The sequence below is a fragment of the Eucalyptus grandis genome, chromosome 1 (genome assembly GCF_016545825.1).
Source record: "Eucalyptus grandis isolate ANBG69807.140 chromosome 1, ASM1654582v1, whole genome shotgun sequence".
Classification (NCBI taxonomy): Eukaryota; Viridiplantae; Streptophyta; class Magnoliopsida; order Myrtales; family Myrtaceae; genus Eucalyptus; species Eucalyptus grandis.
Window position 1 is genome coordinate 33,446,709 of NC_052612.1, and position 72,089 is coordinate 33,518,797.

Genomic DNA, 72,089 nt, shown 5'->3' on the forward strand with positions numbered 1-72,089 from the left:
TCAATCAAGCATAAATCACCACTAGACAGGCTTTTGATGCAAAGGCCATCTATTCCTTATATTATGCTTTGTCCCTTGCTAAATGTAATGGAATTTCTTCATCTGGAATAGCTAAAGAAGCTTGGGATACACTTTATGTTACCTATGAAGGAATAGATCGTGTAAAAGAGACGACAATAAACATTTTGTTTGGCCAATATGAATCCTTCAAGATGAAGCATGGAGAATCTATTGGAGATATATTCAATCGTTTTACAGATTTTGTAAATGGTTTGGTATATCAAGGGTAGTCAATTTCTGTCCTAATGAAGGTTAACAAACTTCTATGAGGACTTTCAAAAGATTGGAATCATGTGAAAACCCCAATCTAAGAGACACAGAGGATTATGCCTATCTCTGTTAATAAATTGATAGGTACTCTTTAGTCTTATGAAGTAGAACAGATCAATGATGAAAAGGATCCAAAAGGTAAGTATGAAAAGTACAAGAAAACACTAAAAGCATAAACTTGGAGTGACATAGAGTGTGAGGAAAGTGATGAGGAGTTTGCAAACATCTGTTTGATAGCTCACTCAAACCCAAATGCAGAATCAAAATCTAATTCAGACATAGACTCAAAGTCCAACAAGGAATCGAGATAAGCCAATCTAAAATTCCTATCAAAGTATCTAAATACATAAATGAGCTTTGTTTAAATCTCAAATCTTCTCTTAAAAAGACCTCCGAATTAAAGAGGGAAAATTCTAAACTCAAACAACATGACACTTCTTGGAAAGAAAAGTTTGAGAGTTTGAAAAATGATTTTGATGATTTAAAGAAAAGCTGTGATTCTCTTTCCAAAAAGAATGAAATTTTGAAAAAGGAAGTTCTAGACATTACTATGAAATTCTCAAAAGGCTCGAAAACTTTAGAACAAATTCTTTCTACTAAAATTCCTTATTATAAGAAATCCGGTTTAGGTCTAAATAAAGAAAGGGATCCTTTGATTGATTTTCCTAAAGTCAAAGAGAGACTTACACAAAGACCTTCAAGACTTGCTTACAAAACCATTTTCAAAGAGTTTTCATAAAACCTGTTGGTCAGAGTGTTCTTAAATGTTCTAAATGTGGAGATTCAAAATATTTTTAGAATGAATGTCCCAAATTTTGGAGGCCTGTTAGAAAGGATTTGGCAAAAATTGTCTTTACAATTTACTCTTAAGGACCCAAGAAAATTTGGGTATTGAGACGAAAGTTTGAGATTTCTTTTTTATTGCAAGTTACTATTAAAAGGAAAAGCAAATGGTACTTGGATAGTGGTTGTTCTAGACATGTGATAGGAGATTCAAGTTACTTCATAAAATTAGAAAAAAAGAAGGAGAAAATGTTTCTTTCGGTGGAAACAGCAAATGAAAAATTATTGGACATGGAGTAGTGAGGATTGATAGCTTGATCATCAACAATATATCCGTAGTGAAAGGTCTATACAACATTCTGAGCATAAGCCAACTATGTGATACAAGGTTCAGAATCAATTTCCAAGAAAATGTTTGTTTTTGAGTCAGTCAAGATTTCTCTCAAACCTTTACCGATTGAAGATGTGGCAACATTTACCTTCTAGGCATAAACTCAGAAAGTTCTCAATGTCTTATCTCAATTGAAGATGAAGCAAATCTTTGGCATCGCAAGTTAGGTCATGTCAGCATGAAATGGATTGCCAAATTGTCCTCTAAGAAATTGGTTCGCGGTCTCCCTAAAAATGATGTATTAGAAGTCTGAGCTGTGTACTCCATTTATCTTAAGAAAATAGGTGAGAAGCTCCTTTAAATCCATAAATCATGTTTCCACTAACCGTGTCTTGCAGCTTCTTCACATGGACCTTTTTGGATCGACTAGAACTCAAAGTATCGGTAGTAAGAAATTATGTTTGGTAATAGTAGACAAGTACTCAAGATTTACATGGGTTTTGTTCTAGAAAAATAAAGCAAAAACTTTCTCATATTTTTCAAAGCTTGCCAAAAAGGTTCAAAATAGAAATGATATGCTATTTTGAACATCAAGACTAATCATGGGGGAGAATTTGAAAATCAAGATTTTATCAGTTTTTGTGATGAAAATGGTTTTCAACATGTTTTGTCATCTCTTTATACTCCAAAATAAAATGGAGTTGTAGAAAGGAAAAATCGGTCTTCACAAGAGATGACCAAAACTCTATTGATTGAAAGTAAGGTTTCTTCTCGCTTTTTGGCAAAAGCAGTCTCTATTGCTTGGTATATAATTAACATAATATTTCTAAGGCATATCCTGGAGAACACCCCCTATGAAGTTTACAAAGGCAAAAAGCCAAATATTTCTTACTTTCATGTTTTTTATTGCAAGTGTTTTATTTTGAAAAATGCAAATAATCGTTCGGGCAAATTTGATGAAAAGTTGGATGAAGGAATATTTCTTATACATTCCACTACAAGCAAAGCTTACAGTGTCACACCCCGAACCTCAAACGCGCGCACACATCTCTCGGTGATCGATAAATTTGCGACATCCCAGGATGCGTCGCTAACCCATTCACTTTATTGCACATGCAGAAGCAAATAATAGAACAATTCCCAGAAAACACTTTTATAAACAACCAGGTTTATATACAAGACTAGTCTATCAATAGGGGCCTAACTCCAAAAAGAAGAGCTGCTAAGCCATTTAGGCACTAGGCTCCTCAACCATGGGTTCAGGGTCCACCACAACACCGTCAGGGGTGTCGAGATCCATCGGGTGCACTACTTCCCACTCCTTGGTCCCAACGGCAGGTCCATTGAAACCCAGACTGGGACCCTCCTAACCCCCTTGAGGAAAGCTGATGTACCACACTATGAATCTAAGAGGTACCAACTGAGGTAGGCCCTCATTGATCCAAACTGTGGTCTCAACCAACTCTCGGCTCAGGGTGGTCTCGGGAATGGGGAAGTAGGTAAACTCATACTTCATCGTTTGCGGGACCCCATACCGCACGTGACGTGCCTCTATCTAGGGACCTATAAAAAGTTAAACCACGACAGGTTAAGACAATGTCTCAGCGAGTTCACGCCCTAAACCCCGATTATGAAGGAAATACACCTAGAAGTAATCTAACTACACAACCAGTGACACTCACCTCACCTCAGCTCATTCTTGCACATTAGTACAATTCATATCGCATATAATTGTAGTAAATGCACTCATCAATTGGAACGCCTTAACTTTTATCCCAATCAATCATAGGAGTCCCAATTATAAGGCCAAATCGTTATAACACGTCCCATTTCATGCCACACAATTTTGTCCCATAATCAGGCGTGGTTATCTCATTCATTCAAGCATTCTAATTGATTACGACTCAACAGCCATGACCAACTCAACAGTCGGTGGTCATCCAGCATAACCGGACGTCGTCCCACTTCGTCGGGCACGGTAATGTCTACATCTAGACGACATTCCCGAAGGAGCATCAGCCCAACCTCTATTGTGATCGGTATCCGTTAACATGGTGCATTCCTGAAGGAGCATCGTTCGGCGTAAACGCATCGTGACGGTTTCCGATAGCGATTACACGCACATCCATGTTCGGCCAAGAACATCGTGCTTTGCACTCAAATACTTCAATTTCAAATAATGGACTTGACCTATTTTCTTCATATTAAAAACACCCGGTAAAATAATTGTGCGTGGACACATAGTCAAATCAAACCATAAAGCGTGATATTCCAATTTTAAAATCCCATGATTTTATATAGTACTTAAAACATTTTCGGCGTAAAAAATCGACACCCGGTATTTTGCTAATTAAATACCAAAATCTCATATTTTTTAAATAATAATTCAAAAATCATCATCGAGCACTCATTTTCACAAACCAATACAACCATGACAATCAGCGCAAAATTCTGACAACCGGCTATCCCGTTATAATTTACGCTAATTAATAAATAATTAAATAAATTACATTTAATTAAGTAAATTGCAAATTATTTAAATTAAACCACTAATTAACCTACATAAGCTAATCTAACTACCTAATTGGACTAATTAACTAATCTAACTAGGATAAGAACATTACACTAATTAGGCTAATCAACTAATCTATCTAACCACCTAATTAATCTAACTAACTAACTAAATAACTAATTACACTAACTAACTAAACTTAATCCTAATTAGGCCTAACTAATCTACCCTTAAGTGCAATTAGCCTCTTAATAAGAGTTTATGATGTTAACTCATCGGTTAAGTGAGCTAACGGGTCCATGGCGACGGCGGCGCGACGACAACCAAAACCCGGGCCTACGCAACATCAAAGGAGGCTAGGAAAGGGTTGAAAAGGCCTTGCAACTCAATGCTTAAGCTATTGGGCTTGGTCCTACGAAGGGCTGAACTGGTGGGTTGGCGGAATCGGATGGCTGGCAGAGCCGAACGATGTTGGCGGGGCTGGCGATTGGCCTAGATGTGGCTGGCACGAGCGGCCGCAAGTGAAGGTGGTCGATGAAGGAGCTAGTCAATGGGGCTGGTAGCTTGGGCAGGCTAGCGAACGAAAGAGTGGAATCGACTGGAGCTGGACTCGTGACGGAGGAACGGGCAATCAATTAGGGCAGCAGGCAGCTCGAATGGGCGATGCTAGCTGGGTTAATTTTCTTGTTTTGTTTTTGCAGCAAGAAAGTGGAAGAAGAAGAAAAGAACTGAAGACAGTATGCAAATAGAGGGGTTGGTCGCACACTAAAGGGAGAAGAGGGAAGAAGAGGGGGACAAGCAGCCTTGGAAGTCAAGGCTTGAGCCAATGGGCTGCCACTCCAAATATCCTAAGCACTCAAGTGGTCTAACCCCAAAGTCTTCTACCCAAGCTATCCAAGCTTCCTCCACAAGCCAATTGCTTCACAAATCTTCACCAAAGGACTTCAATTTGGTGCCCAAAATCAACCTAGCAATAGCCCCTAAGAATTTGGTGGATTTCTTCTTCAATTTCCCACCAAACAACTTCAATTTAATGGCCCAACATCCATGGTAGTAGCCTAAACCAATTTTCCTTCAATCCCTTACAAACCAACTCACTTTGGTAGCCAAAATTGCCAATTAAAATGCCCATCCGAATTTCCTTGAATTTAATTAGCCAATTTGATTTTCCGCCAAAATTCCGGGCTCGCCGAAAATTTTTCAAAGGATACGACGATGTCCTAAAAATAAATTGTTACATGCTCAAACTTTCGATTCCCAAAACCGAGTTCAATTTCGTGGTTAATTTTGATCGGACGCGATTTTAGCGTGACCTAACCTACCGGGTAGCTTTTAGGAATTTTATTACATCTAACCCGTGGTTGATAATTTTTTATCCACATTTGTGCATCTCTGCCTTATAGGCGACTCTCGATTGTCGTAAATATATCAAGTTTCAATTATGGGCACCGGGTACAGAATCGATAGAAATATCAGTTTAGTGCCGTTCGACGTGAATTTCGCAATCAGGTGGAATCACCAACAATTTAATTATATGATTCTGTCGAATTGACCTATCTCAGATTTCTAATCGATTATAACGGTACCGTGTTGACCATTGCTAATTATCATAGTTGAGCAGTCGATTTTTAATGAAATTCTCAAATATGTTGCGTTTATATCCCTTAATGGCTTCACCTGGTAGATTAGTTATCTCGTGAAAGATCAGCTTAGAGAAAATGACCATAGGCATGTCGATGAAAAGCCAATTTCATAAAATCGGAACAAAGTCGAATTTTCGGGATATCACACCCCAAATCTTACAAGAGTAGGGAAAATGACGTGGCTATCAATATATAGGACAAAACAGAAAATTGGTTATAACATCTGAATATCTACAATCCATAAAAAGAATAAATACATATCAAAACTCAATTAAGCCCATCAACTATCAACTGATATATAAACAATTACCTTAGATCATACCTAAAATCCAACTATCAAAAGTTCTCATCGACAGCGCTTTCATTCTACTTGAAAAAGATTTCGAATGAATGGGTAAGTAATCACACTTGAGTGAGTAACACAAAACTCTTCAAAGCAAATTGAGGATCCACTGTGCATATTTATAAAATAATATCAAAACTCACTTATCTCAATTTTAGTATGTAACAAGTACAAGATTAAAATGAGTTATATTACTTTAATCTAATCATGTTCAAAATTTTTCCTTTAATCAACAAATATTAATGGTTCCGTCCATTAATCAATCTTACCAAATCACATGTCAATAATCCATGTCATTGACCAATTTATCGCTCGATATCCAACCAGTATCACAACATAATGCCTTGTGACAAGGTAACCAAAATTCCCTTGGCTAGATCTCTACATATTATTAAGTGGTGGCTTGACCTAAAAGGATATTTTTAAACCAATATGCATACCAAAAAACCCCTAATCAAGTTCACAACGATATTGAACATCAAATCATCAAAATCATCATCATCCAATAATCCACAAACCAAATCCATAATCCGTTTTATAAATTAGAATACGTTTGACAAACCATTTTAGAATCCATCTAATAAATCGGGTTTACAAATTAGTATATATAATATTTTGTAACACATTTCTCAAACTATTCACAAATGTGAAAATGTAGTAAATGCCCGATCTAAATTTTAATTCAACAAACATGCTTTTAATAACTCATAACATATAAAATCCCCATTATTTCCAAGATATGAGTTTACAAATTCACACAAGAAATAGGCTCCATTTACCTTATATAGCCTAATCTACACCTCGAGTGTGTGAACTTGAAATCTTATCAATTTAGTGAAAAAAAAATATCAAAATTAACTAAAACCTATTGTAACTACGACTGCTCTAAGCACCTATTTGATAACTATCATGTTCTCAAGAACAATTCTACTAAGAAATGATTTTTTTGTTCTATTCCTTGGACGAGTTTCTAAGCATTTCAAGGCGTTTGATAACTATTCAAAATTGCTATTTCCGGGATAGAAATGTGTTTAGTAGGATCTCAAATTCTTTTGTGATTTGGAATTTCTTTTAATTTCTTAATAATTTTATTACATTTTTCTATTTTTCTTTTCTTTTGTCCTTTTCTTCTTCTTCTTCATCCTTTGACAGCTTTCGACTTTGGCTAGGCTGGCGATTAGCTAGATGAGGGCTAGCGACAAAAGGGTCGACGATTGTTTGAGTGTCGCCGACTCTCGGTGAGGTTGAGCCTCCTTGATGGCTAGGTGAAGCTCAGCCGAACCTTGGCTAGGCGAACCTAGACCTAGATTTAGCAAGGCCGAGCTCACCCACCCATCGGCGAGGCTCGACCTTGTCAAGCTACCACGATGTCGGCCTCATCAAGGCCGGGCGACGCCGCCCTTGCAATGGCCTAGTGAGGGCAAGCCTCACCAGCCTCATTGGGGGCCGATGACATTGCGACAAAGTCATCGGCCTTGGTCTAGCTAGTCGCTGGCCTCGGTTTTTGACCTAGCGGAGGTCGGCGACAGGCCAAAGGATGAAGGAGAAGATGAAAAGGAAAACAAAATGATTATGGAGTTGTTCTTGATAACAATGAAGCATTTTTTTTAACTTCTTGATTTTGTTTTAAATCTATTCCCGAGAACAAAAAAAGTTATCAAACGGATTTTTTTTTCTTTTTTTTTCTGGAGAAAAAAGAATAAAATCAGGCATTGTTTGGCCGGTTACTAAACATGCCCTAAGCTAAGCTTATTCATTGACAAAATGACTATATAAGGTAACAAATCTCTTGTCTAAATGGTGCGAAACTTCAAACATTCTTTCTGATTAGACTGTATTTTGAAATTGACTTATGTCAAACCCCACATTTTTACAACATTCTGGAACTATCGTTTCCACAAAATTAAATAGCTTAGTCACTCCTAAATCGGATTTCACATTTAAAAATCATATAACTTCAAATATATGGCCTAATTTCAAAAATTACTTCAGTTATATGAACTAAAGTCTTGAATACTTGGCAGACGTTGCAAATCGTAGTTAATCTAGATTGTTGGGCGTACGGTTTTTCTCTATTTTTTTATACTCTCCTCTCTACGTTTTTCTGAAACTTATCACCTTTTGACTGGTCAGAGCCCCGCATATTACACAATTAAATCCCCAAAGTTATAGCATTTAATTAAACGCAAATCCGTCAAACCATAGCTTCGGAATAATTCCAAACGAAACAAGATAGAAGTGGACGTCGGCACATGCTCTCATTTTGTGCCAATTATGGCAAGTTTGGTAATTTTCTCATGCATGGTACGCCCCCCGCATTTTATATGCCTTCAATTGCTTATTCAGACCATTCATATATTTTTGCTGAAACAGGCATTATTTTTTCAATTGCGCATCATTCACGTGGCATTATTTTTCCTCTCCCTACTTCTACTCGCTAATCGGGTGGATTATATCTTATGTTTTGTTTTAGATTATTGGGTCCAACCTGAATTAGCATTGAATTTCTTAAGAGTCCTCTGTTTCATTATGCATTTTGTAAAATCATTGTGCAGACTTGAATAATATTTGTTCTGAATGTAGACAAGCGAATCGGATAAAATTAATCAGAAATAAGGAAAGGAAATCAAACACCAAATTTACGTGGTTCTATTCGAATATCAGAACCTACGTCCACGGGGAGAGCAACACGAAATTTTACTATAGAAACAAGTGATATGGTGGAGATTGTAATCACTTGAGCACTCAAATACTCTCTTAGTGTTTCCTAGCCTCCAATTATATCTAATAACTCACACAGTGTTTAATCTCTCACAATTTCTAATGAAACCTTAGTCAAGGAATTAAATGAATTCTACTCACAAGAATTTATCTAGCTAAATCACTCAGGTGTAATTACAATAAGGGAAAATTCCAAAATGGGACCCGAAGTACCATCTTTTTCTCAAATAAGGGTCCGAAGTGAACATTGTTTCAAATAGGGATCTGAAGTGCCATCACTTTCTCAAATAAGGGCCTAAAGTGGATGTTGTTTTAAATGAGGACCTAAAGTGGTTATGTTTGTTTCAAATAAGAACCTGACTTTTCGGCGATCAAGGGTATTTTTTTCTTTTGCAATTTTCCACCTTTTTTCTTTCCTCTTTTTTTTTTTTGGGAAAATTTCAAAAAATGACCCAAAGTGCCATTATTTTCTTAAATAAGAGCTCGAAGTGGACTTTGTTTTAAATAATAACCTAAAGTGGCTTTGGTTGTTTCAAAATATGGACCCCACCTTGCCGGTTGCCGACTAGCTAAATTTTTTGACCGGTTAATGGTATTTTCGTCATTTGGCATTTTTCCCTTTTTTTCCCTTTTCTTTTTTTGGTTCTTCTTCTTCCTCATTGTCAATGGCTGCTGGCCATCAGCAATGCCCACAAAGGGCTGGGTGAGGGTCGTCTTTGCCAGTGAGGGCTATCCACGCTAGCCACAAGTGAGGGATGGCATCGCTTGGGCATGGCGACCCTCACCTAAGGGCCATCTACAAGGTTGGCCCTCGCTAGCTACTAGTAAGGACCGGTGTGGGCAGCCCTTGCCTAGCCCTCTGTGGGCATCGTCAGTGGTTGGTTGGCCACTGGCGAAGAGGAAGAAGAACCAAAAAAAAAAAAAAAAAAAAAGAGGAAAGAGAAAATGGCGGAAAATGGAAAGACAAAAATACCCATGATCACCGAAAAGTCAGGTCCTTATTTGAAACAAATATAACCACTTTAGGTCCTCATTTGAAACAACATTCACTCCATGCCCTTATTTGAGAAAGTGATGGCACTTTGGGTCCCTATTTGAAACAATGTTTACTTTGGATCCTTATTTGAGAAAAAGATGGCACTTTGGGTCCCATTTTGGAATTTTCCCTTACAATAATACTCAATCCTCTCAGCCACCAAACAAGTTGGCACTCTTTTCTCTCTGGCTACCAAGGACTTGGCACACTCTTGGCCACCAAAGGAACTTGGCGCTCTCAGCCACCTCGGTGCAATTCTTGTCCCACGTCTCTCATTCTCTTCATCATTCAATGGCAATGACCATTGATGCTTACATGGAAAAGTGACATCTTGTACGTTTGGCCTCTCTTCCCATGTTCAAAAAGTCCACCTTGCATTTATTTAGATAGGCTCCATGCAACTTCCATTTCATTCCTCTTTCTACCGAGGCTTCCACATGCTTCTTGTTGACACCTAAATTTTAGCCTCACATATGGTCATTTAATGCATAAAAATTTAGGGATCAACCCAACCCCTAAGCAAAATTAGCATCGCATAATTTTAGTTGGCATTTATTTATGTCCACATCCAATAATTTTCATTTGAGTTAACATCATCATGCTTACAAGGGAATACCTTCGGTCAATGTTATATGGATTAGCAAAAATCCTTACAAAACTATTCAGCCTAACGAGGGACTATGAATCTCGCTCATGATATGAGGAAGGGGACTGATAAATTGCACACGCGAAGAAAGATAGGAAATTCGGAAGGAAATCAGTCGGATGCTTAGGGGTCGCAATTTCCACAAGGAGGAAACGAATCAATCACAGAAATCTTCTCTCCAATAAATTTCGGCCAGCTAATGGAGGAATTCGTGGGATAAATGATGAGCTATCGGCTGAAGGAAAAAGAAAGCACGGCAATTGAGAGACAAAATGGAGGAAAGAAATCAAGGCATCTGTGGAAAGTGTGGGTTGCTGGAATTTACAAAAGGAAACTAATGAGCTGGTCATAGATTAGTGAGAGAGAATTTATGGGATTGTTCCAGCGATATAAACTTTCACTCGGCCATATTTGTGCATTAACGCAAGAAAAGCCAAATAGAGAGAGAGGAAATTAAAGGGAAGAATCGAGCCGGCCGAGGAATTGTGAATGGATATAAGCGAATGTGGATACGTTCAAGGCAAGCAGAAAGTGAAACCAAAAGATTGTGAGCGCTAATTTAGAAGTAAATGAGAGAGATTCACAATTAATTTTTGTTGATAATCAAAGCCAAAACTCAGCAATTCTCCGAGAATCATCAGTCGGCTCCACTGATCTAGACTTTTCAATGATATGTGGGAGACTTTTTGCTATAAAAGGGGGGTACGCATGGGGACTCAAGGGGATCTCATATCCACTATATGGAAAGCTTTTCGATAATATCCATGATTACTATGATCGTCATCACCTGATCATCATCATTTCATGGCGATCCTTGACTCTTCTTTGCGGACGATGGTGTGACCTGATCATCATCATTTCATCGCGATCCTTGACTCTTCTTCACGGACGATGGTGCAGTCCTCTTGACGACGGCCCGTATTCATCGTTCTTTGAGGACGTTGACGACAGTCGCAAAGCTAAGTCAAGCATTTTTTTAGTTTGATTGTGTGCAATTCCATTTCGCTATTTAAATTGTTCTCGTGTTTTCGCTTGCTGTCCAGGTTCAATTTCCCGGTCACCGTGGGCTTTCATGTCTATTCTACATCAACATCCCACTACCATCCTTTTTTTCTCTCTACGAGAATTCATGCACAAGTCCATCTGGCTCTATGCGGAGCTGTAATCGGATTCCTTCATTTAATATACGGATAGAGGAATTTCCATATTTGTTGCTTGAGCAAATCTCCATTGACTCCGATTACAGCTCCGCATAGAGCCAAGGAAAGAGAGTCAATAAAACACGCAAATTTTCTCTGCTGCTTTTCTATACACGCAGAGAGATAAATGCAAAATGAAATCCATATGCAATCTTCTCCTTCTCACAATTGGGGCTAAACATAAATGCAATCATGTGCAGCTGGACCGAAGAAGTCCCACAAAATCACAAGGTCGGTTAGTCTAATTTATTTAGACCGAGTATTATTCAATGGGTTCACAATCATTGTTCATACCACCCAAAATAATTCCCGATTAGATTTTTTGGAGCCTTTGTTTGTTTCAAGACTCGTGAACATGGTCTTTTTTTTTTCTTTTTTTTATGTGACCTCTTAATGCCTATAAAAGGCAAAGATGATGTGAAATGTTGGGCAAAGTCCCTTGAAGTAAAGTGTGTGTTTGTAAAAGCTCTCTCAATGTCTCTCTAAACACCTCTTCCTCTAATAAATGCAGTTTGGCTAGTTAGAAACGTTACCATTTTGGCACATTTGAATGTCTCTATGCTCGAAACTAAATTTCTTGATAAGTTTGCTGCTAAAAGACTGTCCCTAAATGGCTTGAACAAGAGGTTCGCCCACTGTGAGAAGGCATACCTACATCAACTTACTTAGTTTTTCCTAGTTCTAAGCATAGGTCCACTCACAAAGTCAAAGTTAATGCCTTTAATTGATGGTTATTTGGCAACGATCATGCTAAGCATTGCCACTATGCCGCCTCTGACGTGAACCACCGTCTTAAGGCCCTTGAAGCCGTTGTACGTTTCCAGTATCTTCTTTGTCATAATGGTGGAATGATTAGACGTTGCTTGGTTGAAGATCTTGTTGTATTGCGGGTCGGTTCATAGATACTCGAGTACAATCATCCCATGTACCTTGTTGAATGGGATTCCGCCTTCGAGAATTACATCTTTCAAGTAGTACTGCAAGTTAAAAGGCGAACGACCCAAGTCAATAGTCCGGGAACACGATAATGGAAAACTAATAAGTTCTTGAGCGGTGAAACTGGGAGGAGGTTTCAGGTGATCCAGACTTTCATTTACGGTCACCTATGACTTCAGTTTGTTGTGTAAAGTTGAATCATAATATGAGTGGTATCAAGGATGAATCCTGTCAACAATCCGAAAGAAAAAGAGAAAAGAAGGAAAAAGGGTTAAGAAGAAAAGCATACCGGCTTTCCACGACAACTCTGTTCTGGTTGAACAAGTTGAGTGGGGCAATGCCAACCTTGTTCTTGACCAAGAACTTGCACAACGGAGCTAAACCGTAAAGCCGCTCGACCTTGCCATCAGGCAGATCGAGAAGGGCACACGTAAGCACAGAATAGCTGGCCAGCAACGGGAAGATAAGGTCGAGCATTGACCGGGGCGTTGGGGTTCCGGGTCGGAAGCTGGGACATGACTTCCCCAGGGGTAAGGTAGGCGCCTAGCCCAGCCCTGGCCATGATCTCGAGGAGGTTGAGCTCAATGACGGCCTTGAGAACCAAAGGGAGAACAGAGGCGGTCGCCAGCTGCATGGCGAAGAGGTTCGCCTCCTCATTCGAGACTTGGGTAGGGGTCGTCTAGGTCTCGGATCCTGCTGAACCCTTTTTGTATTGAGGAAGGAAAGCATAAGAAATGGAATGAGAGAGTGCAATGGCCTGGGCAGCTGTTCGAGGACACCAGCAAAATTTTAAACCGCTATCTCATTTTCATCAACCGCAGCTTACTTTTATAGCAAAAAAAACTCTACTTTGACCACAGTTAATTCAACTTCAATTGAATCCCCATTAAGATTTTAAAGTTATAGCATCTAATGATACTGTAAACACCAAAAGAGATCCATTAAGTTATTAGATACGGAACAATTTCAAGCAAAACGAGATAGAAGTGGCTCGACACATGCTCTCATTTTTTTCTCAGGCTTGGTACGGTCCACACAATTTTATAAGTGCTATGTTTGAACAGTTTTCACCTATAACGGGGAGAGTTTCGCCCATGGTGAGAGATGGGAAGAGCCCATGATTGGGAGGGGGAGCAGTGTTTTTTAATTTTTTTTTTTAATTTTTTTTTAATTTTTATATAACTTCCCACCATCTCATTCACGTAGTTGGGAATAATAATGCGAAACATAGATTTAAAAAAATTCTTTATAATTCAAAATATCATGATGAACCTATTTATAAGTTTTATGAAATAACTAACACGATACAAATAATCATAAAGAATATTCATATAATCTTAAAAGATTCAGAAACCATCATAATTTTCCTAAATATCTCTAACGTTCCCTTAAACTTGAGGTATATTATTGAGTTTGAATGCAAGTCTGAATAATGTCCAATTGCTAAGACGTGGTTGATGAGGGGGTGCCCTACAGCTATTGATGGTGAAACTTTCAAATCTAGTTGGTTTGAAAGCGGCAAGTCTAATGATGGTGTGGCTTTTTGAGATAGTATGCGAAACATCATTGGAGGTATTGGAGCCGAGTAGAATGCTTCCTTTACTTCAGATTTTTCTGTCGAGACAGTAACTTAAATGTGGTTGATATGGTTGGCATATTTACAGCAAGCAAAATAAGCCATGCTTTGCTGAGAGAAAAGTTAGTATGTGAAAGCCCATCCTTGTTCTTGAGCAATCTAAAGGGCTCTGGTTGTAAAGTTAAACTTTGAAAATGTTTAAAGCTTAAGGCAGTTTCCTCCGGCTTTGGACTTTAGCATTTCCTTTCAATCTCGCCTTTACTAATATATTGGCATTCAGTTTCTTACCCCGCAGCTTCGACACAAATGAGACGACTGTGGCTGGTAAGCCTTGTGAAGGAGGTCGAGGGACGCTTGCACAGCTTTGCCGAGGGTCATGAGACGCCGGCAGAACTTTGCTGACAATCGCTCGTTCGAAGCCCGCATGCTTTGCCGAGGGTCGCTTGATACAGGCAAGCTATACCTACGCTAGATCTGCCTCGCCCTTGATATAGCTAGTAATAGCACCTAGAGGGGGGTGAATAGGTGTTTAAATAATTTCTCGAGATATGAAAGCAATACTAGGCAAACAATAGAAAGGAAGCTCTCCTTTTGTTAACAAAACAAACTATGAACAAAGTAAAGCAAAGAGTAGGGAAGAGAAAATTGAACACAAGATTTATAGTGGTTCGGCTTATTTCAAGCCTACGTCCACTCTTCTGCACTGACAACCCACCGGCTGGATTTCACTATGAACAAAAGAGATGTTATAGCAATGCTTTCCCTTGATTCCACGATCTAGATATTCTACCACACTTCCTCAAGGTATCTCAAAATGACGTGCGGACCCCTCAAGTGTCAAGACTTTGGCCAAAGGGACACTTAAGTGCCATAACTTACGAAAGGTACACTTAAGTGCCAAAATCGGAGTAAAAGGGATCACTTGAGTGCCACTCCGGCCAAAATCTGGCCAAAACGCCAACGTGGCGTTTTTCCGGCGAAGCGCGCCTAAAACGACACCGTTTTGCACGCTGACGTGGACAAAACGACGCCATTTTGCACGCTGACGTGGACAAAACGGCGTCGTTTTAGATTGACGTGGATAAAAAATAAATAAAATAATAAATTTAATTTAATTTAAAATTAAATTTAGTCAAAATATTAAAAAAATAATTAAAAATTTTAAAAAAGTTTAAAAAGTTTTTAAAAATTTTAAAAATTTTTAAAAAAGGCAACGGGGGAGGCGGCTGAGGGCCCGCCGGAAGGGCCGCGACGGCGGCGGGAGGTTCGGCCGGGCCCCGGGCGCAGCTGGGTCGGGAAGGGCGGCGGCGAGGGCTCGGGAGGGTCGGCCGGGGTCGCCGCGAGCCTCGCCGCCGGGATCCTAGGGGCCCCGCCCCTCGCCCGGCGGGGCAAGGGCTCGCGAGCCCTCGCCACCGTGGACCGGACCGGTCGACCCTCCCCCCGCCGTCGCCGGCCCTTCCCGGTGGCGGCAGGGTGGCGGCGGTGGCGGCCGAGGGCTCTCACCGCCTCCCCGTTCCTTTTTTAAATTTTTTTAAATTTTTTAAAGTTTTTAAAATTTTTTTTAAAATTTTAAAATTATTATTTTTTAAAATATTTTAACTAAATTTAAATTTAAATTTAATTTAATTAATTTATTATTTTTTTTACCACGTCAGCCCAAAACGACGCCGTTTTGGCCAAGTTAGCATCCAAAACGACGTTGTTTTGGGCGCGCTTCGCCGGAAAAACGCCACGTTGGCATTTTGGCCGGACTTTGGCCGGAGTGGCACTCAAGTGATCCGTTGTTTTTTCGAATGTGGCACTTAAGTGTACCTTTCGTAAGTTATGGCACTTAAGTGTCCCTTTGGCCAAAGTTATGGCACTTGAAGCGTTTTTTTGCCATCTCAAAATATAGACTCTATTTTGCGTACAAGATTTTGCTCAGCAAATGAATTGACTAAGAATCAAAGAGCTTCAGACTTTGGAATTCTTCTATCGTGTACCACCTCGAACAACTGGAACGTCTTCATTTTATACTCTTTTGTGCCATCATACCCGTTGGCACTTACCAAAGGAATTCTTCCAATCCTCCCATTGGACAGAATCAATTAGGAAGATTATTAGAGCTATTAAAGAAACATATCGATAACCCATCAATCCTGCTCGACCACACAATCAGGATCTTGGTTTCCATAAGTAGAACCTTCCAAGAATACTTCACTAATCATCGGATCTTTAATCATTCTTGATTTGAATAAAGGAATCCGTTATGTCATATCCAGCCAAGAGATCTTCTCCAGTCGATAAGGCCAAATCCTTAATGAAGTAGTTCTGGATAGCCTTTCTTCGACGGATTAGAAACTGTCAATGAGAATAGACTTTGAGTCTTGAGTCTGGTAGTCTGGAGGTCTTCAGACTTTAATAGAAGAGTCTGCAAAACTTCAGACTAGACTGATAGAAACGTTTTGTCAGCTTCAAAATATTCCATAAGGATTTCTCCAACAATCTCCCCCTTTTTGACGGTGACAAAACTTTTCTGCAGATTTGAATAACTTTGACTTGCAAAATATTACTCAAGCAAATATGGATATCTCATAAAGATTAATGGCTTAATGATAACACTAGAATCTGCAACCACAGAAAATAGGTTAGTCTTGAATAAGAGTAAAGCCATTCATAAGATATCAATAGTACTTAATATAAGTAGCAGTCAAATCCAAATCCACGTTCAGTCAATCCTCATCCAGACACAAACACACAAGTCACACATCAAAACAAACTGAAAATTCAACAAGTTTAAGTTCAAAGATTTCAAATCTCGCATCTCTCCCCCTTTTTGTCATCATAAAAAAGGTTGAGATGGGAATAGAATGGAGTCAAGTTTGCTTGGGAATGCGAACAAGCTGGAAATCTCCCATGGACTGGATGATGCCTTCTAGCTTTTTCAATTCTTCCTTCAGTTGATCCACCTCTTCACCTTTAGTATTGACTTGAATCTGAAGAGTAAGGGCTTGGATCTGATCAGATAATGAAACGGAAGAAGCTTGTCCTGCATTCTTCAAGTTCTGAACTTTGCTTTCCAAAGCATATATCTGACCCCGCATTTCCAAGAGAACATCAATGATTCTACGAAAATCTACTGAGTTATCAGTCTGCGTACTGGCTTCGGCACGATCCGATAGAGTAAAGGTAGATGATGGTATATCAGCATAGTCACGTAGATTTGGCGATAAAGCATCATGTCCCTCCTCAGGAAATTGAGAGGCATGAATGTCCTCTGGATTTGCTGGAGAGCGGCTGACTCCTTCACTGTTAACAGAATATGAGGACATTCCTCTGTTCTCACCACCTCCTCCTGTTTCTATGGCTTCAGGTGGAGAAGAGAGTTCCTCATGCTCTCATTCCTGTTGATTTTCTCTGTCTTCTTCTTCTTCAAACCTTTCCTTCTCTGCTTCTCTTTCTTTAGCTTCTCTCTCCTCTTCTTCATTTTCCTCTGCTTCTTGCTCCTCTGTTTCTGCTTCTTCTTCTTCTTTCTCCTGTTCTTCTCTCTCCTTTGCTTCTTTCTCCTGTCGTTCCATTGATTCTAGAACAGAACGACTCAGCTTCTTCAATGCTATAGCAGAAATTGTGAGGTCATCCTCATCAACTTCATCAGTAATGAGAGCTTTTCTCTTTTTGGATGGAGTAACCATGGGCTCCTTCCCTTTTCTTTTCGCTGCAGAAGAGACTTGATGAGATTTGACAGAGGTTTTCTACTTAAATTTCTCCAACACCTTGTCGAGTTCTTTTAGACGCATTTTGGACACAATTTTCAGTCCTACCACCATTTTGTCACATGGTCGAACACGGAGAATTTGTGGAGACTGAATATTCAAATGTCTGAATATCTTTAACACAAGACCTGGATAAGGAAGTTGATTTCGGTCTGAGGCAATTAATCACAATCTTGTGAAGCAGAATATTGAACGCATGCATCCTTGAGTAGGAAATCCGTCCCTCTGTTATTCTGTCTTTAACAAGTTCCAATGTGGCATGAGCTATAGAGACACTAATGGGTTGATATCTCCCTCTCTCAACCCCAATCACATCCGCCAACATATCCACATCCACTACAAAGTCCTGATCTCGGACACTGAAAGAGATTCTATTCGCATCCAAGAAACTAAGATTTGAATATAAATATGCAGTTAATTGAGCATAGGCTTCTGTGGTGTCAGAACATAACTGTTCTAGTTGAAGAGAACTGAACTTTTCCCTCAAATTGACATTCACAGCATCAAAGAAATCAAAATCCACACTCCTAGGGTTTATCACCCCACGCTTCAACAATTTGGAGTATAGATCCTTCTGTTCCTTCAATCTAAACAACTCTGTTCTTTTTGCTCGAATTTTCGCCGCAACACCCATTCTTGGTTGAAATTCTCTGTACAATCTATCATCATCATTTCCATCTATCGGATTAAATCCCCCAACACGCGGATCACTTGGGATATTTGCAAGGGTTTTTTCTGCCAACCCCTTAGGAGCAATTTCCAAACTCTCCATTTTTCGCAAAAAGATGTACTCATTCCCATATCCCTTGTCCTTAAGAAACTCATCGATGTAGTTCAATGGAGTACCAATGCTCTTTAAAGCACGGTAAAGCTTATAAATAAAAGAGGGCTTTTGAACTCTTACAGATCTCGCGTCTTCAATGATTTCTTCCTCTTGTTGATGACCAAAGCATCCCGTGGACTAGATGGTGGAGAATGATGCTGCCGAGAATGTTGTGGGCTTTGTTGCCGACTTGGTGACTCCTCTTCCTCGGTGAGATCAAAGTGAGTAGGCCCCTCACTCATTCGCCGTGGTCCCCTGCTTGCAATTCTCGAAGACTTTCTTGAAGACGACATCTTTCTCAGTCTTCGAAAGATTCCTTGCTTGACTTTACGAGATTTAATATAAGAGAAAATAAAATAACTTACAGTCAAGAATCATGATTGTCTGAGACTGAGAGTCTCTAGACTTTAACTTCTTCAAGCTTCAAAATGTTGAGTCTGGAATGGATGATTTCAAATTGATTTTTCTCCAAAGGCTTTGTAAATATATCCGCCAGTTGGTTCTTTGAGTCAACAAACTGAATTGAAACTTCTCCATTTTGAACATGATCTCTAATGAAATGATGTCGAATTTCTATATGCTTTGCTCTTGAGTGAGGAATCGGATTTTTGGTAAGATTAATTGCACTGGTGTTATCACAGTTAATCTCCGTGCATGAATATTCAATTCCAAAATTTCTTAGCTGTTGTTTTATCCACAGAATTTGTGAACAACAACTTCCAAGAGCTACATACTCTGCTTCTACTGTAGAAAGAGCTACTGTATTTTGCTTCCTTGAAAACCAAGACACCGTCCCCGCTTCCAAGTGGCGACGGTACCCGAGGTGCTCTTTCTATCAACTCTACAACCGGCTAGATCTGCGTCTGAGTATCCAAGGAGAGTGAAGTCTCCCTTTTTAGGATACCAAAGGCCGATTCTTGAAGTTGAAGCAATGTATTTGATAATACGCTTTGCGACACTTAGATGAGATTCTTTAGGGTCTGCTTGAAATCTAGCACAAATGCAAACACTAAACAAAATGTCGTCTAGAAGCAAAAGTAAGATAAAGAAGTGAACCGATGATACCCGTATAGCTTCGGTCAACTTTCTTTCCTCCTTCATCTTTGTCTATCTTCAAGGAACTTGACATTGGTATTTCAGTCTTTTTGCAATTTTCCAATCCAAACTTTTTGACAAGATCATTAGCATATTTTTCTTGATGAATAAAAGTCCATTCCTTCAATTGTTTCACTTGAAGTCCAAGAAAGAAGGTTGGTTCACCCATCATGCTCATTTCAAATTCATCCTGCATAGACTTAGAGAATTTCTTGCACAAACTTTCATTAGATGATCCAAAAATGATATCATCAACATATATTTGAACAAGCGGAAAACTTTTGCTTTCTCTTTTGATAAACAGAGTAGTGTCTACTTTACCTTTTTCAAAGCCATTTTGAATTAAAAACTTACTTAGCCTTTCGTACCAAGCTCGAGGTGCTTACTTCAATCCATACAAGGCTTTTTTCAGTCTGAATACTAAGTCTGGCTTCCTTGGGTCTTCAAGCCCAGGTGGTTGTTCCACATAGACTTCCTCATGGATAAATCCATTTAGGAAAACACTTTTGACGTTCATTTTGAATAACTTGAAATTCTTATAACAAGCAAAAGCAAGTAGTAATCGAATTGCTTCTAACCTTGCTACTGGTGCATAAGTCTCGTCATAGTCTATCCCTTCTTCTTGCATATATCCCTTGGTCACGAGTCTTGCTTTGTTTCTTACGACTTTACCTTTTTCGTTCATCTTGTTCCTGAAAATCCATTTAGCTCCAATAATAGATTTACCTGTTGGTTTAGGAGTCAACTCCCAGACATCATTAATATTGAATTGTCTGAGTTCTTCTTGCATAGCTTCAATCCAGCTTTCATCAGATAAAGCTTCGTCTATGCTTTTTGGTTCTATTTCAGAAATAAGAGCCACAACACTAGACTCTTCGCGCCTTTTGGATCTTGTGCGAATTCCTTCATTAATGTCACCAATAATGAGGTCTTTGGGATGAATGGACTTATGCTTCCAGTTACTGGTTGATTTGTCAGGTTAATGATCACTTCCTTCATTTGAATCTTCAATAACCATTTGTTACTGGTCTTTCAAAGTCTGAGTTGCTTCTTGAGATTTAGACTTTGTAGAGTCTGGAGCAGGTTCAGATTCTTCAAGATGAGTCTGAGCAGATTTATTTTGCATAGAATCCTGGAATTTGACATTCATTGATTCCTCCACAGATTGACTCTTCTTGTTATAGACTCTGTAGGCTTTGCTTGCGGTAGAATATCCAAGGAAGATGCCTTCGTCTGATTTTTCTTCAAACTCACCAACTCTATCATTTGCATTTTTCAATATAAAGCATTTGCATCCGAACACATGAAAATATGAAACAATAGGCTTCTTTCCTTTGAATAACTCATAGGGGGTTTTTTCAAGAATAGGCCTTAGAAAAACTCTATTGATAATGTAACATGCTGTTGAAACTACTTCAGCCCAAAATCGTGAAGAGATGTTACTTTCAATTAAAAGAGTTTTAGCCATTTCTTGAAGCGATCTATTCTTTCTTTCCCCAACTCCATTTTGCTCTGGAGTATATGGAGAAGAGAACACATGCTGAAAATCAGATTCATCACAGAATTTTGTAAAATCTTGATTTTCAAATTCACCTCCATGGTCTGTTCTTATACTCGAGATAACATACCGTTTTTCATTTTGAACATTTTTAGCAAACTTTTCAAAGTAAGAGAAGGTTTCAGACTTACTTGTCAGGAAATATACCCAAGTAAATCGTGAGTAATCATCCACAATTACTAGGCAATATTTCTTACCTCCAATGCTCTGAGTTCTGGTTGGTCCAAAGAGATCCATATGCAGAAGCTACAGTACATGATTAGTGGAAACTTGATTTATTGGTTTAAATGAATTTCTTACCTACTTTCCCAATACGCATGGTGTACATAGATTAGACTTTTGGTATGATAATTTGGGTAGACCACGAACAAGCTTCTTTGCTGAAATTTTGGCTATCTGCTTCATATTGATGTGTCCAAGCTTTCTGTGCCATAAGCTCGCTTCATCTTGAATTGAGATTAGACATTGCAATTCATCTGGTTTTACATCCAAGAGGTAGATATTTCCATGTCTTCAGCCCATGAATGACTGAGTAGAGTCTTTATTGGTTCCTGAACATATTCCCTCTTGAAAATTGATTTTGAAACCAGTATCACACAGCTGACTGATACTGAGCAGATTGTAGTTGAGTCCTTCCACTAGGGAAACATTGCTTATTGTGAGGTTTCCAAACTTTACAGTTCCAAATCACACAATTCTTCCTTTGATGTTTCCTCCAAATGAGACTTTTCCACCATTTACTTGAACGAGCTTTATGAAGCAATTTGAATCTCCTATCATATGTCTTGAGCATCCACTATCCAGATATCATTTTACCTTTTTCTTGATAGTGACCTGCATTTAAAAGGACTTAAGCTTTCTTTGGTACCCATATTTTCTTGGGTCCATTGGTGTTAGTATGATATGCGGTTTTTGCCCATACTTTCTTAACAGGTTTCCAAACCATAAGACACTCTTTTTCAAAATGATCTGCACTATTGCACTTTGAACATCTGAGAGCATTTCAACCTACTGGTTTTACAAATACTTTTTGAAAATGATTTTTGTAAAATGTCTTTGGAGGTCTTTGCTTAATTCTTTCATTTACTTTAGGAAAATCAATTAAAGGAATGGTTTCTGCTGTCATTCCTAAACCAGATTTATTGAAATAAGGTCTTTGTGCTGAAAGAATTTTTTCAAGTTTCTCAGATCCTATTGAAAATCTTTTTGAAATATTTGATAAGTCATTTTTTAAAAATGCATTTTCTTTCAAGAGATTATCTTTGCTTTCTTTAAGAGTAGAAACATTAATGTCTAAACATTTCAACTTTTCTTTCAAAACATTTTCCTGTTGTTTTAGTGCAAAGTTTTCCTTTTTAAGTTCGGAAATCCTTTTAAGAGAAGTCTTAAGACTAAAACAAAGCTCATCAATGTATTTATAAACTTTAACAGGATTTTAAAGTTACTTACCTCAAATTCACTGTCGAATCAGAAGTCTGTCTCGGAGTTTGAATCTGAATCCGATTGTGCCATCGACATATATTGGCATAATCATCATCACTTTCTTCACACTCGTCTCACCTGTGTTTCGCTTTAAGAGCCTTTCGATACTTTTCAGCTTTTCCTTTCTTCTTTTTCAGAAGAGGATAGTTGGGTCTGATGTGTCCCTTTTTTCTTACATTCAAAGCAGACTACATCTTTGTTTGATTCATCATCATCGACAGACTTGGTCTGTTGCTTTTGAAAACTCTGTTTCTTTGGATTGAATCTTCTTTCTTTTCTGTTCAGCTTTCTGAATTTTCTTATCATGAGAGCAAGCTCCTCATCATCCATATCGTCTTCGTAATCTATGACATCGAATCATCATTGGGTTTTAATGCAATGGATTTCTTACCTTTAGGATCTTCGTCTTCATTGATTCGTTCCACTTCATAAGACCGAAGAGTTCCAACCAACTCATCGACAGATAGTGGCATGATTCTTTGTGTCTCTCTTATTGAGGTCTTTATGTGATTCCAATCCTTGGAGAGTCCACGCAGTAGCTTGTTTACCTTCATGGGATTAGAAATTGGTTGACCTTGATTTTCAAGACCATTCACGATTTCTGTAAAACAACTAAACATGTCAGTTATATATTCTCCTGATTTCATTTTGAAGGCTTCATATTGACCGAGGAGAATGTTGATTCTAGTCTCTTTCACTCGATAAGTTCCTTCATAAGTGATATGTAATCTATCCCAGACTTCTTTTTCTGTAACACACAAAGATATTTTGTTATATTCAGTAGGTGACAAAGCACAATATAAATAATAAATTGCTTTTGTACCAAGAGCTTGTCTCTTGATTATCTCTTCCTGAGTCATTTCACTTGACTCAACAGTTTCTTTTCCTCTCTCTGAGACAAATGCAACTTTAGGAGTGATTCATTTTTCTACAACATCCCATTCCAGATGATCCTTTGATCGTAGGAACACTTTCATCTTGTTTTTCCAGATGTTGTAATCCTTTCCATCGAAGTAAAGTGGTTTGGTATTGCTTTGCCCTTCCACCAGCCCTGGAGCTAGCATACTAGTCATGGATCTTTAACTCTGAAGTAAAACACTTCAAACAAAGTGAGTACACAAGCTCTGATACCAATTGATATAACTAGTAATAGCACCTAGAGGGGGGTGAATAGGTGTTTAAATAATTTCTCGAGATATGAAAGCAATACTAGGCAAACAATAGAAAGGAAGCTCTCCTTTTGTTAACAAAACGAACTATGAACAAAGTAAAGCAGAGAGTAGGGAAGAGAAAATTGAACACAAGATTTATAGTGGTTCGGCTTATTTCAAGCCTACGTCCACTCTTCTGCATTGACAGCCCACCGGCTGGATTTCACTATGAACAAAAAAGATGTTACAACAATACTTTCCCTTGATTCCACAGTGTAGATATTCTACCACACTTCCTCAAGGTATCTCAAAATATAGACTCTCTTTTGCGTACAAGATTTCGCTTAGCAAATGAATTGACTAAAAATCAAAGAGCTTCAGACTTTGGAATTCTTCTATCGTACACCACCTCGAACAACTGGAACGTCTTCCTTTTATACTCATTTGTGCCATCATACCCGTTGGCACTTACCAAAGGAATTCTTCCAATCCTCCCATTGGACAGAATCAATTAGGAAGATTATTCGAGCTATTAAAGGAACATGTCGATAGCCCATAAATCCTGCTCATCCATACAATCAGGATCTTGGTTTCCATAAGTAGAACCTTCCAAGAATACTTCGCTAATCATCGGATCTTTAATCATTCTTGATTTTAATAAAGGAATCCGTTATGTCATATCCAGCCGAGAGATCTTCTCTAGTCGATAAGGCCAAATCCTTAATGAAGTAGTTCTGGATAGCCTTTCTTCAACGGATTAGAATTTGTCAATGAGAATAGACTTTGAGTCTTGAGTTTGGTAGTCTAGAGGTCTTCAGACTTTAATAGAAGAGTCTGCAAAACTTCAGACTAGTGTCACGGGCCGATCGATCAACTCTCGATCAACTCTTGATTCACCCGTGCGGCCTTAAGGTTTTACCCCTAAGCAGCCTTTCTCACACTCGACTCACAACGAACTTCTAGAGAGATAAACACTTGATGAGAGAGAAGCTCTGGATTTTCATATATGTTGTGAATGAGTTACAATGAGGGAGGACACCTCTTTATATACAAGTATAAGGCAAACCCTACCCGTAGATCTCCCTTAGATCTAACTGTGGAGATTGCACCTCCCCATCTACCAACCACTTGCATTCATAGCCAACTACTAGCTATATGCATTTATGGCCAACTACCAGCTACTCGCATTTATAACGTATGCGTACAAATACGGTATCACCCGCCCCTAGGAGAATACTGTACATCTCGGGAACATAGGTCGAGGGTCATCACGTGTCACGCCCGTGCCATGGAAACCTCTTGGACATGCTAACTTTCGGGCCGTGACACTAGACTGATAGAAACGTTTTGTCAGCTTCAAAATATTCCAGAAGGATTTCTCCAACAGCCCTGAGTCAAGCTCTCTGCGTCGCGTTGACTGGATCGCACAACCATGATGATCTTTAATGAGTCTCGTAGCCTCTATTTGGCACTTGCCGAGCTGTACATCTAATTTGCCGACACTAGCAATTTTTGCCGAGGGTTGCTCAATACTGGCAATCTTTGCCTAGGCTAGGTCTGTCTCACCTTGGGTTGAGCGATCTCACAGCCGTCTAGGCTAGTATCGCGCCACCCCGGCAAATCTTGTTGAGGCCTCGCGGTCTGTGGTCAATGCTTGCTGGGTTCTACCTTGCGGAGGGTTGCTCAACGCCAGGAAGCTTTGCCTAGGTGAGATCCGTTGCACATTGGGTCGAATGACCTGGGCACCGCATTCGCTGGGGTCACGCACCCTGACGAACCTTGAGGAGGTCGCGCAGCCTTTGGTCGACACTTGCCTAGTTCCAGCAAATCTGCCAAGATGCTTGCCGGGCTACAGTAATCCCCGCCCTCTCCTTTTTCCATTTTTTTTTTCAGTTTTGCTTCATTTTATAGTTGCTTTACGAAAATGTATTAGAATAGATGCCTTGTCCTAGTGCTTCCTGAAAATTCCATCTTACGGAACACTGGCATCGTTCTGACCTTCATGAAAATGGCATCTCCCTTTGGAATGCCCACGAACTTGTCGCCTCCAACGTGCTCGACACCTAAATTAATCCCAACATTAGATTTTTCGGAAGGTGCTTCATATAAGTCAAGGGGCAAAGAATCGAATGTGAGGTGCGGAAATGTTCTTAGATCTGGCCTTGCTCTCTAATGACAGGATGACTAATCCTGAAGAGCAAGTGAGTGATAAACATTATATACCCGGACAGGACACAGCGTCTTTAATCAAGTGAGACAAATCGAAGTTGATGTCTTTAATCGACAGGCATTTGACAACAATGTTGGAAAAATATAACTTCGAATTGGATAGAACAATGAAGTGGGATCTTCGAATAGCATAGAAAAATCAAATTGGACTTTGATGCGTGATATCATTTTCTTTAAGGTTTTGTTTGCCCCATAATATTACTAATGGTCACCAGCAAATTTCCTTTAGGATACAAAAAGTCTCAAATGAAAATACTAACAGCAATTATAGTATTTCTCCAAGATTTCTTATGGGAGACAATTGAAAATAATGGATGTATTGAAAATGAAAAAAAAATGGAAGAAGAAGATTACGATTGAACAGACATGTTTAGTAATTTATAGCAATAACAAGAAGTTATATTCAAACAGATACAACCTTCCAAGATTAAGAAATTATGTCTAAACAGATACGGACTCTAAGATAGTCATTGGAAGAAATAATAAAATTCGGAATTAAATAAATAATAAATAGAAAAATAAGCGTAACTCCTACTTGAACAGTTGCATTGTTTCAATGGGATGCTTTTGTTAATTTTCATAAAAATCCATCCAAATCTTCCAATAAATAAAAAATAATGATTGTTGGTCAGTGCCAAATCTCATCCGCATGCACATTCACATCTTTTTGACGTAGGACGAGGCACGTCTTCGTTTATTTTACAAACAACCTACCAATAAACAATGATGCTAAGCATAGCCTCAATACCATCTCTGGCGTCAATCGCCATCTTGAGTCCCTCGAAGCCATTGTACGTTTCTAGTATCTTCTTCATGGTCATGGTGAATTGATTAGATATTCTTAGTTGAAGATCTTGTTGAAATTTCGGGTCTATGCTATGATACTCGAACGCAGTCATCCTGTACACCTTGTTGAATGGGATTGCCCCTTCGAGAATCGCATCTTTCGTGAAGTACCTACAAGTTAAGAAGCAAACAATTCAATTCAATTCTCGGAAAACATAATAACGGGGATTAGTAAGTTCTTGAGCTGTGAAACATCGAAGGAGACTACAGAACATTCAAACGTTGGATTACATTTGCCAGTTCAATTTCTCTGAGGATGACTGAAAGCAGATGATCTGAGTTGCCATAATTGATATCATTACAACATCTTTCGAGGAGGTCGAGCTCGATGGCGGCATTGAGGACCATGGTGAGCAAGGACGCGCTCACCGGCTACATGGAAAAGCGGTTCGCTTCCTCGTCCGAGACTTGAATCAAGGTCATTCGGGTCACGGATCTTGCTGAACCTTTTTTTTACCCTTCTGTTTTCTTCGACGAGTATTGAGGATGGAAAGCAGAAGAAATGGAATGAAAAGACCTGGCGTGCTCGGTACCCAGCAAAATCTTAAACCGCTATTCATTTTCATTGACCGCGGTTTACTTCTAGAAAAAAAAACTTTACCTCAACCACAACGAATTCACGTTCAATTCATCACACTCTGAATCTTACAAGAGTAGGGAAAATGATGCGACTATCAATATATATTACAGAACAGAAAATTGGTTATAACATCGGAATATCTACAATCCATGAAAAGAATATATACATATCGAAACTCAATTAAGCCCGTCAACTATCAACTGATATATAAATAATTGCCTCAAATCATACCCAAAATGGGAAAAGTGTCAAAAAAGTCCTAAACATTTTGTCATTGTGCCAATTTAGTTCGAAACCTTTTTAAGTTGTGCCAATTTAGTCATTTCCAGCCAATTTTGGCCAGATTTTGCTGATTGGATGTCGACCGGCTGACATGGTCTCGATCGGCGCTAACGTGGACAACTTTTAATAATTTTTTTTAATTATTATTTTTATTTTATTTTTAATTTTTTTATTCTCTTCTTCTTCCTCCAGCCGGTCGCCAGACCTTGGCGCTGGCCAGAGGCAACGGCCGGCGAGGTCAACCTTGACCTCACCGGCCACCTCGCCAATGGCCGCAAGGGCGGCCTCGCACTTGGCGCCGTGGCTCGCCCTCGCCGGATCTAGTGAGGGTCGAGGCCGGCGAGGCCTGACCTCGCTAAATCTAGCGAGGGCGAGTCTCGCCCGCTCGGCGTGAGGCCACCCTTAAGGCCTGGGCGGTGAGGCCCGCCCTTGTCGGATTTGGCGAGGGTCGAGCCTCGCCCATGGCCGGCGAGGGCGAACCCCGCCGGCTCGGTGTGAGGAGGTGGCCTCAAGTCGACGAGGTGGTTATGTTGCGTTGTGAGCATGCCCTACTACATGTGGGTCCCGTCAAAAAGCACCATTCGGAACCTCTGCCGCTCCCTCTCCACGGTGCCGACGCTGCTCGGGTTCTGGTTCTGGTTGCCGGGGGTCTTCACCGTCTTCATGTCCACCACCTACATGATCGGCCTCACCTCGCTCTCCCCGACGAGCTCGCACTCGCAGATCTTCCATATCGCGCCCTCCATCAGCTTCACCACCGCCGACATCTCTCCGAACCAGCAAGAGGGGGACGCCACCGTTGCTAGGGTTATGGTAGAGATGGGTGAGAGGAAATCGATCGCGACGGATTGAAAATCAATAGCTCGAGTGAAGCCACCTCCTCACGCCAAGCTAGCGAGGCTCGCCCTCGCCGGCCATGGGCAAGGCTCGACCCTCGCCAGATCCGACGAGGGTGAGCCTCGTCGCCCAGCGCGAGGCCACCCTCGCGGCCACTGGCGAGGTGGCCGGCAAGGTCAAGGTCAACCTCGTCGGCCATTGCCTCTGGCCAATCGCTGAGGTCCGGCGACCGGCTGGAGGAATAAGAAGAGAATAAAAATAAAAATAAAAGAAAAAAATTAAAAATTAAAAAATTATTAAAAGTTGTCCACATCAGCTTCGATCAGGCCACGTCGCTGGCCGGCATCCAGTCAGTAAAATCCGGCCAAAATTGGCTGGAAAGGACTGAATTGGCACAACTTAAAAAGGTTTAGGACTAAATCGACACCAAAAAAAGGTTTATGACTAAATCGGCACAAAGACAAAAGGTTTAGGACTTTTTGGCACTTTTTCCTACCCAAAATCCTACTATTAGAACTTCTCATCAATAGTGCTTTCATTCTATTTGAAAAATATTTCAAATGAATGTGTGAGTAATCACAAGTTGAGTGAATAATGCAAAACACTTCAAAGCAAATCAAGGATTCACTATGCACATTTATAAAACAATATCATAACTCACTTACCTCAAATTTAGTATATAATACACGTACAAGATTATAATAAGTTATATCACTTTAACCTTATCATATTCAAAATATTTCCTTTAATCAACAAATATCAATGGTTCCATCCATTAATCAATTTTAACAAATGGCATGTCAATAATCCACAACATCAATCAATTTATTGCTCAATATCCGGCCACTGTCACAACAAAATGCCTTGTGACAAGGGAACCAAAATTCCCTTGGCAAGATCTCTACCTATTATTTAGTAGTAACTTGGCCTAAAAAAAATTTCTTAAACCAGTATGTATACCAAAAAGCCCCTAATTAAGTTCATAGCGATATTGAACATCATATCATCATCATCATCATCTAATAATCCACAAACCAAATCCAGAATCTGTTTTATAAATTAGAATACGTTTCACAAACCATTTTAGAATCCATTTCATAAATCAAGTTTACAAAGCAGTATATATAATATTTTATAACACATTTCTCAAACTATTCACAAATATGAAATTGTAGTAAATGCTCGATCCAAATTTTAATTCAACAAACATGCTTTTAAGAACTCATAATATATTTTGACCAAAAAGAAAAAAGAACTCATAATATATCAAATCTCCATTACTTCCAAGATATGAGTTTACAAATTCACGGAAGAAATAGGCACAATTTACTTAATATAGTCTAAACCAAACCTCAAACGTGTGAACTTGAAATCTTATCAATTTATTTGAAAAAACGATACCAAATAAACTAAAAAACCTATCACAACTATGAATCCTCTATGGGCCTATTTGGCAACCATCATGTTCCCAGAAATAATTTCTACTCATAAATGATTTTTATTTTATTTTATTCCCTAAACGAGTTTATGAGCATTTTAAGGCGTTTGGTGACTATCCAAAATTACTATTTTCGAGATAGGATTGTATTTGGTAGGATCTCAAATTCTACTATAATTTTTAATTTCTTTTAAATTTTTAAATAATTTTATTGCATTTTTCACTTTTTTTTCTTTTTTTTCTTTTCTTTTGTCCTTTTCTTCTTCTCCTTCATCCTTTGGCTAGTCACCGACTTTGGCTAGGCTAGCAATTGGCCAAACAAGGGCCGGCAATAGAAGGGTCAACGATCATCTAAGCATTGCTAGCTCCCAGCAAGGCCAAGCCTCCCTAGTGGCTAGGTGAGCTTGGGGTCACCTAGATCTAGCAAGGCTGAGCTTGCCCATTAGCCAATGAGGCTTGATCTATCGGCCCACCGTGAGGTCGACCTCACCATAACCGGGCGACGCCGCCCTCGCAGTGGCCTAGTGAGGGCAAGCCTTGCCAGCCTCGCTGGAGGCCGACGACATTGCGATGACGTCATAGGCCTTGGTCTAGCCAGTCGTCAACTAGGCTGAGGACAGCAACTGGCCAAAGGATGAAGGAGAAGAAGAAAAGGAAAAAAAATGAAAATAAACTTGATTCTGTACAAGAGTTGTTCCAATAAAAAAAGAAGTAATTTTTTTTTAATCTTCTTGATTTTGTTCCAAATCTATTCCTAGAAACAAAAAAGTTATCAAATGAATTTCAATTTATTTATTTTTAGGAGACAAAATAATAGAATCGGGCTCTATTTGACCAGTTACTAAACATGCCCTAAGCTAAGCTCATTTATTGACAAAGCGACTTGTACAAGGTAAAAAAACTCTCGTGAGAAGAGTGCAAAACTTCAAGAGTCCTAATCAGACTGTATTTCGAAATTGATTTATGCCAAACTCAGTTTTACAACATCTTGAACTATCATTTCCCCAAAATTAAATAGCTTAATCTCTCCTAAATCGGATTTTACATTTCAAAATTATATAACTTCAAATAGATGTCGAACTTTGAAAATTACTTCGGTTATATGAACTAAGATCTTGAATACGCTGCAAATCGTAGTTAATCTGGATTGTTGGGTGTACAGTTTTTCTCTATTTTTTCTACTCTGCTCTCTACGTTTTCTTGAAACTTGTCACATTGTGACCGGTCAAAGCCCCACAAATTACACAATTAAATCCCCATTTAAATTTTAAAGTTATAGCATCTAATTAAACGCAAATCCGTCAAACCATAGCTTCAAAATCATTCCAAACGAAACAAGATAGAAGTGGACGTTGGCACATGCTCTCATTTCATGCCAATTATGGAAAGTTCTTTAATTTTCTCTTGCATGGTACGCTCCCTGCATTTTATAAGCCCTCAATTGCTTATTCAGAAAATTCATATATATTTTGCTGAAACAGGCATTATTTTTCGCAACCGCGCATCATTCACGTGGCATTATTTTTCCTCCCTCTACTTCTAATCGCTGATCGGGTGGATTATATCTTATTTATAAATAAAAAAAGATTATTGGGTCCAAGCCGAATCAGCATTGAATTTCTTAAGAGTACTCTATTTCATCACGCATTTTGTAAAATCATTGTGCGGACTCGAAGTTTATTTGTTCTAAATATAGACAACCAAATTGGATAAAATTAGTCAGAAGGAAGGAAAGGAAATCGAACACCAAATTTACGTAGTTCGATTCGAATATTGGAATCTACATTCACTGTAACATCCTCGATTTTGACCCTTATTGTGGCCTCGACTGGTAGGCTAAGGATTGGTATGCCAATGGCAGGACAAATGGTCGATTATGGACCAAGGACTAGCCACAAGGCCAGCCAAACAATTGGCCAGCGAACTAACTAAAGGACCACTCGATTGGCCCAAAGCCTGACCCTTGGACCCAATCATGAGCCCTTTACAAGGTAAATGAGAAGTCCAAACTCAATCTTGCTTGTTGAGCCCGGCTGCGTCTAGCTTCGTCTGATCATGGCTTAGGCAAGAACCTAGAGCCAATAAAGTAGTCGGTCATAGTTAGACTCGATTAACTCCCACCCAATGAGATGGACTTCTAACTTAGATATTTTTCAAGTTGCATTTAATGCCTTCGTCATGTAGTAATTTAAGAAGCATGGACTAAGTATGGTCACTTGGCATGTTGAGCCTTTGCCTTAGAAGATAAGTTTGGACTTGGACTTGGAACCATTAATGAAGGAGACAACTGAGCCTTGGATTAGCCAAATCTTCCTAGAAAATGAGTGTGAACAAGTATGAATGCAATTAAATGGAGATAATGAGTGTGGAGGCTTATGTGTCCCAAGTAATTAATGAAGAGAGGGTGACTCATGACCTAAGAGAATGATGACAAGTAATCTTGTAGGTCGCCATCTCTCCTCCATAGACTTACTACTTTTGCTCTCTTAGGTTTTGGCTTCCCAGTTTTTCAAAACTACTGGACTTTTCCTACTTTGCAATTTTATAGAGCTCTTTCTATTTCAAATTTAGAGGAACTTCCTCATGAAAGTTGCTCAAAATATCCTAACCTACAACATACTTAAATTTCAGATTTTTCTAAGATGAAATGATTGGGACGAAAGCCCAATCATTTACCGTCTGGAACTTGCTCAGTGTAGTTAAAAACAGTGACCACATTGCCTTATCGAATTTTTATAAATTTTTCCTTTCAAATTTAGACATACTTTCTTCACCAAAGTTTTAAAGAACATCCATCTCTACAACATATAAAAATTTCAAAGAGTTTTGTGAAGATTTGGATTTTAAAATGGGTCTTTCTCTCAGACTGTTGAATCCGCTCAATGGACGAATTTTTGGGTTGTGTTCAGTGATTTGCCGCTCTTTCTGTAAAACAAATTTGGCTAGACTTCCCTCATGAAAAATTTTGTTTAAGGTCTTCCTACAACATATTAAAATTTTTATAATTTTTTGACCCCGTTTAATAAGGTAATGATGCTGATTTCGAGAATTGCTCAAAATTGCTTTTCAACCCAAGATAAGAGGGTCACACACCCAACTTGGAAGGGAAGGGGGCTGCACGTCCAACTTGAGGAGCAAGCCAATCTAAAGTCTTCTTGGCTTGAAGATAAGAATGCATTAAATACTTTTGGACCTTAATGTGTTAAACAAAATAAACTTGGAGAGCAAGTATCCATTTCATCATTACAAGACTTGGGTGGCTCTATAAGAGAAGGAACAAGTTACGCCCTAGGGGTTAGGCTTGCCACATCTTTCTCCTTAGCCTTGCGACCTTATCAAACTAGGCTTGCTACCCAAAGAAATCCTATTGGTCCATTTGGAAGGGTAATGATGAGAGATTTGCCTATAAATAGGTGCATTCATCCCATTACCACACCACACCACCCTACTTCTCCCTCACTTACTCTCTTTTTTCTCTCACGCCCTCTTAGTGTTACCCTTTTCTCCCTCTCTCGGCCTTGCTCGCCCACCACCTCATTGGACGGCCTTCTCTTGGTAAAACCACATAGAGTTCATCGAGGTTCATCAAAAGTAAGTAGAATCTTTAACTCTTGGTTAGGGTGATAGCTTGCGTCATTGAATTTAGTGGTGTGCTCACCCGTGTAAGATGCGGGTATGTTGTACACATCCTAGGACGAGGTTGAGGTTCGCTCGGTTTGGAATTGACGTCAAGTCGCGATGGCCTAAGTCGCAAGGCCTCAAATCAGTATTGAAGCATGCCAATTCCAAGTCTTGCTTGGTGTGGACATCAGCCTAAGCACGCAGCTCAAGACATGAACCAAAAATCGTGTCCCACATATTATATAGCATGATGTTAAGAGCCATAGTACACTCACTTGAATGAGCACGCATTCAAGTTACATATGAGTCAACTAAGAAGAAAAGTAAAAATTGGCTTATGTGATATACTTAAAGAGGAAAAAGCATATGTTGCCACATAACGTTGGCGGCAATGCCTCATTCATTGAATGTTATGCCCTGGTTGAGTTAAAATGCTTGGGTTTGAGTCCAGATGACTTGGTGAGCTAATGTTAGGATGCCTCGATTGAGCCGAGATGCCATGTTTAAGTTAGAAAGCCCAATATGAAGCTGGAAGCCTCGGTCGAGCCGAGAGGGCTTGGTCGAGCCAGGATGACGGTAAAAGAATCATGTTATGAGTGTCGGTATATGCATAAGCATGATATGTTGATGTTGTTCATTGATATGCTGAAGGTAAGCACGCACGCATTGAAGTATGTGGTAATGGACATATTGTATTGCGAGGTGTAGTAATAAGTTTGCCATTGATCTGCCGTAAATATTGTATTGCGAGTGTTGTACCTGCTAGATTTTGATGATGAAATGTCCTCCTAGTAGAGAATTATGGGTTTTATTTACAAAGTCAATGACTCACCTCGTTGTTTTTTAGAATTGTATGTACGGAGGAGTTGCAATCTCGCTAGAGAAGCTAAGGTTTACCTCAACCTTTTTTAGCATAGAATATGCAGTGGTTGTAATTATAACAGCCCATAATAGTAGGGCTTGTAAATGTAACGGATATAATTGTTTGTGTGCAAATGATTGTTTTCTTGGCTGCATGTTGTCGTCTGGGTATTATATGTACGCTTATGCATGTGCTTAATGAAAAGATAAAAAGAAACAGGACAACAACGCGCCTAGGACATCATGAAAATAACCCTTGTTGCTCAAGTCCCTAGAGATAGAGTTAGGGTCATTACATCCACGGGATGATTAGCACGAAATTTCACTATAGAAACAAATGATATAGTGGAGATTACAATCACCCGAGTACTCAAACATTCTCTCAGTGTTTCCTAATCTCCAATTACACCCACTAACTCACACAGTGTTTAGCCTCTCACAATTCTTAGTGAAACCTCACTCAAGGAATTAAACAAATTCTACTCACAAGAATTTATCCAATTAAATCACCAAGTGTAATTACAACAATACCCAACCCTTTCAACCACCAAAGAACTTGGTGCACTCTTTTCTCTCTAGCCACCAAGGGCTTGGTGCACTCTCAGCCACCTCGGCACAATTTTTGTCCCATGTCTTTCGCTCTCTTTTATAAGGTAGAAGTGAGAGTCTTCATCATTCAATGGCAATGGCCATTGATGCTCACATGGAAAAGTGACATCTTGTACGTTGGCCTCTCTTCTCATGTTCAAAAAATTCACCTTGCATTTATTTAGATGGGCTCCATGCAACTTCCTCTTCATTCCTCTTTTTGCCGAGGCTTCCACATGCTTCTTCATGTGGATTCCTTCATTTAATATGCAGATAGATGAATTTTTATATTTATTGCTTGAGCAAATCTCTCCATTGACTCGGATTACAGCTCCGCATAGAGCCAAGGAAAGAGAGTCAATAAAACACGCAAAATTTTCTCTACTGCTTGTCTATACATGTAGAGAGATAAATGCAAAATGAAATCCATTTGCAATCTTCTTCTCACAATTACGGCTAAACATAAATGCAATCATGTGCAACTGGATCGAAGAAGAAGTCCCACAAAATTATAAGGTCAGTCAATCTAATTTATTTAGACAGAATATTATTCAATATAGGCTCAAACTCGAGACATATTTTAAAATTATTAACATAAAATCATAGATCCTGTAACTTTTCCTTTTCCCATCCCAAGTATCACACAGTCACTTCCTTATTCTTTCCTTTTATGAGCACAACTTAGGACACTAAATCGAAAGGCAACTGTGTAAAAAAAGGCTCATTTGCGACCTATCAAATCCAAGGAACCATTAATATCACCACCCAGAAGAGCACAGTTCAAGCTGTCTTCAAGAACTCCATGACGCAAGTGTTGAAAGCGCGACACATGACTCGAAAGCCCTGAAATCCCGCCCCTTTGGCCAAAGCCTCGAACTCCTTCTCCGTCCTCTCTTTCCCGCCAGGGCAGTGGGCCAACATCATGCAGTCCATGTGGATCACTCCCTTGGTCGCTAGGCTCGGGTCCGGGTACACGGGGAGTATGTATTCTGCAACGATCACCCTCCCATTTATCGGAAGCGCATCGTAACAACTCTTGAGGAGCTTTGTGCAATGTTCATTGTTCCAGTTATGGCATATCGACTGCAAGAAAGTAACATGCCTTTTATGAAGCAGTCTATACTTAACTCTAATCAGTAACTACTTTTTAGTCTTGCTAAGAGACCAAAATGAAACAAGGGAAGCAACAACCAGCCTTGTCCTAGTACTTTCCGAAAATTTCAACTTCAAGAACAGAGACATTCACTCACCTTCATGAAAATGGCATCTCCTTTTGGAACGCTGACAAACATGTCACCTCCAACGTGTTCCACACCTGCGTTAATCCCGGCATTAGATTTTTTGGTGCTCTTTTCAGCAAAGTGATTCATATTAGTTAAGAGGCAATGAATTGAATGTGAGACGCGAAAATATTCCTAGATCTTGGGTTGCTCTCAAGTATCTAGGATATGACAACTAATGTCGAAGAGCAAGTGAGCGATACACATTATATACCGGGATAGGACGGAGCATCTTTAATCACGTGAGGCAAGTCGAAGTTGATGCCTTTGATCGACGGGTATTTAGCTATGATCATGTTGAGCACGGCCCCAGTGCCACCTCCAACATCAACCATCGTCTTGAGGCCCTCGAAGCCGTTGTACTTTTCCAGTATCTTCTCCATCGTAATGGTGGAAAAATCAAACATTGCCCGGTTGAAGATCTTGTTGAATCGCGGGTCGGTACCTAGATAGTCAAATGCGGTCATCCCGTGTGCCTTGTTGAACGGGATTCCGCCTTCAAGAATCGCATCTTTCAAGTAGTACCTACGAGTTAAAAGCAAATGACCCAGTTCAACGCTCAGAGAACAAGAATGGAGAATTGGTAAGTTCTTGAGTGGTGAAACTGGGAGAAGATGTCAGGTGATTCGAACGTTCGATTACGGTCAGCTATTACTTCATAATATGACTAGCATTAAGGATGAATACTGAAAACAATCCCAAATAAAAAGAGGAAAAGAAGGAAAAGTTTTTTTTTTATTTAAAAAAAGCATACCAGCTTTCCACGGCGAGTTTGTCTTGGTTGACCAAGTTGAGTGGGGCAAGGGAGACCCCATCCTCGTTCTTGACCAGGAACTTGCACACCGGAGCTAAACCGTAAAGCCGCTCAACCTTACCCTCAGGGAGGTCACGGACAGTGCACGTGAGCACAGAATAGCTAGCCAGCAGCCGAAATATTCGATCGAGCATGACTGGGGCATCGGGGTTCTGGGTCGGGAGCTGCGACGCAACTTCCCCAGGGGTAAGGTAGGCGCCTGGCCCGGCCCTGGCCATGATCTCGAGGAGGTCGAGCTCGATGGTGGCCTTGAGGACCCTAGGGAGAACGGAGGCGGTTGCCAGCTGCATGGCAAAGAGGGTCTCCTCCTCGTCCGAGACTTGGGTAGGGGTCATTTGGGTCTCGGATCCTGCTGAATCCATTTTTGTATTGAGGAATGAAAGAAGAGGAAATGGAATGAGAGAGTGCAAAGGCCTAGGCAGTTGGGTCTACGAGGACACTAGCAAAATCTTAAGCCGCTATCACATTTTGATCGACCGAAGCTTTACTTATATAGCAAAAAAATCTACTTTGACCACAGTTAATTCAACTTCAATTAAATCCCCATTAACATTTCAAAGGTTATAACATCCATCATGTTGCAAATATAGATCAAACTGGATAAGATAGCTGAAAGGAAGGAAAGGGAATTAGACATTAGATATACGTGGTTTGGTCTAAATATCGGAACCTACGTACACGATAAAAGCATAAAAAATTTTCATTATAAAAATCAAGTGATATATCAGAGATTACAATCATTTAAAAACTCAAATACTCACTCAGTGTTTCTCTATCCTTAATTATACCCAATAACTCATACAGTGTTTAGCCCCTCACAATTTCTAGTGAAATCTCACTTGAAGAATTACATAAATTCTACTCACAAGAATTTATCTAGCTAAATCACTCTTTACAACAATACTCAACCCTCTCAGCCATTAAAGGCGCCTCTTTTCTCGCTGGCCATCAATGACTTGCCCTCTCTCAATCCCTAGAAGGAACTTGGCGCTCTCTCAACCCCAAAAGACTTGGCGCTCTTAACCCCCAAAGACTTGGAGCTCTCTTGGCCGCCAAAAGGAACTTGGCGCTCTCTCGGCCATCGAGGCAACTTGGCGCGCTCTTCTCCTTTGGACGTGTTTCTCTTTTACAATACAAAATAAAGTCTCCTTCATCATTTATTGCGGTACTCTTTCACAATACAAAATAGAGTCTCCATCATTTATCGCAGTACGAAAAAATCTTCTTTTTAGATGAAAGAAAAGATAAAGGAAGATCACCATAATTTATGGGCATGCATGCATGTGCATGCATTAAAAGATAGATGAACATAGTACCTTCTTTCCTCTTCTTTTTTCTTTCTCCCTCAAAGTCAACAACGATGGCTAATGATGAGCCATTGTTAAGAGAATCAATCAATCACCGAAATTCAATTTCAATCTATTACAAAAGGAAGCCTCACAATAACATAATTTCTTCATGAGGCAGCCACCATTGCAGATCAATTAGCTGCCATTGGAGAACCCCTATCAGCAAATGAGTACCACACACACATCTTCCATGGTCTTGGACCAGAACTTTTCGGTTTAGACACAGCAATCTCCGTCATCTCTCAATCAGGAGCACTCTCATGCGATGCCCTTCATGGTTTGCTTCTTCAACACGAAGGAAGACTACAAATCAACAAAACGACCTCCAATATCCCTCTACCTATTGCCTTTGTATCTCACCAGTCAAGATTCACGTCTCAACAGTCTAAAGGGGGCACTCAAAATTTCAGCCCATCAAATGCAAGCCCATCCATCATTAATCCAATTTTATCGACGCCAACAAAGGTGTTAAAATATGTCTCGAGTTTGAGTCGTGAAACAAACTCAATCCGAACTGAGTTACGGATAAAGTTCAAGGACATTTTAAAGATTACGAATATTATTTCCGTATGAAAGATCCAATCAAGAATGGAAGGTAATATTACCTTGGACTTTGTATTGGATAAAGCTTGTTTTCAAATCACGGAAATTATCCGCAATGTAATTCAAGTCGGCCAAGAAGAAAGGAGAATAAATAAATAAATAAAGGGAACTTGGATATGGTTGACTGGTTGACCGACATTAACCTATTCCATGTTGCAGTCGGCTTCTGTAGGTTTTATATGGCTACATATAATTAGATTAAGGAGCTTTCTTGGGCCGTTGGTTGATGTATGTTCAGAGGGCGCTCGTGAATTTGCTTGACATCCGATTGGAGTTCTTTCTCGAAGGATTTCGTTTGAGGAATTGATTACATGTGTTGAAGCCGATTAAATCTTGTAGTAAGATTTGCGTGTAATTCCTTCGTGAGATTGAGAAATTATTTCATAAGGAATTTGGGGGTTAAATACTATGTGCGTAATTGGATGTAATTGGGGCTTGAAAAACACCGAAAGAGTATTTGAGTGACTTGAGTGTATAATCTCCTTATATCACTTGATCTATAGTGAATTCGTTGTTACTCTTCCCGTGAACGTAGGTCTCTATAACTGAACTACGTAAATCTCGTGTCTGATATATTTTCTTCTTCTATCTATTTTATTGTTCGATTGCTCGCTTTTCGTAACAATTGGTATCGGAGCCAGACTTGGCTAAGTTGAAGCAAATCAATGGCGATAGAAGGAAAAGTGAAAATCAGCAAATTTGATTAGAAGATTTTGGTTTTGGAAGATGCAGATTAAAGATTATCTTTATTAGATGAAACTACACTTGCCTTTGTCTGAGGAAAAGTCAAAATCGATGAAACAAGTTGACTAGGATTTGTTGGATAGATGAGCTATAGGTGTTATTCGGCTGATGTTTACTACCTATTGGATATGTACGGGAAGCTCTCTACGATCAACAAGGTCTATTTGATGCAACGTCTATTTAATTTAAAGATGAGTGAAAGTGCGTCAGTTGCATATTATTTTAATGAATTTAATGTGATTGTTAGTCAATTAAGTTCAGTTGAGATTGACTTCGAAGATGAGGTACGTGCTTTGATTCTATTATCCCCATTGCCTGATTATTGGAATACTCCTATTACTACCATCAGTAATTCATTTGGGTCAACAAGCTTGACGTTTGATAGGGTTCGAGATTTGATTTTTTTTTAGGACATCTGTAGAAGAGAATCTAATGAACTTGTATATGTTGCTTTAGCATGTGAAAATAAATGAAGATCTAGAACACGTTAGTAAGAGTAATACTAATATGAATAGGCGTATTTAGTTTAGGACTGGCAATGCTGTTTGTTGGAGCTATGGCAAGATGAGGCGTCTTATAAAGAATTGCCTTAAGCTTAAGAATGAGAAAGGTAAGGGAATTATAGTTAATTCAGCAGATAATGTTGCAAATATAGCTTATAGTGTTGATAATGTATTGTCTGTCACTGATTATTCATCGTTTGATAGATGGATTATGGATTCTAGTTGTTCTTTTCATGTTATACCAAATAAAAAATAGTTTACTAATTATTAAAGCACGAATGGTAGTAAAGTGCAATTAGGGAACAATGTTGAATGCGATGTTGTTATTGTTGGCAATATTAGAATCAGATTGTATCGTGAGGACATTAACTAGAGTGTGGCATGTTCCAGAGTTAAAGAAAAACTTAAATTTCCTCGAGTACCCTGGATTTAGCTAGGTATCAATATATTTCAAAATATGGAATTCTGAAAATTGTTTGAGGTGCTTTAGTAATAATGAAAGGAATCAAGCACAGTGGCCGATTTCTCCACGGAGACGTCGGATGCATTTGTTCGAGAGTCTGAATTTTGGCATATGTGTTTTGGGCATATTGGCAAGAGAAGCCTGAAGGTTTTAAGTGAAAGAAATCTTCTATATCGTTATGTTCCTAACTAACGAACTAAATGTATGCGGATGTTGTGATTTAGATTAACGGCAGAAAGTGTAATTTAGTACAACTATCAAAGAAACCATAGAAATTGCAGAGTTAATTCACTTGAATGTTCATAGGTTGTCACGGTTTCCTTCGAGGAAGAGTGTTAAATATACACTAACAGTTGTTGATAACTACTCGATGAAAACATGGGTGTTTGTGCTTAGGCACATGTTTGATGTTATCATCAAGATCATGCAGTTGAGAACTTTTATGAAAAGTGAGACTAGTAAGACGATCAAGCATGTGTGGACTGATAGTAACATGGAGTTTTGCTTGAAATTATTAAATGAATTCTATATGAAAGAAGGCATAGTGAAGCACCGCACTTATGCCAATGAACCATAACGTGTTGCGTAATTGATAAGCAAAACATTACTAAAGACGACTCATGAAATGTTCTCTAATACTGATATGGCTAGAAGATTCCTAGTGGACGCGCTTATTACGTCAAGCTATCTGATAAATAGATCCCTATCGATTGAGATTAGATGTTGGACTCTCGAAGAAGTGTGGTCAGGTAACATTGCAGATTATTCTATTCTTAGAATATTTGGTTGCCCATGTTATATTCGAGTGAGTAATGGTAAAGTCAATGGAGAGGTAAGAAAGTGCATATTTCTAGGCTATGCACAAGGTGAGCGGGGCTATTGGTTGTAGTGCTCGGAATTAAATTCACTTATTATTAGCAGATAAGGTGTTTGAAACGAAGTGAAGCCTATAGAGTCAATGGTTGTTGGAACTACTGAAATTGACAATGTATGTATTCGATATCTTGATAGATATGGATACAACAATGGTTTTGTTTTATCTGCGGTTAAGAAGGTTGCGTCGGAAAGAGCAATTAAAGGTGCATGTGGAGTTAGTATTCTGATGAGATCCTTGGTTCTAACAAAGTTCAAACATGGAAAATATTTATGGCAGTTGAGCCCATTTGGGGCTATGGGAGAGTAGCGATAGAGTTCGAATTTTTGTGGAGTGATTATGACTTGGCTCAAATGTCAAGCCAAGATGGAGATTATTAAAATATGTATTGAGTTTGAGTCATTAAAAGAACTCGATCCGAACTGAGTTGTGGATAAAATTCAAGGATATCGTAAAGATTACATATATTATTTACATATTAAAGATGCGGTCAAGAATAGAAGGTATTATTAGCTTGGCCTTTGTATCGGATAAAGTTTGTTTTGAAATCACGGAAGTTATCCGCAACGTAATTCAAGTCGGCCAAGAAGAAAATTGAATAAAAAAAAATGAAAATAAAAAAGGAAACTTGGATATGGTCGACTGGTTACCGAGATTGTCCTATTCCATGTTGCAGTCGGCTTCTGCAGGTTTTATATGGCCGTATATCATTAGACTAAGGAGCTTTCTTGGGCCGTTGGTTGATGTTTGTTCAGAGGGCGTTCGTGAATTTTTGCTTCACATCCAATTTTAGTTCTTTCTCGTAGGATTTCGTCTGAGGAATTGATTACATGTGTTGAAGCCAATTAAATCTTGTGGTAAGAATTGAGTGTAATTCTTTCGTGTGATTGAGAGATTATTTTGTGAGGAATTTCGAGACTAAACACTACGTTCGTTATTAGGTGTAATTAGGATTTGAGAAACACCGATAGAATATTTAAGTGACTCATATATATAATCTCCTTATATCAATTGATCAATAGTGAATTCGTCGTTATTTTTCCTGTGGGTTTAGGTCTCTATGACCAAATCACGTAAATCGCGTGTCATTATATTTTCTTCTTCTATCTATTTTATTATTTGATTGCTCGCTTTCCGCAACAAAGGGCACCCAACTACCAATCATTTGGTGGTGGTGGCAAGCGAAAAATTCAGGTCCATTCTATCAGATACGCCGACGACAAGGCCACCGAGAGAACATTTGCAAGCATCGGTTTAATCCCTAGTTTATTACACCGACACCACCTCAAGCACATTATTTGGTCCCAACCAAAACTGCTCAACCCATAGCTTATTATGCCTCACCTGCTACTCTACCCTCTGCGATGGATATTCAGTCTTGGTATCCAAATTTTGGAGCCACCCACTACATCACCGACAACATTTCCGGCCTCTCCCAAGTCACTCCATACATCGAGAATCAACAATTGACTGTGGGTGATGGGGTTTCTCTTCCCATCACTCACACAAGTACATTCGTGTCTACAATAGGTCCACAATTTCATTTCTTTGATGTCTTAGTTGTTCCTCATTTCTTTGATAACAATTGCGTCTCCTTATTTTTCGCCACCTCATTTGTTGCTCCGTGTGTTCGTATTGGCCAAGTATTCCTCCGAGGTCATCTTGAGAATGGTCTACATCGAGTCTCCACCTTTGACAAGTCTCCATCAACTTTCCTTAGTTCCTTCGACTTGTGGCATCAATGCCTGCATCATGCGTAATCTGATCGAGTAACTCGTCTACTTCAATCCATTCAAACAAAATTTCCCAAGTCATCTCCCTCCTAGTTTATTGCCTGTGCTCTTAGCAAGAGTGAACGCCAACCTCACCCCACCCCCAACCCCCCTCAAAATCCTCTTCTCAAGGGATGTCACTTCTATTTCAGGATAAATTTTATGTCTGTTTTGTCGATGACCATTCGCAGTTCACTTGGTATTATCCTTACATCACTTCAATTTGTTGACATTTTTAAGGCTTTTCACAAATTTGCAGAAACTTAATTGCAACGTAAACTTCAAACAATTCAATGATGGTGCACCAGAATTTTGCCGCTCTATTGAAGTGTGAAACCATCTCCTCCAACTTAGTATTCATCAATGAATATCTTGTCCGTATGCTTCATTCCAGAATGGAATCGCTGAACGCAAACACCGCCACATTGTTGAGACAAGCCTAACTCTTTTGCCGCACGCTTCATTTCCTTACCAGTTCTGGGAATATGCTTTTGAAAGGGCGGTACATCTTATCGACAGGACACCAACTCCTCTCCTCAAAAATCTCACACCCTGGCAAACATTGTTCCAAACGCCACAAGAGATTTCACACCTCAAAGTTTTTGTGTGCGCGGTTTTTCCATACTTGAGGCCCCATGCCACTCACAAACTTACCCCAAGATCACGACGCTGTATCTTCTTTGGCTATCCTCCAAGGTATAAAAGCTATCGTTGGTACTGCCCACAAACTGGCAAGATCTATATTGTGGCTGATGTAGTTTTTGATTAACACACCTTTCTATTTAGTGATCCACCATCTCCATCCCGCCATGCTGTGCTTCTCCACCTAGAAGTGTAATACTACCCCTACCACCGATGGACCAGCCTCTACCATCGACAAACGACTCTTAATAGCACTCCACGTCTGCAGCAGTAGATCTTGACTCCGGGTCCTCACCATCCATCTCACTGACATCATCTACAGCTCCCTACACAACTCCGGAGCCCGACACTTCCAACTCCTCCACTTCAGACACTTCAGCTTCGGTACATCCCATTGTCACTTGGTTGAGAGTGTTGGATATTTCAGTAATATTTTGAAATATTAACAATGATAACTTCGATAATAGTTATGACCTTATTGAAGACCATTATTATTTTAAACGGTCACATAACGGTTTCTTAACGGTCATACAACGGCTTTCCAATCATTTTGTAACGTTTAATTTATTTCTCAAATAAATCCTTAATTATTTTACAACGGCTCTTTTAACGGCTCTATTTTGTCTGAATATAAAATCTCACAAGACAATCTTAAAAAAGACACACCGAATGAAATAGAGAATATTCTTTCTTTGTGAAATCTTTCCTTTCTTTTTTCTTGCTGGGTTATACACAGACGTTGTTTCTATTCCTTCTAATATTTAGTGCGGAATATAGAAGAAGGTCTGTTGTATCTTGGGAGGATAGCCGTTAGAAGCCTATCGCACCGAGTTTCGCACTCCGAGGGGTGGAATTATCCTTAAGGACAGTGCTTACGTTTGCACGGCTCAGACAAATTTATTTGTTCTTATCAGCATTTTTCCTACAATCTTAAGGATAATACCCATGGAGCATCAAATTGATACTGTTGCTGATGCCTCAATCTCCACCAGTCCAGTTGCACTACCATCACTACCACATATGTCCTATGCCAAACCATTCCCCGACATATCAAAGATCGAAGTTTTCAACGGCAACAATTTCAGAAGGTGGCAAGAAAGGGTTTTCTCTATCCTAGATGTGCACGGCGTGGCTTTCGCACTTACGGAGGCCGAACCAACTGATAACAAGCTTCGAGATCAATGGATACATGCTAATAAGGTATGTAGGCACACAATTATTAGTACTCTTTCTAATGAATTGTTTGATGTCTACTATCCGTACAAGGAAGCAAAACAAATATGGGATTCCATGACTGCAAAGTACACTGCCGAAGATGTGGGCAGACAAAAATTTGTAATCGAAAATTATTATCAATGGGAAATGTCCGATGATAAGGAGATCAAGACATAAATCAATGAATATCACAAGCTAGTGGAGGACTTGAAGGCAGAAAACATCAACTTACAAGAAGAATTTCTTGCGGGCCTGCTAATTGAAAAGTTGCCTGAGTCTTGGAATAACTACAAGCAACAACTCAAGCACAAGGACAAGCAATTGTCACTAGCCGATCTGATCGTGCATATCATCATTGAGGATACAACTCGCAAGGAGATCAAAGCTGCCAAAGTTAAGGAAATTGCTACCAGGGCAAATTTGGTGCAACGCAAATTTCAACATCGCCAAAACAAGTATTATAACAAAAAACCTTATTACAAACCCAAAGTTGCTCACCCCACCTTCAAAAAGAAAGGCTCTTGCTTTGTTTGTGGAAAACTAGGTCATCATGCAGCGCACTGCAGAAAGAGAATGATGGGAAATGACAATCCTGCTAAACCAAAAGTCAATTTGGTTAAAGCAGATGACTCTAATGATATAATTGTTGCAGTTATTTCCCAGGCCAACATTGTGGCCAATGTGAAAGAGTGGGTGGTAGACTCAGGTGTTACCAGGCATATTTGTGCAAACAAAAATGCCTTTTCCTCCTACACGCCAGTAGGGGAAGGAGAAGAAGTTATTTATCTTGGTGATTCAAGAACAACTCAAGTTCTTAGGAAATGAAACGTTCTTCTCAAGCTCACATCTGGCAAGACTTTTGCCCTGAATGATGTATTACATGTCCCTAATATAAGGGCAAACCTGGTCTCAGTAGCGCTTTTGGGAAAGGTTGGGGTGAAGGTGTCATTTGAATCTGATAAGATTGTAATGACAAAAAATAACGTCTTTGTGGGAAAGGGTTATTGTAATCAAGGACTTTTTGTTCTTATCATTTCTAATGTTATCAATGAAAATGCTATTTTTTTTCGCTTACTTGACTAAATCTGTTGATTTATGGCATGGTAGATTAGGTCATGTTAGTATTTCTTATATTAAGAAAATGCAAAAACAAGGTTTAATTTCTAGAATTAAAAACCCATGTTTTAATAAATGTATAATATGTGCCGAAACAAAATTAACAAAAAAGCCTTGTATTTCTGTAAATAGAGAATTTGATTTGTTGAGTTTAATTCATACTGATCTAGGAGATTTAAAACAAACTATGACTAGAGGAGGTAAAAAATATTACGTGACCTTCATTGATGATTATTCTAGATTTACTAAAGTTTATTTGCTTAGGCATAAAGATGAAGCTTTTGATATGTTCCTTTTGTATAAAGTTGAAGTAGAAAACCAATTGAATAAAAAGATAAAAAGAATTAGATCGGAAAGAGGTGGAGAATATGTATTGCTTAATAAATTTGTGAAAAGGAAGGAATAATTCATGAAACTATGCCTCCTTATTCCCCTGAATCTAATGGCATAGCTGAAAGAAAAAATAGGACTTTGAAAGAAATGATGAATTCTATGCTTGTTAGTTCTAATGCTCCAAATAATTTATGGGGTGAAGCTATTTTATCTGCATGCCATATCCAAAATAGAATACCTCATAAGAAAACTGGTAAAACACCCTATGAATTTTGGAAAGGTTATCGTCCAAATTTAAAATATTTGAAAGTGTGGGGGTGTCTTGCTAAGGTTATGCTTCCTAATTCTAAGAAAAGGAAAATAGGCTCTAAATCATCTGACTGCATGTTTATTGGTTATGCTGAACATGGTGCTGCATATAGATTTCTTGTATTAAAAAGTGACGTGCTTGATAATAATACTATAGTTGAGACAAAAAAATGCAGAATTTTTTGAGCATATTTTTCCATTAAGTGTTGATAATATTTCTCCTTCGCTTATTCATAAAAATGTTCTCGAAAATTCAAATGATGAATTGAGAATGAGCAAAAGAATAAGGAAATAAACTTCTTTTGGGAATGATTTTTATACTTATCTTATTGATAATGATCATTTGACTTATTTTGAAGCGATATCTTCCTCAGAAAGCAATTTTTGAAAAGAAGCTATAAAAATCGAGATTGATTCTATCTTACAAAATCAAACTTGGAAATTAGTTGATTTACCACCCGGTGCAAAACCGATCGGTTGTAAATGGATTTTTAAAAGAAAATATAATCATGATGGTTCTATTGATAAATATAAAGCAATATTAGTTGCAAAAGGTTTTACTCAAAAACAAAATGTTGATTATTTTGACATTTTTGCTCTAGTTACAAGAATTTCATCAATTCGTGTTTTAATTGCTTTGGCTTCTATTTACAAACTTATTATTCACCAAATGGATGTTAAAACAGCTTTTTTAAATGGTGATTTGGAAGAGGAAATTTACATGGTGCAACCTGAGGGCTGTATCTTTCCTGGTCAAGAAAATAAAGTTTATAAACATGTTAAATCTTTATACGACTTAAAGCAAGCGCCAAAGCAATGGTATGAGAAATTTAATGATGTTCTAGTTAATAATGGATTTTTCTCTATTGGAGTAGATAAATGTGTATATACAAAAACTGTTGATGGTGAATTTATAATTATTAGCTTATATATTGATGACATGCTTATTTTTGGTACGTGTATTGATGTAGTGAATGAAACAAAATGTTTTTTGACTTCTAAATTCGATATGAAGGACATGGGGGAAGCTAATATTATTTTGGGTGTTAGAATCGTAAAGAGTGATAGTGGCCTAATACTTACTCAAGCGCATTATGTGGAGAGGCTACTTAAAAAATTTGATCACTTTGATGTTAAACCTGTGAATACTCCTTATGATTCTAATATCCAATTAGTGAAAAATAAAGGAGATGGTGTGGCTCAGTCTAAGTATACTCAAATTATTAGGAGTTTGATGCATTTGATGAATTATACTCGACCTGATATAGCTTATGCTGTATGTAGACTGAGCAGAAATACACAAAATCCCAATGATGATCTCTGGATTGCTTTGAGCAGATTAATGAAATATTTGAGATGAACCATGAATTATGGTATTTTATATAGTGGATTTCCCGCTGTATTAGAAGGATACAGTGATGCTCATTGGATTTCAGACTCATATGAGACAAAATCCACTAGTGGATATGTGTTTACCCTTGGTGGAGGTGCTGTAACTTGGAAGTCAGCCAAACAAACAATAATTGCTAAATCCACCATGGAGTCAGAGTTTGTGGCTCTAGAATTGGCTGGCAATGAGGCTGAGTGGTTAAGGAACCTCTTAGCAGATATTCCTTTGGGAATGAAACCAACACCTTCCGTGTCTATGCACTATGATTGCCAAGTGGCAATATCCATTGCAAAAAATAAAACTTTCAATGGTAAAAATAGACACATCCGATTGAGACATGATGTAGTAAAGCAGTAGCTTAAAGATGGAATTATATCCATTGATTTTGTAAAGTCAGAAGTGAATTAGGCCGATCCTCTGACTAAACTTGTGGGAAGAAAATTAATTTATGACAATCGAGGGAAATGGGACTTAAGCCAATTGAGGAAAAGCAACAGTGATGGTAACCCAACCTATGTGATTGGCGATCCCATGAATTAGGTTCATATGGGTAATAACAAGTCACTTGTTGTTCTAGTGATGCACTATTAAAAATTATTGTCCATCCTAAGATGAGAATGATGCAAAACTGCAAGGAAAAAAGAGGTTGAGCTAAGCTCTTAATGAAATTCCATAGCCATTATTGGTGGTGTATTAAGCTGCAAAATACACTTGATGGAATCACCTATATAGGTGTGGAGTGGGGCCGCTCCTATGAGAATTTTTGGCGAAAATCTCTAAAGCACTTATGAATAAACCAAGCACGCGCATGGCCTATTAGCGCAAAACCGCATTGAACAACAAAGTTTGTGGGAGTACAATGTGATTGATGAAAATTATAATTCACAAAAGAAATTTTTGGTTCATAGAAGTTTCAAACTTCACCAATAATTTCGTGAATTATATTTCATTTTTTCTAGGGCTGGTTCATAGCCTAATAAGCACCAGTTCCGATGCATTACACTCCAATAACCCAGCATCATATTAATTTTATTTTCAAAATCTTTTGAAATATGTGGGGGATTGTTGGATAAAACTATTACCGCATTGAAGACCATTATTATTTTAAACGGTCACATAACGGTTCTTAACGGTCATACAACGGCTTTCCAATCGTTTTGTAATGTTTAATTTATTTCTCAAATAAATCCTTCATTATTTTCCAACGGCTCTTTTAACGGCTCTATTTTGTCCGAATATAAAATCTCACAAGACAATCTTAAAAAAGACACATCCAATGAAACAGAGAATATTCTTTCTTTGTGAAATCTTTCCTTTCCTTTTTCTTACTGGGTTATACACAAACGTTGTTTCTGTTCCTTCTAATATTCAATGTGGAATATAGAAGAAGGTCTGTTGTATCTTGAGAGGATAGCTGTCAGAAGCCTATCGCACTGAGTTTCGCACTCCGATGGGCGGAATTATCTTTAAGGACAGTGCTTACGTTTGCACGCCTCAGACAAATTTATTTGTTCTTATCAACCTTTTTCCTACAGAGAGATGACACGATTCACCGGCGAGTCCTCACAAGAAATCAAACTTATGCTTTGATTGCAGGTACACAGACTCCCGTCGAGCCTACTTGTTTCACGCAGGCTTCCCGAGATCCAAATTGGCATGCAGTTATAGCGATAGAATATGACGCCTTAATCAACAATGGAACTTGGGAACTTATACCAGCACCACCTCATGTTCGCCCCATCGGTTGCCAATGGATTTACAAAATCGAGCTCAAGTCCGATGGCTCCCATGATAGGTACAAGCCTCGACTAGTTGCAAAAGGTTACCACCAACAAAAGAGAATTGACTATACACAAACATTCACTCCCATCGCTAAGTCAGTCACAATTTACACAATACTTGCGGTAGCTTACTCTCGAGGCTGGCCTATTTGCCAAATAGATATATCCAATGCTTTCCTTCACGGCCACTTATTTGAAGTCTACATGACACAATCACAAAGATTTGTTGATCTCCAACGACCGACTCATGTCTGCCGTCTTCGACACTCTCTCTATGGCTTAAAGCAGGTGCCATGCGCGTGGTACCAATGGCTCAGTTCATATCTACTTAAATCAAGTTCCATCGGTGGCTTCTGCATTTTCCTTGGTTCCAACCTTATTTCCTGGAGTTTGCGCAAACAATGAACAATTGCTCGCTCTAGCACCAAAGCAGAATACAAAAACCTAGCAGACACAATAGCCAAGCTCATTTGGATGGTGTTTCTACTTTGCGACCTTCAGGCATTACCTTCACGCCCGCCTGTACTTTGGAGGGACAATCTCTTAGCTATCTATCCCATTGCAAACTCGGTTTTCCATGCTCGCACAAAGTATGTAGAGATTGATTTTCAATTCATTTGGGAACGCTTGGCTCGCCGTCAACTCTCAGTTCATCATTTATCAATTATCAATCAACCAGCCAATATTTTCACCAAAGGACTCTCATCAACTAGATTTCGGATGCTTTGAACCAAGTTGACTATCCATTTTGCCCAGTCAGCTTACGAGGGATGTTAAGAGAATCAATCAATCGCCGAAATTCAAGAAATTAGCAATAATTAAGAAATCTGCAACGATCAAGCAATCAGCAACATTCTGACTCCACCAAAGATGGTAACACCAAAGAAGGCAGATTGGAAGAATCAAGCAAAGAAGGAAACCCCCAACACACTCTCCACCAAAGAAAGAAACAAATTGACAGAATCAAATCCCCACAAATCAAGTATCAACAAATCACTACATCAATTCCCAATCAATGAATTACGTTTCCTTTCATAATCCCCTTAATTGTTGACATTGATCTTTTCGTGAAAATCTATAAATAGAGCATCTATAATTGTACAAATACGATAGAAAAATATACAAACATATTCCTTCCTCTGTTCTGCAATTCAATTCTTATTCACTATATTTTGGTTTAAAACAGCCATCATTGTTCTCCTTTTTGCAGAGAACGAAGCCAAAGAAGCTGCTCGATTTTTTTCTTTCTTCCTGCAGGTTCACATGGCCTTTGACAAAGAGGACAAGAGGACAAAAGGGAGCCATTTAACGCAAAAGAGGCCACCGTCCTCTTCTCATGGGCGCATGGCAATCACATGCATTATTTTAATGCATGAATAGAACGCTTGAAGAAATCCTTCGTCACCCGCCATCAGGAGATTAAATAAGCATGTGAAGCGTGCTTCTGTTCTCAACATATTTACGAGCAATAGATGCTCCGCCTGAGTATGATATATGGATTTAAACTCGAGTTATATTTTGAACACATCAAGCTACCAGCTCCGTAATAATTCCGAGCAGAACGACATAGAAGTGGACCTCAGCATGTGCTCTCATTTTTTTCCTCAGGCATCATACGGTCCACACGATTTTATAAGCCTTCAATTGATCCTCTGACAATTTATACATGGAAAACTTGCTGAAATAGGCCTCACTTTTTCGGTTGCACATCATTAACGTGGTCCTCCCTCTTGCTTCTACACGTTTGATCAGGTGGATTGTATCTCATTTGTTTCTAGTGGCTGTTGGGTCCGACCTGAATCAGTGTTGAATTTCTTCTGAGCACCCTGTTTCGTTACCCATTGTGTAAAATCAATATGCAGACTCGAACTGGATTAGCATAAAACAACAAATCTTGTAACTTTTCCTTGTCAGTCACTTCCTTATTCTTTTCTTTTATGAGCAAAACCTAAAACACGGAACGCTGACGAACATGTCACCTCCAATGCTCTCGATACCTGCGTTAATCCTGATATTAAACTTTTCGGTGTTATTTTCTGCAAGGTGCTTCATACTAAGTAAGAGGCAATGAATCAAAAGTGAAATGCGAAACTGTTCCTAGATCTTGAGTTACTCTCAATTATACAACTAGTCTCGAAGAGTGAGCGAGAGAAAAACATTATGTACCAGGATAAGATGGAGCATCTTCAATCACGTGAGACAAGTCATACTTAATGCCCTTAATTAAAGGGTATTTGGCAACGATCACGCTGAGTGCGGCCCTGATGCCGCCTCCTACATCCACCAACATCTGGAGGCCCTCGAAGCCATTGTATGTTTGCGGTATCTTCTTCATCGTAATGGTGAAGTGATCGGATATTGTCCAGTTGAAGATCTTGTTGAATCGCGGGTGGGCACTCATACTCGAATGGGGTCATCTGGTGCACCTTGGTGAACCGGGTTCCGCCGCGGAGGTCGTGAAGAGTGCATGTGAGCACATAAAGGCTGGCCAACAGTCAGGAAGATCCGATCTAGCATGACCGGGGCATTACGGTTCTAGGTCGAGAGCTGAGAAGGACGGTATAGCCGAAAAAATTGATTCCAATTTGCCAATGGCTATTAGTATGTGAGAATGGGCATGGGCTCAATTTAAGCTGAAATACCATAGGATCTGTTTGCATTGTCTTCTATCTCTTACTTATTTCCATATTTATTTGATAGAAGTATATTACATTTGATGTATATTACATTTGATGTAATCAATTTATTCTTGCGTGTATTAAACTATCCCTGTATTCATTAAACTTGATTTTTATAATTCTGCAAAATCTATCAAGCTTTGATTATCAAGTTATTTAGCTCCTCTAGGTTGCATATTTAGCCATAACAATAGTTACTTCCTTATTATTTCATTTTATAAGCATAACTTAGTAATCCGAAACGAAAGCCAACTGCGGAAAAAGGCACACATAAAATTAGATTATCAAAGTAGAACAATTGAAAATACTATAAAATGAAAATACTATACAGCATCAGGATTTCTTATGGAAGACAATCGGAAACAATGGCTGTATAAAAAATGAAAAAAAAAATGGAAGAAGAAGATTATGATCAAATAGACATGTTCAATAATTTATAGCAAAAACAATAAGTTATATCTAAACAGACACAACCTTCCAAAATTAAGAAGTTACGTCTAAACAGATATGAACTCTAAGATAACCATTGGAAGAAATAATAAAATTTGGAATTAAATAAATTGTAAATAGAAAAATAAGCGTAACTCTTACGTGAACAATCGCATTGTTTCAACGGGACGTTGTCGTTAATTTTCATAAAAATCCATTAGAATCTTCCAATAAATAAAAAATAATAATCGTCGATGAGTGTCAATCTCATTCTCGTGCGCACTCACATCTTTTCGATGTAGGATGAGGCACCTCTTTGTTTGTTTTACAAACAACCTACCAACAAACAATGATGCTGAGCATTGCTTAGTACCATCTCCGGCATCCACCGCCATCTTTGAGTCCCTCAAAGCCATTGTACGTTTCTAGTATCTTCTTCATGGTACTGGTGGATTGATTAGACATTCCCGGTTGAAGATCTTGTTGAAATTTCGGGTTTATGCTGTGATACTCGAACGCACTCATCCTATACTCCTTTTTGAATGGGATTGCCCCTTCGAGAATCGCATCTTTCGTTAAGTACCTACGAGTTAAAAAGCAAACAATTCAATTCAATTCTCGGAAAACATAATAACGGGGATTAGTAAGTTCTTGAGCTGTGAAACATCGAAGGAGATTTCGGATTATTCAAACGTTGGATTACAATTGCCAGTTCAATTTCTCTGAGGATGACTGAAAACAGATGATCTGAGTTGCCATGATTGATATCATTCCAACATCTTTCGAGGAGGTCGAACTCGATGGCGGCCTTAAGGACCATGGTGAGCAAGGATCGCTCACCGGCTAGATGGAAAAGAGGTTCGCTTCCTCGTGCAAAACTTAAATCAAGGTCATCCGGGTCTCGGATCTTGCTGAACCTTTTTTTTTCCCTTCTCTTTTCTTCGACGAGTATTGAGGATGGAAAGCAGAAGAAATAAAATAAAAAGACCTGACGTCCTGGGTCTCCGATCCAGCAAAATCTTAAACCGCTATTCATTTTCATTGACCACGGCCTACTTTTAGAAAAAAAAAAAACCTTACCTCAACCACAACGAATTCACGTTCAATTCATCACACCCTGAATCTTACAAGAGTAGGGAAAATTACGCGTCTATCAATATATATGACAAAACTGAAAATTGGTTATATCATCGGAATATCTACAATCCATGAAAAGAATATATACATATCGAAACTCAATTAGGCCGTCAACTATCAATTGATATATAAATAATTGCCTCATATCACACCCAAAATCCAACTATCAAAACTTCTCATCGATAGCACTTTCACTCTACCTAAAAAAGATTACAAATGAAAGTGCGAGTAATCATAGCTAAGTGAATAATACAAAACACTTCGAAGCAAATCAAGGATCCACTATGCACATTTATAAAACAATATCAAAACTCACTTGTCTTAAATTTAGTGTATAATACACGTACAATATTAAAATGAGTTATATCACTTTAACCTGATCATATTCAAAATATTTCTTTTAATCAACAAATATCAATGGTTCCATCTATTAATCAATCTTAACAAATCACATGTCAATAATCCGTGCCATCGATCAATTTATTGCTCAATATCCAACCACTGTTACAACAAACTGCCTCATGACAAGGGAACCAAAATTCCCTTGGCAAGATCTCTACCTATTATTAAGTGGTAGCTCGGTCTAAAAGGATATTCTTAAACCAGTATGCACACCAAAAAAGCCCTTAATTAAGTTCACGCTGATATTGAACATCAAATCATCATCATCTAATAATATGTGGCATCCCAAAAATAACTCATGGCCATGTGTTTTATAAGTAGGAGTTTATTGAATTATGATTTCAAGATTTATGGCCAAGTGAATAAGAATGATCTGGTATTTATATAAATGGATAATTATTTTTGTTGGAAACGTGTCCTATGTCCATGTGAGACCAAGGATTTTATTTGATGAGGGAATTATGTTTTTGGCCATGAATTTTATAAGTTGGATTTTATTAAACTATGTTACAAAGTATTATGGCCATTTAAATTTGTAATTTGGTACCTTGTATAAGTGGGATTAAGATGGATTACCAAAAATAAATATGGGTCATTTAAGTTTGGACCTTAGGCTCAAGTGAGTTGGGCCTAAAGTGGGCCAAGAGGGCCGGCCCATAGAGCCCATGGGGTTGTCGATGCATGGAAGGGGGGGAGGAGCCGAATGGCCTCCTCCAAGTGTCTTCGGCAAGGGAGACACTTGTCTCCTTCTTGGGGACAAGTGTCCCCCATGCAAAATGTGAATGCATGCAAGCTTTCTTTTCAACCAAAAGGAGAAGGGGGAAGGGGGTGGTCGGTCTAGGTGCCGAGAGAGAAAGAGGAGAAGAGAGGAAGAGGAGACGCCGTCGAGCCTGCCTAGTCCCGCCATCATTCTTGCTGTGTTTTCCTTTGATTTGAGGCAAGTGAAGTCCTAAAACCTACTCTTTACATTGCTGTGTGTATGTGTAGTAGATGGTAAGTCTTGGTTGTGGTAGATGGGATGAAATTTCGGAGCTGTGGAGAGAGATTCGTTGGTCATGCATGCTGTTTCTAGAAAGACCAGTCCAACCGTCCATGAGATTGTGTGTTGCATGTGACTTTTTAGTCGAAATCTTGTTTTTATTTCTTCATGAAAATTGTAGAGAACACCTTGAAGAACAACATACTAAAATTTGAGGCAAAACGAACAAGAAATGATTAGTGAAATGATTTTTCGTTGGACAGACTAGATCTGGAATTCGTTGTGCTGGCCTTCAGTGGTTTCGTGGTCTGTAAAGTAACCTTCTTGTTAAAATCTCACCTTGATCTCTTAATAAAAGTTGTATTGTACTTCTTAAGGTAGAACATATCAAAAATTTAGAGAAAAAAAACAAGATTAGGTAGGTGAAATCGTGGTCTTTCGAAGATGGTTAGATCTGGAAATTTCGGTACTAGGAACAGAAGTTTTAACTGCCTATATTTAATTACCTAGAACGAATCTGACTTCGATGTCTTCATGAAGTATTTACCTTATGGTCTTGGCTATCACATATTCAAATTTCATAATTTTTAAATGTCATTTGGGTATTTAATCAATGATTTTTTTAAAACTGTGCGATCTGATGTGTTCGGACTTGGTAATGTTGCAATGCGTGGTCTATACCGTTTTGTATGAGATTCTTTTGGAAAAGTGTTCTGCATAAAATACCTTTATTTATGTCTTGCCTACAACATATTCAAATTTCGAAATTTTTGAAGTTCATTTTCCTATTTAACCAAAAAAATGTTTCAAAAACTGTGCAAGTGGAACGGACAGAATTAGTAGTGCTGTGATGTGTGGTCTGTGTTGAACTATATAGGGATCTTTTGGTGTAGTGTTCTTCATGAAGTATCTGTCTTTATGTCTTGAATATCACATGTTTGAATTTCATAATTTTTTAATATCATTTGGGTATTTAATGAAAATGTTTTCTAAAACCGTGCTAGCTGGATTGTGCAAATTTCAAAAGCTGTGATGCATGGACTATCCTATTTTGTATGAAATTCTGGTGGTGCTGTGTTCTTCATGAGATGAATGCCCTTAAAGTTTGTCTATGATGTACTAAATTCTTAGAAATTATTAGAGACAATTACTAAATCTTAGGAAATGTAAATTAAAAAGAATGCATTCTGTTTTCTAAAATAATAGTAATTGATCTTGCTGCATATGTGATGATATATGGCATTACATATAAAATCAAAAGCTGAAATTGACTTGGTTGCCATCACATCATGTGCCATGTTAATATTGAGACACAATTATGAACATGAATTGTGATAAATGAGGATGCCATTGGAGGTGTGAGCCGACGATGCCCCGGGAGTGTCGGGATGCCCAGGATGTGGGGGTGCCAAATGCCCGGTGGCCTAGTGGCGTAATTCCGGAGGGTCCTCGGGAGTTTTGAGATGCCCAGTGATATACGGTACGTAATTCCAGGGGGAATGCCTGGTGGTATGTCAATACGTAATCCCAAAAGCCCCGGAGGTGTGTGCTGGGGGATACCTCGTGATGCTAGTTGGGATGCGAGATGCCCGAAATGTGGGGGTGCCGGATGCCCGGAGGTGTGTGCCAAAGGTTCCCCGCGATGCCAGGATTGGGTGCGAGCAATAAATTATGGGATGCAAACATTGGTCCCTGGAAAGAAAAATTGATGAGATCCTTGTGAAAAATAAGAATTGAAAATGAATCATGTGCATGGGTGTATGCATATGGCATGATGCATGATCTGCTTATGAAAGTAAATTAATGCTATTTGATATTGAAAATGCGATCATGAAGGCATGAATGGATCTCATGGTGATGTATGCTTAATAGCATGGATGATATGAATCACGGTGGTATATGCACGATGGCATGGTGAGATATGCATGACTACATAGAGGTATATGCACATATGGCATGGTGATATATGCATGAATGCTTGATGATGAGTGCATGATGGTATATGTACATATGGTATGATGACATATGCATGGCTGCAAGGTAAGTTATGCTTGAATGCATGAATGATATGTGATTTGCTATGATGCCTTGATTGTTTTGTGTGACGCAATGAATAGTTTTGTGGATCTTTACTGCTGAGTGGTTGTACTCACCCCTTTTGGGGATTAACATTTCAGACTAGATAAGATTCCTCTACTGCCACTACCACTAGTAGATGGATCAAGTGGTTGGATATAACCGCGAGGAGGAGGATAGCAAAGGAAGAAACTTTTGGACACCAACACTGATCAATGGACTTTAAGTATACGACTGTTGGAAGAGAGATGTCAGTCATTTCTTGAAGTATAGCCAAGTATAGAAAACTATGGCATTTTGATGTACCGACTAAAGATGTCCATCTGCTTTATGTAAATAAAAGTGTTTGGCTTTAACTTATATAAGATGTTTAGTTGGCGTACATTGTTTTCTGAATATAGAGAAGAGAGTTGTTGGATATGCTTCCTTTATATGAATTGTGCAAGGGACCAATAAAAAAAAAATGTAAACCCCCAAGTTATATGGACCCGCTGCAATTGAAATGGTATCGAATGACATGTTATTCCGGAAAGTGAAAAGTAAGTTTAACCGTGGTGACCTTAACGGATCGGGGCCGTCGAGAGGTGTCACAAATAATCCACAAACCAAATCCAGAATTTGTTTTATAAATTAGAATACATTTTACAAACCATTTTAGAATCAATTTCACAAATTAAGTTTACAAATCATCATATATAATGTTTTATAATACATTTCTCAAACTATTCACAAATATGAAAATGTAGTAAATGCTCGATCCAAATTTTAATTCAACAAACATGCTTTTAATAACTCATAACATATCAATCTCCATTACTTCCAAGATATGAGTTTACAAATTCACAAAAGAAATAGGCACCATTGACCTAATATAGCCTAATCCAAACCTTGAATGTGTGAACTTGAAAGCTTATCAATAAATTGTAAAAAATATATATATCAAAATCAACTAAAACCTATTGTAACTACGAATCCTCTAAGGGCCTATTTGGTAACCATCCTGTTTCCAAAAACAATTTTTGCTCAAAAATGATTTTTTTTTATTCTATTCCATAGACGAGTTTTTGAGCATTTTAAGGCATTTGGTAAATATCCAAAATTGTTATTTCTGAGATAGAAATGTATTTGGTAAAATCTCAAATTCTGTTATGATTTAGAATTTCTTTTAATTTTTTAATAATTTTAGTACATCTTTAACATTTTTCTTTTTGTCTTTTCTTTTGTCATTTTCTTCTTCTCCTTCATCCTTTGGTTGATCGTCGACTTTGGCTAGGCTAGCAATTGGCCACACGAGGGCTGGCAACACAATGGTCGGCAATTTTCTGAGTGTTGCTGGCTCCCAACGAGGCCAAGCCTCCCTAATGGCTGGGCAAGGCTTAGCTAAACCTTGGCTAGGCGAGCTTGGCCTCGCCCAAATCTAGCAAGGCCAAGCTCGCCCGCCCATCGACGAGACTTGACCTCATTAGGCCGAACCGCGAGGTCGGCCTCACCATAGCTGGGCGACGCTCCTCTCACAGTGGCCTAGTGAGAGCAAGCCACACCAGCCTCACTAGGGGCCGGTGACATTGCGACAAGGTCGTAGGCCTTGTAGTCGGTCACCAACCAGGCTGAGGTTGGCGACTAGCCAAAGGATGAAAGAGAAGGAGAAAGGAAAAAAAATTAACTTCATTCTGGATAGGAGTTGTTCCATTGTTCCTGATAAAAAAGAAGTATTTTTTTTTCTAGGAAACAAAAGAATAGAATCGGCATTGTTTGGCTAGTTACTAAATGTGACATCCTGAATTTTCAATATTGTTTTCAATTGAATAAATCAAGCCTTTCATCGACGCATCTATAGTATTATTCTCAGAGCTAATCACTTGTGAGATAACTAGACTATCCAGGGAAGTCATTAAGGAATTTTAATGCAATATACTTGAGAATTCGACCATGAATCGACTTCTCGACCATGCTCATCTTTAGAGGCCATTATGGTACAGTATAAAATCGATTTGAAATTAAAGATAGGTCTATTCGACTGAGATGTGTGGCTAATCGTTGGTGATACCACTAAATTGGAAAATTATCGTCGACCGGCCCTAGATGATTCTTATATCGTTTTGGTACCATGTGTCCATATTTGAATCCTCGAGATTTTCACGACAACCGAGAGTCACCAATGTGTCGAGTAGGTTCATAGTAGCTCAAAGAAAATCTACCAAGGGTCATTTGCACTAAAAAAATCTCCAAAACTGCTTGGTAGCCTAGGTCACACGAAAAATGCGTCGAATGGAAATTAACCACAAATTCAAGTCTGATTTCAGAAATTGAAGATTCTGTCATATCACAATAAATTCTAGAAACATTGACTCAGTCTCAAAAGATTTAACCCAAGCAAAGCCCAAATGATTCAGGCTCGGCCCAATTCCATTGCAAGCTTAAGGCCCACTTGAATTCAAGCTCAACTCAGCCTTTCCAAGCCCACGTTAATTGAAGCCCAAGTCCACCTAAGTTCAGCCCGCGAATCAAGTGAAGCCCAGCCAAGTTGGAAACAAATCTCGCATTTGGGCTGAGATTTGTTGGGCCCGCTTAGGCCCGGTCCACCGCCGACGCAAATAAAAATTAAGATTTCGCCGCCGTCGCGTCGCCATCCGCGGTGAACCGGTTTCGCGATACACCGGTGAGTTTATACTCTAAACTCTGCTTAGTAGGTTAATGACGTTTAAGGTGTTAGATTTATTTTATTAGGAATTAGGTGGTTAGTTAGATTAAATTAGAAATTGAATTATTTAATTGAGCATGTTAGGTGGTTAGCATGGTTTAGCTAAGGCCTAAATAAATTGTACTGTTTATCTAGAAGGGTTCGGGAATTTCTCCGAGTCCGTATTGGTTATTAATTCAATGATTTTGGCCTAGGTTATTATTTGTAGAATTTAAATTGATTTATTTAATTGATTTCAGTAATTATTTAATTATTAATTATTTTTCCGGAAATTAAACCGGGATAGCCAAGTGACCTAATTTCGTGCCGATTGCAATGTGTGGTTAATTTCTGCAATTGAGTGCTAAGTTATGCAAATTGAGTGCTGATTGGATTTTTTGGTATTTAATTCCAAAATTGTGAATTTCCAATATTTATTCAGAAAATCCTGTGTGTCGGGTTTTGACATTGAAAATAGTTTTTAGTACTATATGAAATAGTGGGATTTTAAAAAAGGATGAATACCAATTTTTCTGGATCAAGTTGACCGTGTACCCACACACGAGTAATTTCATGTGAATTTCTAATACGAAGAAAAGGCCGGGCTCACCATTTTAATTGAAGCATTTGAGTGCAATGCACGGTGTCCCGGGCCATATTTGAGTGATCGTGTGATGGTTATGAGAAATCGTCCCGGCTGTTGAGCTGACGTTATCCCTATGTGGATACCCCTGACGGAAGGAAGCCGGTCGCAATTGATTCTGGACCCCATGCTCCTTTGGGAAAGCCGTCTAATAAAGAGATGTGCCGTGCTCAATGGGGTGAGACGAAGCCTGGCAATGCCAGAAGACCGCCGAACTGAGAGTAGGCCGTGCTATATGCCGAGATCAAAACTAAGAACGCATGATTAATCGAGTGTGGCGTTTCAGTATGGCTGGAGCTTAATTGTTGCTCATGCTCTCATGTTGTTTGTGAGATAAATTGTACTGACCTGCAGGGTGGGTCTGAGACGAGGTAAGTCTCTTGATTGTGTGATTGCGTGCTTAGGACGCTTCTTGGCGTATTTCCCTCCTAATTGGGGTTTAGAGCTTAGACTCGCTGAGATGATATCTCACCCCGTTGTGGGACAACATTTTCAGGGTCGTCAAGTGGAGGACCCGGAGCCGAGAGGAGGTGATCGGAAGCGAGGGTCGCTTAGGACCGCTTCTTTGGGAAGGCCGCCTTTTGTAGTCTTTTGGCCATAGACTTGTGTTCATGACTCAGTGTATATATAAAAGCATGTTTGTTGGTGAATCTATTATCCTACTTTTCTATCCCGAGATGATTACTGTCAGGGGATTTCTTTTCGCTTCCGCATGTGCAATAAAATGGAAAGGGTCGGCGACTCGTCCTGGGAAGTCGCAAATTTTTATCGACCATATAGGGATGGGCACGTGCTCGGGGTCCGGGGCATGACAGAAGCTGCGCCTGACGTGATTACAGGTATGGTCTCGCTCAACGACCAACCTGCTTATGCTTTGTTTGATTCGGGAGCAACCCATTCCTTCATTGCCGAGCAATATGTTAGGATGCTAGGGTTGAGTCCTGTATTGTTGGAGTCGGCAATTTGCATATCTACACCATTGAAAGATAAAGTTATTGCTGCTTTGGGATGTTCGGGGTGCAAGTTAAAGATTGGTGAGCGAGTGGGGAAAATTGACTTGTTAGTCCTAACCATGTATGATTTTGATTTGATAATTGGCATGGACTGGCTCACCAATCAATGAGCTAAAATGGACAACTATCGCAAGGCGATTCAGTTTGACCCATTAAGGGGGAAGAGCTTCGAGTTTGTCGGGAATCGAGGAGGACCTTCGATTTCCTTAATCTCGTCGCCGGAAGCAGCTCATTTGTTAGACGAGGGTTGCCGAGGGTACTTAGCAACTGTTGTAGATACGACAATTGAAGAGCTAAAAATGGAAAATATTATAGTGGTACAAGAGTTTTCAGATGTTTTTCAAAAGAATTGCCAGGGTTACCGCTAGAAAGAGAGATTGAATTTGTAATTGAGCTAGCACCAAGGATAGAACCGATCTCAATGGCACCTTATCGAATGGCATTATCTGAGTTGAAGGAATTAAAGGTGCAGATGCAAGAATTACTAGATAAGGGATTTATTCATCTTAGTGTATCACCTTGGGGAGCACCAGTTCTGTTTGTTAAGAAGAAAGATGGTTCGTTACGTTTGTGCATAGACTATCAGCAACTCAATCAGGTAATGATCAAGAACAAGTATTCATTGCTGAGGATAGATGACTTATTTGATCAACTGCAAGGAGCGTCAATATTCTCGAAGATCGACTTAAGGACAGGATATCATTAGCTGAGGATTAGGAAAGAGGATATTCTTAAATCGGCATTTTGTACCCGTTATGGTCATTACGAGTTTACAGTGATGCCGTTCGGGTTAACGAATGCTCCAGCTGCCTTCATAGATTTGATGAACAAAGTTTTAAGGAATATGTGGATCAATTTGTGATCGTGTTCATTGATGACATCTTGGTCTATTTGAGAAGGGATGAAGAGCATGAGAATCATCTAAGAGTAGTACTCCAAACCTTAAGAACTCATCAGCTTTATGCTAAGTTTAGCAAATGCAAATTTTGGTTGACTCGTGTTGTGTTCTTAGGTCATGTGATTTCCGGGGAAGGAATCTTCGTCAACCCGAGTAAGATAGAAGCCGTGATCAAGTGGCCAAGACCGACAACAGTGACAGAGATTAGAAGTTTTCTGGGGTTAGTAGGTTATTACAGACGGTTTGTGGAAGGGTTTTCATCGATAGCGTCGCCTCTGACAAAGCTCACGAAGAAAAACGAAAAGTTCATATGGACAGACAAGTGCGAGCGTAGTTTCCAAGAGCTGAAGGAAAAACTGACTACCGCACCTGTGCTGGCAATTTCATCTGGTCTTGGAGGATTCGAGATCTATAGTGATGCGTTATTCAGGGGATTGGGTTGCATGCTAATGCAACATGGTAGGGTTGTTGTATATGCTTCCCGTCAGTTGAGATCTCATGAATTGAATTATCCGACACATGACTTAGAACTCACAGCCATCATATTTGCGTTGAAGATTTGGAGGCACTACTTGTGCGGAGAGAAGTTTTAGATTTTCACAGATCATCAGAGTCTCAAGTATTTGTTCTCTCAGAAGGAGTTGAACATGAGATAGCGCCAACGGATGGAATTGCTGAAGAACTACGACTGTGATATTCTATATCACCCAGGAAAGGCGAATAAGGTTGCCGATGCTTTGAGTCGAAGGTCTTCAGTGTCTCATATATTGATTAAGGAGTGGAACTTAATTGAGAGAGCTTGGGATTCGGAATTCAAATTTGAGGTAGGCCACATTTTAAGTTTTATGGCCACCCTCATAATTGAGTCGGATGTCCAGGTTAGAATTAAACAACTCCAACCGATAGATCCAGACGTACAGAAAATTCTTCAAGAGGATACCGATAAAAGAAAGGCTGATTTTCAAGTTTCTGATGATGGGGTATTGAGGTTCCGTGGACGTTTGGTTGTACCTGACGATGTAGAGCTTAGAGAAAAAATTTTATCTGAAGCACATCATAGCAATTATAGCATTCATCCTGGAAGTACTAAGATGTATCAGAATCTGCGTCAACACTACTGGTGGTCAGGTATGAAGGCGGACGTTGCCAAGCATGTCGCGAAGTGTTTGACTTGTCAGCAAGTAAAAGCCCAGCATTGCAAGCCGGGAGGACTTCGGTAACCTTTTATGATCCCAGAGTGGAAATGAGAGCATATCACGATGGATTTCGTAACTGGACTACCAAGGAGTCAAAGAGGAAATGATTCAATTTGGGTAGTGATCGACAGGCTGACAAAATCGGCTCACTTCATTACAGTTCGAAAGGACCTGAGTCTAGATAGACACGCAAACCTGTATGTGCGTCAGGTGGTTTGTATGCATGGAGTGCCGGTTACAATAACATCTGATAGAGACCCGAGGTTTATTGCTGCTTTTTGGAAGAGCTTGCAGAGTGCTTTAGGTACAAAACTTCAGTATAGTACGGCATATCATCCTTAGATGGATGGCCAGTCCGAGAGGACGATTCAAACCCTCGAGAATATGTTGAGAGCATGTGTAGTAGACTTCAAAGGAAGTTTGGAAGATCAGCTTCATCTGGTGGAATTTGCCTACAACAACAGTTATCAGCAGAGCATCAAGATGGCTCATTTTGAAGCGTTGTATGACAGAGCGTGCAGAACTCCAGCATGTTGAGATGAAGTCGGGGAAAGGAAAATCACAGGCCCAGAGTTGGTTCAGCAATCAATAGATGCCATGGCAGTGATTAGAGGCAGATTAAAGATAGCACAGAGCAGGCAGAAAAGTTATGTAGATAAGCGTCGAAGGTCTTTGGAATTCCAAGTTGGTGATCACATTTTTCTAAAAGTGTCACCAATGAGGAGAACTTCGTGCTTTGCAAGAAAGGCAAGCTGAATTCGAGGTACGTAGGTCCATTTGAGATTCTTGAAAGAATCGAAACCTAGCGTATCGTCTTGCGTTGCCGCCAAGACTAGCACAAGTGCACGACGTTTTTCACGTATCGATGTTAAAGAAGTACGAGCCTGACCCGACCCACGTGCTCAATTTCAAGGAATTGGACGTGGATAACCGTGTGTCATACGTCGAAAGCCCGGTTCAGATTGTCGATCGCAAAAAGCAAGTTCTGCGTACAAAGACCATTCCGTTGGTCAAAGTGGTCTGCCAACACCACGGTATTGAAGGAGCAACTTGGGAGACTGAAGAGTAGATGAGATAGTTGTCTTGTGATATCCTGAAATTTGACCCCGTTTCGATAAAGTGAAATGGGCTTGTCGTCGACGTACCTATGGTCCTTTTTCTCTGAGTTGATCACTCACGAGTTAACTAACCTATTGGGTGAAGCTGTTAAGGGATGTATCTGCAGTAAAATCCCTAAAAGCTACTCAATTGGTTAGATTGGACTAAAATCGCGTCTCGATCGATTCTAATCATGAAATTTAATTTGGTCTTGAGAATCGAATATCCGAGCGTGTCACAATTCATTTTTAGGACCGTCTTATCATCTGTCAATTTATTGACGAGTCCGAAATTTCAAGAAAGAAATTATCGGAGGAAAAAAATTGAAGACCAAAAGAAAATAGGATGGGAAAGGGAAAGAGAAAAGAAAAATAAGAATAAGATTATTATTTTAGTTCTTTTTCTCTCTCTTCTCTCTCTTCTCCCCTCCCCCTTCGTGCGAGCGCCCACCTACCGCCTAACGCCCTTGCCAATTTCAAATTGGCCTCTCTTTCTTCTTCTTTTCCTTTTTTGACTAGTCAAACCCCCTTATACTTCTCTCTCCTCTCTCATTCTCTCTCGACGCCCTCTCTCTTCTTCTTCTTCCTCTTCGTGTGTCGAACAAATGGAACTAGAAGCGAAAGAAGCCGAGCAGCAGCAGCTTGCCGAAGCCGTCGCCGCCTGTCCCACCGCCTGCACCGCACACCCACGAGTCCACCGCTCGCCACCGTGTGCCGCCTGCCCTCTCCACCGCCTAGGCGTACTCCCCCGTGCGACCTCACCTCTCTCAGCCCCTATTCCACCCCATCTGGCCATCTTCGACCGCCGTTTGACCTCGCCTGACCTCCACCGGCCTTCCCCTGCGCCTTGCTACCCTTGTGGAAGTGGTTTGTGGTTGTGTTGTGTCTCTTTTAGCTACGGCAGCCACCTCACCGAGTGGGTTTCCAGCCTCTTCGGGCCCGCTTTTGGGCTGTTTCTAGGCCCCGAACCCGAGCCGTGCTTTGGGAAGTATTGTTCCTCGCTTCACCCCCGTCGGATTGATCCGATTTTCCCGCAATTTCGGTGAGTAATCTCACTAATCCCTGCTTAGTTTGCTAATTATGCTTAGGGGTTGGTTAGGTTTAATTAAATGCAAATTAGGTGGTTAGATTAAAATAAATTGGTGATTATTAGTTAATTTTGATGCAAAATAGACAAATTGAATGTGGTCGCCTAAGAGAATATACGTGGCTCGGAGACTCAATATGTCCTTCTGGAGAATGCATGTGGCTCGGTGACAGAGTTTGGCATCTAAAAGGGCACGTGGCTCGGTGAATTGATGCATCACTTTGGTGAGATAGCACCTAAGAGAAAGCACGTGGGCCCAGGCATCGTATAAAGGATACGTGGCTTGGTGATCTGATGCGTCACCTTGGCGAATTAGTGCCTTAGAGAATGCACGTGGGTCCAGTATTCGAGAATGGCATCTAAAAGGGCACGTGGCTCGGTGACTTGATGTACCACCTTGGCAAAGAGGTTGCCTTAAAGAATGCACGTGGGCCCAAGGTTCAAGGCACGTGGCTCGGAGACCTGGGATGTCGTCTTGGATAATGCATGTGGCCTAGCTTCTAGATATTCCATAGTGGGGAATGATTTGTGTGACATGTAATCGAGTGGTTCGATTTGTTTGGAGTAAATTGGTGCCTATTGTAAATTGTACTAATTTGCAGTTGGGATCTGAGGCCAAGGTAAGTCCTCTGACTTGTGCGTGTTTAGGCAGCCTATAGTATAATGGTTTACTAATTGAGCCTTAGTGGGATAGAACTCGCTAAGACGTAGTCTCATCCAAGTTCTATCCCGGTTTGGTTAAACATTTCAGGACCCCGATAAGGAGCTGAGGAGGAGGAATCTGAGAAAGAGAACTTTGAGGTGAAACCCGAGGAGAAGGATTTTTGGAAGAAGAAGATAGTACCAAAAGGAATCTTGAGTACGACCTGGATGGACTGAGATTCCATCTTCTTTTGTGAACTCCATTTTGATGTGAATAGTTATGAAGTATTTTGGCTTGCATTTTGTATAAAAGTTTGGTTATAAGTTTTAATATGAAAAATATGGCCTTGGTTTTTTATTCCATCGATTTATTGTCTAGGGATTTATAACTGCTTCCGCATGTACTTAATAAATGAAAGGGTCGATGATACATAGTCCTAGGATATCACATTATAAAATCAACCAATTGAGAAGGATGTGTGCGTGCCCGATGATCGGGGCGTGACATGTACCCCTACCTTTTTATCAAAGTGTATAATGATTTAAATTTCGAGAACGAAATTTTTATAAGAGGGGAAAAGTTGTGACATCCTAAAATTCGACATTGTTTTTAATAAAGTGAAATGGGCATTTCGTTGACATGCTTATGATCATTTTTCTCTCGAGCTGATCACTCACGAGTTAACTAACCTATTGGGTGAAGCTGTTAAGGGATGTATCCACGGTAAAATCCCTAAAAACTACTCAATTGGTTGGATTGGACTAAATTTGCGTTTGATTGATTCTAACCATGAAATTTAATTTGGTCTCGAGAATCGAATATTCAAACGCGTCACAATTCATTTTTAGGACCTCGTCTCATCGTCCCTCAAATTATTGACGAGTCCAAAATTTCAAGAAAGAAATTATCGGAGGAAAAATCGAAGGCCAAAAGGAAAAAAAAAAAGAGAAATGGAAAATAAAACTAGTAATAAGAATAAGGTAATTTTCTTATTATTTTACTATTTTCTATTTTCTCTCTCTCTCTCTCTCTCTCTCTCTCCTCCGTTCGAAACCGCCTCCCCACGCCGACACTCTCCTTTTCCCCTTGCCGTTTTCTACTTTGCTTTCTCTTCCCCATTTGACTTTTCAACCCTTATCCTCCTCTCTCCTTCTCTCTCAACGCTCTCTCTCTCTCGGTACTCTCTCTCTCCTCTAGTTCAAACAAACCAGCAAAACAGAAGCAAAAGCAGAAGCTTCAACCACACGAAGACTGGAGCGACTTGCCGTCGTAGCCACGCTGAGCTACCGTCTGCTCCACCTGCACGACGCCACGCGCTCCGCCGCCTTTGCTAGCGCCGCTGTCCTTGCCGTGCACCGTCCAGCCTTGTTCAGCCTCTGCTCAGCCCCTATTTCGCCCCGTCCGGCCATCTCTAGCCACCGTTTGAAGTCGTCGGACCTCCACCGGCCCTCCCCGAAGCTCCGCCCGCTCTCCCGAACCCTTGCTGCCCCCAACCATCTCGTTTTCCCCCTGTTTTGCAGCTAGGTCAATGACCCGCCGAGTGGGTTTCCAGCCCTCTTCGGGCTCGCTTTTGGGCCATTTTCGGGCCCCAGACCCTAGCCGTGCTTTGGGGTTTATTGTTCTTCATGTCGTCCTTGTCGGATTGGTTCGACTTGCACGCGATTTCAGTGAGTAATCTCACTAATCCTTGCTTAGTGGGCTAATTATACTTAATGGTTGTTTAGTTTTATTTAATTATGTTTAGGTGGTTAGATTAGTATTTATTAGTTAATTGTGATGCAAATTAGACAAATTGAATGTGTATTTAGCAAGTAGACATGGTCTACTATTTATTGAGGGTAGCTCGGGATTTTTCCGACCCTTTATCAGCTTCAATTTGACAATTCGGGCCTAAGTGGAATTTTTGGTATTTAAATATTATTTTCGGAATTAAATTATTTAATTAATTATTTTCTGAAAATTCAACGGGATGGCTAGTGACTGGAATATTATGTTGATGATCGTGGTGAAGTCCGTTTATTTAATCAGACTTTATTTTGAGCTAAATTGAAATTTTAATATTAATTATTTAATTTTCGAAATTAATTAATTATTTATTTATTTTTCGGAAATTCAGGTTGAGATGGCCGACGACCGAAATCTCGTGCTGATTGTCGTGACGCAGTCCATTTATTTAATTGAGCTCTACGTTGCATGTGATATTTTAGGGATTTATCCTAAATTGTTTGAAATTGAGTGGGATTGATTGATTTACTAGTAGTTGGCCGAGTATGTTTATTTAGCATTTATAGTGCTTGGTTGAGTTATAAAGTGAGTAGAATCGTGAGAGTGAATCGGAAATACTCTAGGCTTGAACCGATCAGACACGGTGTATGGACCTACGTGGTTCGGTGATTGGGATATCACTGGCCAAAACGGCGCCTTAAAGAACATACGTATCGGTCTAGTACTCATATTGTTATAGGCATGTATGGTTCGGTGATTAAGGACATCACTGGCAAAAACATCACCTTAAAGAACGCATGCACTTGTCTATTAAACACATTGTCATAGGCTTGTGTAGTTCGGTGATTAAGGACATCACTGGCAAAAACGGCACCTTAAAGAACGCACACAATTGTCTATTGAGTACATAGTTATAGGCATGCGTGGTTCGGTGACTAAGCATGTCACTGGCGAAAATAGAGCCTTAAGGAACGCACGCAATTGTCTAGTAGATAAGTCACCTTGGCAAACTTGACACCCGAGAGCATTGATGTGGCTCTGTGACCGAGTGCCCGATGGGAGGTTATATGGTGTGGAATTAATGACCTAGAATGGTCCGTCTGACATGTAATCGACTAGTTCGATTGATCAATGATTTGATCAGATTGTTGTGATTTGATTGATTGTTCGTTATGATTTATGAAGCATTCATACATAACCTTGAATTGCAGGTTGAGACTGAGGTCAAGGTAAGTCCTCTGACTCGTGCTGTGCTTAGGCAATCGAGTAGTGTATTGGTTCCTTAATTGAATCTTAGTGGGGTAGAACTCGCTGAGACGTAGTTTCATCCCGTTTGTGGGACAACATTTCAGGATCCTGATGAGGAGCTGAGGAGAAGGAATCTGAGAAAGACAACTCTGAGGTGAAACCTAAGGAGAAGGATTTTTGGAAGAAGAAGATAATACCGAAAGGGATCTTGAGTACGATTCGGATGGACTGAGATTCCATCTTCTTTTGTGAACTCCATTTTGATGTGAATAGAGTTAGAGTAAAAAGTTGTGAATAGTTGTGAAGTACTCTGATTTGTGTTTTGTATAAAAGTTTGGTTATAAGATTCAATATGAAAAATATGACCCTACTTATCTATCTCATCGATTTACTGTCTGGGGATTTTTAATTGCTTCCGCATGTGCTTAATAAATGAAAGGGTCGGCGAAACATAGTTCTGGGATATCGCATTATAAAATCGACCAAGAGAGAAGAATGTGTGCGTGCCCGAGGATCGGGGCATGACAATCTCTGCTAGAATCCAAGCTTAAACTCTATGTGTAAATAAGGTCATGTTATGATGGAGTAAGCCCATTACAGCAACCAACTTTCATCGTACTATGCTCTCCAAAGAGAAATTTTTCTCAAAATGTGCTGAGTTGGAATCCCATTATAAAGGTGGTTTCAAAGCTATTCTTTCTATAGTGCTTGCTTTTCTTGGGAATTTCCCTTAGCCCTTTAACCAGCGCTTTTTGAGGGAATTCTTTCTAAGCCGACAAAGGCATTGTTTCGCTTAGCAACACTGCTCGCTAACCGGTTACCTTCTGTGACCCTTCCATCAGTGGGCCGTGGCTTACTTTTAGAGGTTAGTTACACATCTATCTCACTTGTCTAACCAAGGAGCACGCAGATCCCAAAAACGCATAATTTCCCCTCCAAAAATTACTTCTCCAGTCGAGGAACGAATTAGGTATTTACCTAAACAAGTAGGTCCTTGAGCAGATCCCACGTTAGCCCCAAGGCGTTGGTCTCTAACTTGAAAAGTAAATGCCTAAGCTTGAGAAGCTTCTAGCCCAGTAGGCCCGTAAAATTCACTAGGATAAGCGGTATTAATGAACCAGACAAAGCAACAAGCAATGAAACCAAAAACAGGTAAAGCAGCTAAACTACATCTTAAAAGGAATTACAATGATCACAATGCATTTTAATACCATTTAAGTTTACCAAAATTCTAGCTAACATACGGCCTAAGAGATCAATGTTAGTAACTTCACAATAGCAGATAAAGACCGTAATATGGCTCCAAACATAGCACACTGGCAAATGAAAAACGTAAAACATCGTGCATAATAAAGCAAGATTATTGTTATCGTGAGCCATAGCCATTTTTTATGAAGTGTAATGGTAACAAAACCAATTTCAGCTGATAGCGAATTGAAAATTCCACATACTATTAGATTTGATCAGATATAATATTTCATCACCTATTAAAGAAATATTAAGGTAGAAATATAAAATGATCAACAGGAAACTTGGAGTGGATAATTCAAGGGTATTTATTCAGTACAATAAGAAAGTTATGTTGGCCAAAATTTATTTGAGGGGCTGGTGAAGCAATGATAAACATACATCTTGTGTCTCCCTAGTCCTGTTTCTTCCTACCATCACACAGCTGTTCAGTCAAAGAGTACAATCTGAAATCATTCACTAATTGAGACTGAAATGATAAGGATCTTATTTATAAAATAAAGTAACATATATGAAATGCACC

At 39.4% G+C, this 72,089-nt stretch overlaps 2 protein-coding genes and 1 pseudogene across 2 annotated transcripts; all 3 read right to left on the minus strand.

The window, feature by feature from the left end:
• Positions 1 to 12,209: 12,209 nt before the first annotated feature.
• On the minus strand, positions 12,210 to 27,340 carry LOC104455726 (annotated as a pseudogene).
• An 8,368-nt stretch (positions 27,341 to 35,708) lies between these two features.
• Positions 35,709 to 37,765, minus strand: LOC104437195 (caffeic acid 3-O-methyltransferase). The gene is made up of 4 exons (XM_010050098.3): positions 37,234 to 37,765; positions 36,694 to 37,004; positions 36,450 to 36,514; positions 35,709 to 36,282 (listed from the first exon to the last, which is right to left on the minus strand). Exons 1-4 carry the CDS (start codon positions 37,653 to 37,655, stop codon positions 35,980 to 35,982), a joined length of 1,101 nt encoding a protein of 366 aa, XP_010048400.1. The 5' UTR covers positions 37,656 to 37,765; the 3' UTR covers positions 35,709 to 35,979.
• A 14,557-nt stretch (positions 37,766 to 52,322) lies between these two features.
• LOC104455715 (caffeic acid 3-O-methyltransferase 1-like) lies at positions 52,323 to 54,314 on the minus strand. Its single transcript, XM_010070461.1, has 4 exons — positions 54,160 to 54,314; positions 53,995 to 54,077; positions 52,554 to 52,781; positions 52,323 to 52,384 (listed from the first exon to the last, which is right to left on the minus strand). The coding sequence occupies exons 1-4, from the start codon at positions 54,312 to 54,314 to the stop codon at positions 52,323 to 52,325; spliced, it is 528 nt and encodes a 175-aa protein (XP_010068763.1).
• Between the last annotated feature and the right edge of the window lie 17,775 nt (positions 54,315 to 72,089).

Bases quoted from the DNA above. Each gene is read 5' to 3' on its own strand.
- LOC104437195 (XM_010050098.3), bottom strand. From the start codon at position 37,655: ATGGATTCAGCAGGATCCGAGACCCAAATGACCCCTACCCAAGTCTCG. The intron at 36,515-36,693 runs GTATATAATGTG...GGATTAACGCAG, and splicing joins AGATGCTCCGTCCTATCCCG to GTGTGGAACACGTTGGAGGT. The intron at 36,283-36,449 runs GTGAGTGAATGT...ACTTTCTTGCAG, and splicing joins GAGATGCCATTTTCATGAAG to TCGATATGCCATAACTGGAA.
- LOC104455715 (XM_010070461.1), bottom strand. From the start codon at position 54,314: ATGGTCCTTAAGGCCGCCATCGAGTTCGACCTCCTCGAAAGATGTTGG. The intron at 52,782-53,994 runs TAAACCCGAAAT...CGAGTATGAGTG, and splicing joins TGCGTTCGAGTATCACAGCA to CCCACCCGCGATTCAACAAG. The intron at 52,385-52,553 runs GTACATAATGTT...GGATTAACGCAG, and splicing joins AGATGCTCCATCTTATCCTG to GTATCGAGAGCATTGGAGGT.